A 72,089-nucleotide genomic window follows, 5' to 3' on the forward strand; every position below is an offset into this window, starting at 1 on the left:
CTCGGTCTAGTATCCTCGGTCTAGTATCCTCGGTCTAGTATCCTCTGTCTACTATCCTTGGTCTAGTATCCTCGGTCACCACAGAAGATTAAGGGCACACAGCTGAGGCTCCTTCAGGCCACATTCATGTCAGACAATTATTCAATCATGGTCTTGATCATACTCATGTAACTGCTGCATAACTAGGGGAATCAATGACTAGGATATTAAGCAGCTTTACAACAACACTACCATTCAAAAGTTTGGGGTCACTTAGAAATGTCCTTGTTTTGAAAGAAAAGCTAATTTGTTTGGTCCATTAAAATAACATCAAATTGATCAGAAATACAGCGTAGACATTGTTAATGTTGTAAATGACTATTGTAGCTGGAAATGGCTGATTTTAAATGGAGTATCTACATAGGCGTAAAGAGGCCCATAATGGTGTTCCAATGGCACGTTGTGTTAGCTAATCCAAGTTTATCATTTTAAAAGGCTAATTGATCATTAGAAAACCCTTTAGCAATTATGTTAGCACAGCTGAAAACTGTTGTACTGATTAAAGAAGCAATAAAACTGGCCTTCTTTAGACTAGTTGAGTATCTGGAGCATCAGCATTTGTCGGTTCGATTACAAGCTCAAAATGTCCAGAAACAATAAACTTTCTTCTGAAACTCGTCAATCTATTCTTGTTCTGAGAAATGAAGGCTATTCCATGTGAGAAATTGCCTAGAAACTGAAGATCTCGTACAACGCTGTGTACTACTCCCTACACAGAACAGCGCAAACTGCCTCTCACCAGAATATAAAGAGTTGGAGGCCCTGGTGCACAACTGAGCAAGAGGACAAGTACATTCGAATGTGTCTAGTTTGAGAAACAGACACCTCACAAGTCCTCAACTGGCAGCTTCATTAAATAGTACCCGCAAAACACCAGTCTCAACGTCAACAGTGAAGAGGCTAATGCTCCAAATACTCAACTAGTCTAAAGAAGGCCAGTTTTATTGCTTCTTTAATCAGTACAACAGTTTTCAGCTGTGCTAACATAATTTCTAAATGGTTTTCTAATGATCAATTAGCCCTTTAAAATGATAAACTTGGATTAGCTAACACAACGTGCCACTGGAACACAGGAGTGATGGTTGCTGATAATGGGCCTCCTTACGCCTATGTATATATTTCATAAAAAAATCTGCTGTTTCCAGCTACAACAGTTATTTACAACATTAACAATGTCTACACTGTATTTCTGATCAATTTGATGTTATTTTAATGGACAACATTTTTTGCTTTTCTTTCAAAGACAAGGACAATTAATTCTTAAGTGACCCCAAACTTTTGAACGGTGGGGTATTTATACTCTGTGGTACAATTATTAACCCAAGATTGACTGCACTGGTTCATGGTACAGGATTCGGATATGAAACACTTAAACAGTTCTTTGTCATACTCCAGGGGATTGTTAACCTTTGGCTGTAGATATGATTTTGGGGTGTGCATTGAGCACTACACTACCCCACAGGGGGAATGGCTCCATATGGATAATATCCATTACCAAGCCACATGCAAGACCATTTATGTTAATGCAATCAATTTTTTATCTTGGTAATATATTTAAACAGTTTCTTAATTAGACCTTGACCTTGAAGCGAAATTCACTTGGGGGAATTGTACAAATTTGAAATGAAACTGAGTGCAGAATGGTTAGAGACTCTCACTCAGCAGCAACTGACAATACAATTATCATAATACTTTGGCTGCGCAGATTCTGTTGCATTAAGCTGTCAAATTATTACTTTTGAGATAAATCCCTTTTTTAATGTAAAAATAATTTTTCCTAAAATAATAAAAAGCACAGTTTGGGCATACATTTAAAATTTTAAGATTGTAATTTCTGACAATTGGAACAATACCACTGGCATGCTCTCAATGTATTATGTTAGTTAAGTGCTAAACAATTTAGGATAATGGGGAAACAAAAACAATCCTTTCTAACTATACCAGCAATGTAGCACCAAATGGTGATTTCTCCCAAATGCATTGGGTATTTGTTATTGCATTACATATGTGAGCAGAAGTGTGTCTGCAATCCATCCTAAGTGCACAGCTGTTGACTTTTTAAATGGCTGATCTTAAAAATCTGATAGCCATTTGGTGAGAGCTACAGAAAGGGAGTGCCAGGGGCGACGGCAGGCAGGCAGCAGGGACAGGAGAATCTCAAGAGGGAGAGACCACTTACCAGGCCTGGAGGGAAGGGGGCTGGGAGAGAAGGGCTGGAGGGGAAGACGGGGCAGAGTGGGCCAGGCCGAGTTTGGAAGCCAGTCTGCTACCACAATTTATTTGACCGTAGGTTCACTTTGAAACTCCACAGAGGATGATCTACAGACATGAATTGTGGGTTGGCTCTTGGCTGACCGACCCTGTTTAGCAACGTTATTACTGTGGTGAGAAGTTCACAGACTGTGTTATATCAGGATAGGTTTGTACAGTAGTTTTAACATACAGTATCATTATTGAGTGTTGGGATATAAATAAATGAATGAACAGATAAACATAACATCCTTGATAACGTCATAAACGTATTGACTAGTCAAATCCGGATAGAGTAACAGTAATCTGATGCACAACACTATGCAATGCATAATTTAACAGAACCAATGTATCTGTATCACATCAATGCTCATATGTCAGCAGATGTGAGTACAAGGGATGAATATCTTTGTTAAAACCCAGACAATACCACTTTAAGTGGCGCCTCATCTCCCCAATGGTGGGTGAGACAATGTGGGTTGAAAAAATTTGTTGTTTTTGTCCCTGGGGGGGGTGGTGTGTTGGTGGACCCCTGAACATGTAAAGTAGGACATCTATAATGCAACAGTAGTTTGGGTCTTAGTCGGAGGACAGTGAATGTTCTTTTTCACTGACTTCCCTCTCTCCCATCTTTCATCATGGGAACTGTAAATACCAATGGATCTCCAGATGGAATGTTAAAATGTGAGGGTGACAGAGCTGTCTCCGTACAAGTCTCCTAAATTGTAGAGTTCTCCACCCAGATGACATAAAACATGAACAATCTGTGTCTAATGGATGGACTTACATACAGTATGCTGTATGATCACGACTGGAGCTTGGTTAGCCAGGGTGAAGTAAAGGTGGCTCTGTGGCTTCATGTTTTGTGCCATCCCATCCTTTATTTGTTACGTTTATTTGAAAAGGGACAATGCACAACCAGATTGAGATAACAGTTTGAGATATTAAACAGCAAAATACATACAGTCAGGTCCAAAATTATCGGCAAAAAATACTGTATAAAATAACAGATACTGAGCTGGGAACATCATATTATTTTATACAAATACAATTTTGAAGAGAAAGATTTTGTAATAAAAAAATCTCTAAAAGTCGGGTCCCTGAATCCCTGTTTCTAATACTTCAGCACCCTCCCCTTGCTAGGATAACGACACTGAGCCTTTTTATAAAATGTTTTATGAGATTGGAATCCGTCATTGTAAATAATAAGTTGTTCTTAACTGACTTGCCAAGTTAAATAAAGGTTAAATAATAAATAAATAAATTGGAGAACACATTAGACCATTCCTCCATACAGAATTTTTCCAGATCCTTGATATCCTTCGTCTGTGCTTGTGGAATACCACAGGTTTTTAATGGGGTTCAAATCCGGAGACTGAGATGGCCATTGCAAAATGTTGATTTTGTGGTCAATTAATTAACTATTTCTTTGTGGATTTTGATGCGTGATTGGCATTTATTGTTTTGCTGGAAGATCCCTTGCGGACAAGTTTCAGCCTCCTGGCAGAGGCAACCATGTTTTTGGCTAAAATGTCCTTGCACTTGGTTGAGTTCATGATGTCATTGACCTTAACAAGGGCCCCAGGACAGAAGGTTTGAGGTTATTTTCTGGATATCATCAGTTTTTCGACAGGTGCATATCCAGAAAAGAACCTCATACCAACTGTAAAATATGGTGGTGGCTCTTTGATGCTATGGGGATATTTATGTGGCTATATCCACTGGTGCTGGGGCCGTTGTTAAGGTCAACAGCATCATGAACTTGACCAAGTAACAGTAAAATGTTAGTCAAAAACCAACATTTTGCAATGGCCATCTCAGTCTCCAGACTTGGTCCCCATTTGAAAACATGTGGTTTGAATTGAATCCAGCAAGACAACCCCCCCAAGCACACTTTAAAAGAAATGGTTAATTGACCAAAAAATCTACATTTTGCAATGGCCATCTCAGTCTCCGGATTTGAACCTTTGGTTTGAATTGAAGAGGGTAGTTTAAGTATAAAATATAATTTTCCCATTTTTTTTAGGATAGAATATAGCTGTCTTTTTTTCTCATCATTATCAAGGGTGACAATAATGTTGGACCTGACTGTATATACAGTATATCTGTTTAAAGTTCAAACAGTTGTGGCCAAATATATTGGCAACTTTGCACTTCTCTTAAAGAATTCCTTATTTCTATTCAAATAAGTTAAACGTGGAAAAAACTTTGTCTCCAAACCTTATTGGATTTTCAACCTTGCAGAACAAATTTGTGCAACCAATTTTATTATACAATTTTAATTTAGAAAATAAAAACAAATGGCAAAGACAAGATTATTAGCACCCCAGAGCAAGTACTTGGTTGCACAGCCTTTGGCCAAGACAACTCCAGACAAATGCTTCTTGTAGCTATCAATGAGCTTACTGCACCTATCTACTGGCAATTTGGCCCACTTTTCAGAAAATTGCTCTAATTCTACAATGTTTAGGTGGGCTCTCTACCAACTGCTGTTTTCAGCTCTCGCCATAGGTTATGAATGTGATTCAGATCTTAACTCGTCACTGGCCTCTCCAGAACAGTCCAGCGCTTCTTCTTGAACCACTCCAGGGTGCGTTTGATGTGGGTTTGGGGTTGTTGTCCTGCTGGACACCAACAACCTTAAATCTTTAGAGTCTAAGACGTTGGGGAAGGAGGGGTGCTAAGCTGACATGTGGAATTGTTTTAAGATGGTCACACTATTGATCATATATCTATTAGATTTTGAATTTTAGGACCCCTTTAGGTATAAAAAATATATAAAAATGATTATTTGACAAAATATTGATTTTGGTGTTTACTACTAAAGCCATAGAAACACATTGAATAACATTCATAAATGGCAAAACAGGACAGTCAAAGAATAAATCACAAAAAACAAGGTTTTGAAGTGTCTGTCCTAAATCTAGGAGATTTTTTTTTTGAAGTCTATTGCTTCTGGTTGGGATATGTACGTACAGTCATCGTGGGGACGATGTCATCTATGCACTTATTGATGAAGCCAGTGACTGATGTGGTGCACTCCTCAATGCCATTGGAAGAATCCCGGGAACATATTCCAGTCTGTGCTAGCAAAACAGTTCTGTAGCTTAGCATCTGCTTCATCTGACCACTTTTTTATTGGCTGAGTCACTGGTGCTTCCTGCTTTAGTTTTTGCTTGTAAGCAGGAATCAGGACGATAGAATTATGATCAGATTTGCCAAATGGAGGGCGAGGGAGAGCTTTGTACGCGTCTCTGTGTGTGGAGTAAAGGTGGTCTAGAGTTTTTTTCCCCTAAGGTTGCACATTTAAGATGCTGGAAGAAATTAGGTAAAATGGATTTAAATTCCCCTGCATTAAAGTCCCAGGCCACTAGGAGCGCCGCCTCTGGATGAGCATTTTCCTGTTTGCTTATGGCCATATACAGCTCATTGAGTGTGATCTTAGTGCCAGCATCAGTTTGTGGTGGTAAATAGACAGCTACGAAGAATATAGATGAAAACTCTCTTGGTAGATACAGTAGTGTGGTCTACAGCTTATCATGAGATACTCTACCTTAAGCAAGCAAAACCTAGAGACTTTCTTAGATATCGTGCATCAGCTGTTGTTTACAAATATACATAGACCGACACCCCTTGTCTTATCAGAGACTGCTGTTCTATCCTGCAGATACCGTATATAACCAGCCAGCTGTATGTTATTCATGTCGTCGTTCAGCCACAACTCAGTGAAACATAAGATATTCAAATGCTTTATGTCCTGTTGGTAGGATATACGTGCTTGTAGTTTATCCACTTTATTATCCAGCGATTGTACTTTGGCCAACAGTACCGGTGGCAAAGTGTCACGACTCCCACCGAAGGTGGCGCCCCCTCCTACCCAGGTGGCGCTCGGCGGTCGTCGTCACCGGCCTACTAGCTGCCACTGATTCCTTTTTTGTTTTCCCCCTTTCTGTTATTGTTTGCACCTGTCCGTAGTTGGGTTGATTAGCGGGGCCTTATGAGCTAGCTGGGCCGCCTGCTCTTTGTACGGGATTGTTTCCTCTGTGTGTTGCTTGGGTGTTTTGCTTTTCGAGCACTAAAAGCTATAACCCTTCTCGCTGCTTCCTGTTTCCTCCTCCACTACGCCCGAGCCTTACACAAAGTCAGATTAGCCAGTCGTCGCCGGATACTTACAAGGCACCCCGATCTCCTTCCGCGGTATCTCAGTCTCTTCCTCCTGCGAATGACAGGGATGAGGGCCTTGTCGGGTGTCTGGAGTAAATCCCTTTCGTTCTGACTTATTAAAAAGAAAAATTCTTCGTCCAGTTCAAGGTGTAGTAATCGCTGTTCTGAAGTCCATAAGGTCTTTTCGGTCATTAGAGATGGTAGCAACAACATTATGTACAAAATAAGTTACAAACAATGCGAAAAAACGAACAAAATAGCACGGTTGGTTATGAGCCTATAAAACAGCAGCCATCCGCTACGGCGCCAGTGGTGGATTGAGACTCAACCAACGCCAAAAAAAAGATATATGTAGTTTAAACTGATGGATTTTGACTCTAGGGGGGTTAAACAGATATCCAGTTTTGGCCAGTGGGTGGAACAAAAAAAACAGATTTCAGAATTACTTACACACGTTATAGCTACTGTAGGGTGTTCTTTTTATTGAATGCTTCATTTGGTCGGGAATGTTTAGAATGCCGTCGCTGAACGCCCCTAGAATCAATATTAATTTCCCACAATGATTTTAATCAGAATATAACTTAAATTCCATTCAGCTACTGTTTTTGTTGTAGTTCTCAAGTCAAAAGATCAAAGCAAATTATCCCAATTCTAGTACGGTGAAGTTTCATTCAATTGCTCCTCTCTGTTGCACACAACAAGGTTCCAAGGGGATTTATGGCTGATTTAAGATGAAATCGTCAACCCTGTTACTTTATTTGGCACTTAAAAGGCACATACTGTAGTCATTCATTTATGTAACCCCTTGAGATGGGAAAACATGTTTTCTTTCATGTGCTTTTTATGACAGAATGTTAAAATTATTAAAACTGGCATCTTCATTAAATAGTACCCACAAATCCCCAGTCTCAACATCAACAGTGAAGAGGCGACTCCGGGATGCTGGCCTTCTAGGCAGAGTTGCAAAGAAAAAGGCATATCTCAGACTGGCCAATAAAAATAAAAGATTAAGATGGGCAAAATAACACAGACACTGGACAGAGGAACTCTGCCTAGAAGGCCAGCATCCCAGAGTTGCCTCTTCACTGTTGACGTTGAGACTGGTGTTTTGCGGGTACTATTTAATGAAGCTGCCAGTTGAGGACTTGTGAGGCGTCTGTTTCTCAAACTAGACACTCTAATGTGCTCGTCCTCTTGCTCAGTTGTGCACCGGGGCCTCCCACTCCTCTTTCTATTCTGGTTAGAGCCAGTTTGCGCTGTTCTGTGAAGTGAGTAGTACACAGCGTTGTACGAGATCTTCAGTTTCTTGGCAATTTCTCGCATAGAATAGCCTTCGTTTCTCAGAACAAGAATAGACTGACGAGTTTCAGAAGAAAGTTAATTGTTTCTGGACATTTTGAGCCTGTAATCGAACCCACAAATGCTGATGCTCCAGATACTCAACTAGTCTAAAGAAGGCCAGTTTTATTGCTTCTTTCATGAGCACAACAGTTTTCAGCTGTGCTAACATAATTACAAAAGGGTTTTCTAATGATCAATTAGCCTTTTAAAATGATAAAGTTGGATTAGCTAACACAACGTGCCATTGGAACACAGGAGTGATGGTTGCTGATAATGGGCCTCTGTACGCCTACGTAGATATTCCATAAAGAAATCTGCCGTTTCCAGCTACAATAGTCATTTACAACATTAACAATGTCTACACTATGTCTGATCAATTTGATGTTATTTTAATGGACAAAAATGTACTTTTATTTAAAAAACAATGACATTTCTAAGTAACCCCACACTTTTGAACGGTAGTGTATATATAATATTGCTGTTTAATATCTCAAACTAGACATAAAACATGATTAATTGAACTCAATCATATCTACCTTCAATAGACTGTAATAGATTGCATTTAAAGCACTATGTTGGTCTCAAAATGGTTCATTTTTGTGTGGAGGTAAGGAGCTCACTTCATACACCACCTTTCAGTAGCACCCTTGAATGCTATTTTGCGTCAGCAGGACACCCACCAACACATTGGCAATCACAGTAAACACATGAGGAGTGATTGTGTGTATTTGAAGCTGAGGGTGGTGGATACAGGAAGAGCCACAACACCATGGTCTTTCCTACCGGCTGCTTCTCCTTTTCACATAAGGAGAGGCTGAGGGTCCGAATTCTCCGGAACTCTCTTCCCAATAGCTAAAGGTTCGAAGCCTGTACTTTACGCACAGTCTCTGCTTTACTCATTCGGCTGCCCAGAGAACAGGAAATTCTGGTGAAATTTTGTGATGAATGGAGAATGGTGCTCTTTTAAAATAAAGTTAGATCAAAGCTGTATCAATGTCTGCAAGATCTCATAATGATACTATTCTACATAAAAGAACCAAATGTAATAGCATAGTATAACATTACTGTAAGACAAAAAAGGCAAAAGGCAAAATATGTGCTTTGATTGAAACAAAACACAAGTATGCTACAGTTTGCTAATAACAGCTGCTATAAAATTCACTCACTGTACATAATTCAAAACAACACCGTTCTTCCAAACAACACTATACATAACTCAAGACGATCTAAATGCATATTCACATGAAACTGATTGAGATCAAATGGTTGCATGCAGATGCTGCATGGACATTTCACTGGTAAAACATATCATTATCATTCATGATTGACAGTGAGAAATGTGAAGGGAGAGTGACCACAAAAATGTGTGCGTAAAGTAGAGGTAAATGAACACAGCGTATGGATCTTTAGCTCTGGGTAAAAGGGTTCCAGGGGGGGCGGGACTGAGGCAGAACCTGGCGGTTCGGATCCGCAGCCTTTCAGAAAACTGTCTCGGCCACTATTAACCTCTGATTCTGTTTCCTGGGCCACCATCTGGACACTGAATATGAGCTGAATAGGAAGGCAGACAGAGAGAGACACACACAGAGACTCAGAAAGAGACCCCAGCAGAGACAGAGAGAGATGCCACTGACTACTGTAAATTGGGCCCTTGAAGGAAACACATTTGTTTACGAGAAATCATGATAGTATAATGGAACCTATTCATACCCAGAGGTCGTTATCTTCAAAGGACTAAATCCAAGCTTTCCCTTGCACAATATTGTTCTGTATTTTCTCTGTGAAATTACAAAAATATGATTGACCAATAAATGACCACTCAAAGGAGGACAAAAGCTTCAGTTGTCTTATGGTCCAGAATGTAAAAAAATACATGTTTTTATCTCTTACACTTTCTGATGTCTAGTAAAGCAGTGTTTTGATAATCTAGACGGCAAGCACAGGCAATTTCATCAACCTATAATTTTCTCTTGGACAGGAAAATGATGCAAATAGAACTAAATGTCGCCCTGGATGAAAATGTTTACAATGGTTATTCTAGGTAGCTTTGTTCACAATATTTTATATATTTATTTATGCAGCAGTGTGAAATCTCAGTTATGTACATGATCTTCCCATTACAGTTGTGAAGCAACCTAAAATCACAGTATTCATTAAGTAACACAAAAAACTACTTCATGCCACTCTGTCTGATCTTTTGGCAAAATGTGTTTATGCATTATAAATCTTTATATTCTCCTTAGACTTGCAGTTGAACTTTCATCTTCAAGCTTCTAAATCCTTATACCCCATAGATGTCAATCAGGTTTGGAGACATTTCTCTCCATCTTGACAATCTATTGTTTCTCCTCAAACAATTGAACCAATTCAGTGTGATGATTTTAATCCCAATCAACACCAGGTTGATTGCTTGTGCCTTTCTAAAGTTTGAATGGGCCCTATTCCCATCACATGACTCATTAATAATTAATTGGTTGAAGCTCAACGCTACCATCATATCTAAGCCAATATGACACCGATGTCAAAGAATATTCGCAAATCAACTTCATTGGAGGTACACAAAACACTCACCGCCTCTCGTCGTCATCCGTCCGGCTGTTATCGAGATCCACTATACCGGATTTTTGACAGGGTAGTTAATATTAAGGTTGTCAGACAATTGTTTGCCCAAATCAGACCAAATTCTAGACGTCGGATTAAAATGAGGCTACAGCGTCAATAAGGTGACCATTAGACATAGATCAATTTGGACTGTAAAAGTCTGTAGGTGCAACTGTTTTTATTAAATTCACAATTTACCGCTCTCACGTGCAAATTCCTGCCCAATATAAATAATCAATGTGCTACCTTTTTGTAGCATTTCCGACAATGCTAACATCTTTTCAGCCGAATCTCAAAGTTCTAAAACCGGGTGCAACTCGGCTGCTGTGCAACAGTAGCAGCTAGCTAGTAGAAGGCTAGCAGCTGTAGCTAGCGAACTTGCTAGATAACACATGTTGGATGAGAAGCAAAAGGAAGGTAGCTAGCTAGCTAGCAAAAGTAAAAAGTAGCAGGGGTGCGGGTTGCACACGAAGAATCCAGTTAAAACAACGACATCAAAATGATCATTGCTTGCTTACACCGACCTGTGTGCAGTCAAAAAGAAAATGCCATGCTTACTAAGTTGGTTAGGTATGTGATAAAATTAAACTGTTTTCAACACATCAACCGTTTTAATTTTTTGTAATTTTTACCAAGCAAGATAAATAAATGTTCAATCACTACTCAGTGAATGAAGAAAAAAAAATGCGTGCTGTCATCACCAGACTGACCGTTTAAACAGTGTCAAGTTGACATATCTATAACAGGGTTCGTAACGTTACAGTTAGCATCATCGCCCTTGGATTTGAAGGTCCTGGGTTCACCTACTGGAGGGGATACTTTAACCATTCTCTTTCGTGTATTGTTTTTGACACCTTCCTCCCATTCCCGACACACACCGGTGAGCACAAGCAAGCACGGTGTCTGCTTATTTTCATTTATTAGGTTAATCTTAAAAGAGTCTTTGGGTTCATTGGGCATCGTTGAGTGGCAAAGGACAAGGAGTGTGATGTCTACTACTACTAGCGCGCACCTCTTGCTACTACAGATGAGAACAGTGGAGAGACCAGCTCAAAAATCTCAATGAAGATGTTCTCTCCCTCATTCATCAGATGCACACCATCCCTACAATATAAAACGCATGTGATAAGTTGCACAAGTTGTAAATGTTTTTCCTTTTCAGGTGCCACTTTCTGTCATTTGAGAAGCTAACATAGATGTGTCAAGCTGGCACACGTGGAGCTGACAAACGACTTACGCTTATTCATATGCACACAGTACATCGCACACAATCAGTAGCACTTATGTATGTTCTGTTCCAAATCTGTGAGTACTCACATCTGTTTTTGTATTCATACTGCCATTTATAAATGTGGGAATGTGTGCTCTTTTACTGGAGTTGGACAGCTGTGTACACAATTACTAAGAACATTTGTAGCTAAAGGATTTTAAGCACCTATTCAATAGTCAGATTTGTAAATATGTATTCTTAAAAGTGTTTTGTACTTGTCTAATGACTTTGTTTCTCAGCAGTTTGTCATTTGTCACAGTGTTTATATCAATAGCACCAAAAGTGCTATTGATGAGCCACAGGGTTATGTCGGCTTTTTTGTTCAAGCCGAGTGTTGCCACATCTGATTCTACTACTCAGCTGTTCATCAAGCCCTCAGCTGTTCATCAAGACCTTGAATAGTAGAATCAGGTGTGGTAGAACTGGGCTTGAGCAAGAATGCTTGCATAACCCTGTAGCTCTTCAAGAGCAATTGTGGCCATCCCAGAGTTGTATGTACAAAGTTTACTATATCTGATTAAGATAAGTATGATTGTAAATTGTATATTTTGTAATAACTCACTCTTATTTACAGGTAATGTAGTACTAATGTTTGTCATCATGCCTGTGTGGTGGTCTGTCTGGCTGTGCAAATTACAAACAAGTGCGAAAATGAGATTTACCAGAGATTTACCCCGATGCTGCCAGTGGTTTGCGGCTATCAAGAATGATGCTTACAGTGACCAAAGGTTATCAAAGGTATTTTCAGGCTGAACGGATGGGGAATCCATTTAGACAACAACTGAGAAGTGATGCGATACCATAATTATCTCCCTTTCACAACAAAAGGGAAGATTCTTGATTAGCTACGTTAGCTAACGTTACAGTTCTGTATTGAACTCTGAAAGCCATCAGCTAAGTCATATAGCTGGCTATATTTTGGATACACACTGTCAATCAATTTCACATATGCCTTGGTAGTCACTGCTAGACTGGTAGCTACCTTCAGCAGAGTAAACATATTTGTCTGTTCGTTCTATCTTTGACTAACGTTAGCTAACGTAAGCTAGCTAACATTAGCAAATAAGAGTAACTTAATCTGGTAGCCATCTATTCCACCCTTGTCTGGGAAAAACTCTTGTTACTAAAAATGGAATTGTCTGGGCCTCCCAGGTGGCGCAGTGGTCTAAGGCACTGCAGTGCTTGAGGCGTCACTACAGATCTGGATTAGATCATGGGCTGTGTCGCAGCCGGCCGCGACCGTGAGACCCATGAGGCGATGCACAATTGGCCCAGTATCGTCTGGTTTAGGGGAAAGGTTTGGCCGGCTGGGATGTCCTTGTCTCATTCCGCTCTAGCGACTCCTGTGGCGGGCTTGACGCATGCACGCTGACACAGTCGCCAGTTGTACTTGTTTCCTCTGAAACATTTGGGCGGCTGGCTTCTGGATTAAGCCAGCAGTGTGTCAAGAAGCAGTGCGGCTTGGCAGGGTCGTGTTTCAGAGGACCCTTGGCTCTCAACCTTCGCCTCTCCCGAATCCGTACGGGAGTTGCAACGATGGGGCAAGACTGTAACTACCAACTTTGGGAGAAAATGGGGTAAAAAGAAAAATCTATATAAATAAAAAATACATACAATTGTTGATATAGCTAACTCACTCTTGATGTGTTGGTAGTGATGATGAATGTATATAAATTGTCGTTGGCTGGTTAGTTGGTTCTCAGCTGGCTAGCAATCTTGCTGCCAATTTAGTGAAGCTAACTAGCTAACAGCAAGCTGACACTATTGAAATGTCCATATTAGGTGTGCCTAACATAGCCAGTCTAATAGAGATCAATACGTACTGTAATGGTACATAATCTGATTCCACCAGCATGTTTTTCCAACCTTTACTGTAGCTCTGCACAAGGTGAAGGTAAGATGTCAAAAATATGTACAAGCTGACAGCTAAGATAGCTCAATTTACAGTAAGCATGGCATAAACATGAATTGGGTAGTGTTTGTGTTATGGGGTTACAGGTTAGCTGTAGTTACAGGTGGTTAGATGTAGCCTGAGGAACACAGAGTACCTTCAAGACCATATCATCAATTTAGTCCACCCCTTTTTTCTTTTTACCTTTTCTCTTTGTAAAACTCAAGATATCTGGAGTCCTTCCAAATGCGCTGCTGAAAAACCCCAAAGCGGCGGCATTTCAGTCATTGCAAAATTGAGGTCATGGAGCAAAACAAGATTGTGGGACAAAAAAAAGCAAGAGACACTGAAACGTATAAAATCAAGACCACAATAGTAATGACACAACCACCTCATTCTTCTCTCTGCTGATTCTCAAAACACAATACAAAGACACGTTTCCAAAAATCCCCTGCTGCTATTGACAAGAATGATCTGTCGAAGTCAATGGGCTGGGGGGAGTTTACAGATAGGTCTTTGAGATGAGGAAGGGGGGTTTGGTTGTGCTTAGAGACAGTAAATGTATTGTTCTTTATGAGAACAATTGTAAGGTGCCATTTCTCTTCAATTTCCATACACAACAATACGTACAGTGTAAAATCTGCCCTCCTAAGACTTTTCATACGTTCCCCACCCCAGCCAATTCACTTTGTTGACTGATCTTTCCTCTCAAAAGCAGCTCCCAATGTCCCTAATTGTCCCTCATTGTCTCTAAACAATACACTAGTCTGTCTCTAAACACTTAGGTCTCACCGGTTGACACCTTTACCAACAAAGACGTGTTGCCCTACGTCCCTTCCACAAAAAGTGTAAAATGGTAACACCACAACCATGTTGTCACGCCTGCTCCCACTCTTCCCCCCATGGCCGCCAGGCTCCCCAGCATTGCACACTCCTGCCACCATCATTACGCACACCTGCCTTCTCCCATCACGCTCATCAGCGATTATTGGACTCACCTCTGTCATTACCTCCCCTATATGTCTGTTCCCCCGCTCTGTTCCCGCTTCAAAATTGATTGTCATATGTCCCTGTAATACCCGTGTGCTGATGTTGTTCCTGTCTTGTTCCATGTCTGTTCCGATTAAATGTTTGACTCCCCGTACCTGCTTCTCTACTCCAGCGTTGGTCCTCACAGAATGCTGAAGCCACCAAACTAAGCATCGGGGAGTGCTGGCTTTCTTGTTGGTGGAGATGTCGGGTCCGGGGGCTGCCACCGATACAACCGGGGGTGCCTAAGCCAGCTCATCGGGCTGTCACGCCCTAGCTGGCTTGAGAGGTTTCTTGCCCCGGTTGGCTCGGAAGGGGCCCATCCCACGTCAGGACTCATCCGGATCGTCAGGCTCCTATGCCTCAGCCGGCTCGCCAGGCTCACATGCCTCTGCCAGTTAGTCGGGATTTCACGCCCAGCTAGCTTGTCCAGCACCTGTGCCTCGGCTGGCCCATCAGGCTCTCCCAGGTGGGATGTCGGATGGCGCCCCTAGAGGCGGGGGTACTGTCACAGCTGCTCCCACTGTTCCCCACTGGTGCTCGAGGGTGCCAGGCTCCCCAGCATTACGTACTCCTGCCACCATCATTACGCACACCTGTCTTCCCCCGTCACGCGCATCAGCGATTATTGGACTCACCTGGACTCAATCACCTCTGTCATTACCTCCCCTATATCTGTCTGTTCCCCCGCTCTGTTCCCCACTTCAGCATTGATTGTCATATGTCCTTTTATACCCGTGTGCTGACGCTGTTCCTGTCTTGTTCCAATGTTTGACTCCCCGTACCTGCTTCTCTACTCCAGCGTTGGTCCTCACACATGTCTATCCAGGAGACGTGCAGTATCAGCAAATCTTCTGCAAACGTTCCAAACAGTTGGTGGTTAAGGTCTGCGAAGCCTACACCACTTCCAGTTGTCTTATCCAGCTGGCTATACACCACAGATAGGACAAGAATATTCGCCACAAGCATTCTGCTTTCACAGCCCACCATGCCAAACACCATTCCCAGTGAACCAAAGCTGGATAAAGGACCATGGATATTTTTGATAAATCCTCTAAATTTGTCTGCCTATATGGATTCACAGAAGATATTTATACAAGCTGTACAGGGCTCAGCAGCATCAGACATATGTAAGACATTCAAATAATGTTTATTTGTAAAAATCTAAAATACAGGGGAGTGTACAATATTTAATGAAAACTCAAAAAGAGAGCTGGGTATTCAACAATAATGTTATATAGTAAAAGTAACATTCAGAAAATACACTACAGCGTAGTACAGCGTAGTACAGTTCAGTGTTTCTCAGGTGAAGTAAAGTATAGAGAATTGTAGCTACAAATTGTTACTAAAGATCATGTGATTTCACCAAATGTTGTTGGTGCCCATTATTGGGAGTTACAGGAATGGTACTGTTTAGTGTAGCACAGAAAATGTTCAACCAACCTTACCTGGGTGATGCTGTCTTCTTCCTCAGTTCATGGAAAAAGGAGTCTCAAAATGTTTGTGTCCAGTTGCATGGGGTCCGTTCGAATTTAGAAAATGCTTTGTTATTAAAATGTAAAAAAATTGCTCCATGAAGTAATCCAACAGTGTACGCCGCCATCTTATCTATTTCAATTCTTCTCTCATTGATCGAGACAGGTGAGTATCTCCAAAGTATTGCATGTCATGATGACAGATACCTATCTCGATCAAGGTGAGAAGACTTGAAAAAGACAAGATGGCGGCATACACATTGTTGGATTACTTCATGGAGCAAAAAAAGTATTTATTTTAATAACCAAGCGTTTTCTAAACTGACCCTCTAAACTGGACATTTTTAGAGACTCCTGTTTCCATGAATCGAGGACAAAGACAGCAGCCAAGCTAACATACTGACCACACTGCTCGGATTGCGTGTGCAAGCGTTGCAAAATAAATGTACACATACATGTTATTCAATCATTGCACCCACACTGCTTGCGCGTGTCTGCTTAGCGAGGCGCTAAAATATAACTTGGTTCTATTTGTGACGCTTGATGCGCTGCAAGTCCCACCTCTCCCATCTCCTCATTGGTTTTTAGGAGCATATACCCACGTGCCATCTCCTCATGGATTTTTAGGAGCATATAGCCACGTGGGTGATTGAAAGATTAACTGAGGCCCACACTCCAGTCCAGTTGGTAGTGGTAATGCACCTTAAAGTTGGTTGCCATATAAAGCCCAAGTAAGAAGAAGCCTGAAGAAGGAGATATTACTAGAAACAAACTTTTACCCTTTTATCTGTGGATTAATTGTCGGTGTAGAGGACCTTGTGCATTTCAGGTAAAATAACAACCAAATGTTAATATCCCAGGACACATTTGCTAGATACAGAAAGCTAGCTAGCTAAATTGCCATAAATGTTTAACCTGTCTGGGCTAGGGGGCAGTATTTTCACGGCCGGATGAAAAACGTACCCAATTTAAACAGGTTACTACTCTGGCCCAGAAACTAGAATATGCATATTATTAGTAGATTTGGATAGAAAACACTCTGAAGTTTCTAAAACTGTTTGAATGGTGTCTGTGAGTATAACAGAACTCATATGGCAGGCAAAAACCTGAGAAAAAGTCAACCAGGAAGTGGAGGATCTGAGAATTGTAGTTCTTCTTTCTAGTCCCTTTCAAAACTACAGTATCTGTGGGGTTACGTTGCACTTCCTAAGGCTTCCATTAGCTGTCAAAAGCCTTCAGAAAGTTGTTTCAGCCTTCTCCTGTTACTGGGCAGATAATAGGAGCTCAGTTACTGAGTGGACTGCCTGTCAACATAGGGTTTGGATACGCCCCGTCCCGCGAGCGAACCGTTCCTTCTTTTTCTCCTTGAATGAATACGCTATTGTCCGGTTGGAATATTATCGCAATTTTACGTAAAAAATACAATAAAGATTGATTTTAAACAGCGTTTGACATGCTTCTAAGTACGGTAATGGAACATTTTGACTTTTCGTCTCTGGTACCGCACTCGCGCGTTATGTCTTTGGATAGTGCTCTGAACGCACGAACAAAACGAAGGTATTTGGACATAAATATGTATTATTTCGAACAAAAACAACATTTCTTGTGGAAGTAGCAGTCCTGGGAGTGCATTCTGACGAAGATCAGCAAAGCTAAGAGAATATTTCTTATACTAATTCTGAGTTTAGGTTGCCCCGAACTTGGCGGGTGTCTGTATAGCTCGCTGTGATGGCTGAGCTATGTACTCAGAATATTGAAAAATGTGCTTTCTCTGTAAAGCTATTTTAAAATCTGACAAAGCGGTTGCATCCAGTAGTCTATCTATAATTCCTTAAATATTTGTTATATATTTTGTCAACGTTTATGATGAGTATTTTTGTAAATCGATGTGCACATTCACCGAAAGTTTTGGTGGGAATACATTTTCTGAACATCACGCGCCAATGTAAAATGCTGTTTTTGGATATAAATATGAACTTTATCGAATAAAACATACATGTATTGTGTTACATTATGTCCTAGGAGTGTCATCTGCAGAAGATCGTCAAAGGTTAGTGCTTCATTTAGCTGCGTTTTGGGTTTTATTGACACATGTCCTTGCTTGGAAAATGGCTGTGTGATTATTTTTGTCTATGTACTCTCCTAACATAATCTAATGTTTTGCTTTCGCTGTAAAGGCTTTTTGAAATCGGACAATGTGGTTACATCAAGGAGAAGTGTATCTTTAAAATGGTGTAAAATAGTTGTATGTTTGAGAAAGTTGAATTATGACATTTTGTTGTTTTTGAATTTGCCGCCCTGATATTTCACTGGCTGTGTCCCACGTAGCCCTGAGAATTAAAACCTGTTGGGGCTCGGGGGCAGTATTGAGACATTTTGAAAAAAATATGTGCCCATTTTTAACTGCCTCCTACACCAACTCAGAAGCTAGGATATGCATATTATTAACACATTCGGATAGAAAACACTCTGAATTTTCTAAAACAGTTTGAATGGTGTCTGTAAGTATAACAAAACTCATATTGCAGGCAAAAACCTGTGAAAAATAGATCAAAAAAAAATGTGAATTTTGTGACTGTACTATTTAGTGTCATTGTTTTATAGATACCATAGTGAGAAAGGATCATTTCGCAACACCTACGGCTTCCACTAGATGTCAACGATCTTTATAAAGTTGTTTGAAGCGTCTATGATAAACAGAGAGCAAATTAGAATCCAAGGAAGTTGACATGTCATCACTTCATTTTTTTGCGCCTGCGCATAAATCTGAGAAACGTGAGTTTTGTCTTCATTGTTTATCTAGACATAAGGATAGGTTGTGTGAAAATATTACTGATGTTTAACGTTAAAAATGGACCAAAAGATTAATGCTAAACAACATTTGACATGTTTGAACGAACATAAATAGATTATTTACTAGGTTTTTTTAGCTTTTCGGCGTGATTTTACAGTCCCCCCACCACGTTTTGTGGGAGCATAATGAACGCTAAGTACTTGGTGTTATTTGGACATAAATTATGAACTTTGTCAAAAGAAACCACATTTGTTCCGGACCTGGGATGCCTTCCGGACCTGGGATGCCTGCCTTCTGATGGAGATAATCAAAGGTAAGGGGATATTTACAATGTTATTATCGATTTTAGATGATGCTAACTGTATAGCATAGCCTGTTGTTCTTAGCATAGCACCCCGTTTATTGCAAAATGTGATTTCCCAGTAAAGTTATTTTGAGATCTGGCCATTCGGTAGCAATTACGAGATGATAATATATTATTCTTTGAATGACAATATTATAATTTACCAATGTTTTCGAATAGTAATTTTGTTATGTTCACCGGAAGCATTTCAGAGAAGAAAAAAATCGGAATTTCACGCTACTGTAAAATGCTGTTTTTGGATATAAACATGAACTTGATGGAACAAAAAATGCATGTATTGTATAACATAATGTCCTAGGAGTGTCATCTGATGGAGATTGACAAAAGTTAGTGCATAATTCAAGCTGGTTTCTGCTTTTGGTGACGCCTGACCTTGAATTGAAAATGGATGTTTGTACTTTTGTGGCTATGTACTGTCCTAACATAATCTAACTTTATGCTTTTGCCGTAAAGCCTCTTTGAAAATCGAACAATGTGGTTAGATTAAGGAGATGTTTATCATTTAAATTGTGTAAAATAGTTGATTGTTTGAGAAATTGAAATTATTAGATTTTTGATGTTTTGAATTTCCAGCCTTGTTAGCAATCCCGGCTCGGGGTTCATTGCTAACCTGTAGCCCCAACAGGTTGCTTTTTGACCTGTCCCCAAATTAATATTCAGAGTTTGTTTTGATATTTCAACCCGCGTGTCTTGATCACGTCTGGTGTGGGAGGACAAAATCAACATGCACGCAATGGCGCACCCGGACGAGCGGTCTGGTCAACATGTTATGTTGGTTGAAAATTCTGTGCTACACCAAACAGTACCTATCCTGTAACTCCCAATAATGGATACCAAAAATCTTTGGATAAATCACATTATCTGTAGCTAAGAGACCTGGTGATCAGCAGATGATGGGAGAGGTGGTCATGATGAAATTGTAATTCAAAAGAAACATACAGTAAGTTCAGGGAACACTGTGGGAGGAGTGTTGTCATGATCAAACTGCCATTCAGATCCTCTTGAGTCATCTTCTGCTTGAAATCCAGCATAATGTCCAATCCATCGAGAGGTATACAGTTATACGCCATTGCACAGATTGAATGACATTTGAACTGTGGCAGCATAACACCATTAGGGTAGACTAGTTGAACATGCATAAATATGCATAGGCACAGAGATTACATTTAGAACAATATCTAGCCTAATAGAAAGAAATATGGCATAACCCTCAACCTTTACACAGCAACCAGACTGTACAAATGTACCTAGGTAGGAACAGTGCCTTGCAAAAGTATTCATCCATCTTGGCATGTTCCCTATTTTGTTGCATTACAATCATGAAGCATGGTGGTGGCAGCATCATCTGTGGGGATGTTTTTCCATCGGCAAGGACTGGAAAACTGGTCAGAATTGAAGGAATGATGGATGGTGCTAAATACTTGGAAATTCTTGAGGGAAACCTGTTTGTCTTCCAGAGATTTGAGACTGGGACGTCACCTGTTCACCTTCTAGCAGGACAATGACCCTAAGCATACTGCTAAAGCAACACTTGAGTGGTTTAGGGGAAACATTTAAATGTCTTGGAATGGCCTAGTCAAAGCCCATACCTCCTTCCAATTGAGAATCTGTGGTATGATTTAAGGATTGCTGTACACCAGCGGAACCCATCCAACTTGAAGTAGCTGGAGCAGTTTTGCCTTGAAGAATGGGCAAGAATCCCAATGGCTAGATGTACCAAGCTTATAGAGACATATCCCAAGAGACTTGCAGCTGTAATTGCTGCAAAAGGTGGCTCTACAAACTATTTACTTTGGGTTTTTGAATAGCACGAGTTCAGTTTTTTTCTTATTTCACAATAAGAATATTTTGCATCTCATAAGTGGTAGGCATGTTGTGTAAATCAAATGATAAAAACCCCACACATTTTTTTTTTAAATTACAGGTTGTAAGGCAACAAAATATGAAAAATGTGAAGCCGGGGTGAATACTTTCGCAAGCCACTGTAGGTAGGCAGACAGTATCTAGCTAGAACAATGTCTAGGCATATATTTTTATAGTAAGACCAGCTTATCCGTTTTAGTGATTTACAACAGTTAAATTGTTGTATTATTGCTTATCAGCACTGTTAGATAGTAAACTTAGATAGCTAGCTTGCTGGATAGCCAATAATTGTCATTTACATCGGTTTTTAACCCTATTTTGTATCATGACTAATTTTGAAATGCATCCACGGTCATAATAACCAATGTCAATTATGTTAAATACAGTGCATTCAGAAAGTATGACTTGTTCCACATTTTGTTATGTTACAGCCATATTCTGAATTAGCACACAATACCCCATAATGATGCAGCAAATACAGGTTTAGAAAATGGTGCACATTTATAAAAAATAAAATACTGATTACATTTCCATAAGTATTCAGATCCTTTAGTCAGTACTTTGTTGAAACACCTTTGGCAGCGACTACAGCCTTGAGTCTTCTTGGGTATCACGCTACAAGCTTGACACACCTGTATTTGAGGAGTTTCTCACATTCTCTGCAGATCCTCTCCAGCTCTGTCAGGTTGGATGGGGAGCGGTGCTGCACAACTCTCCAGAGATGTTCGATCGAGTTCAAGTCCGGGCTCTGGCTGGGCCACTCAAGGAGATTGAGACGTGTCCTGAAGTCACTCCTGCGTTATCTTGGCTGTGTTTTTAGGGTCATTGTCCTGTTGTAAGGTGAACTCTCGCCCCAGTCTGAGGTTCTGAATGGTCTGGAGCAGGTTTTCATCAAGGATCTCAATGTACTTTGCTCCGTTCATCTTTCCCTCGATCCCGACGAGTCTCCCGGTCCCAGCCGCTGGAAAACATCCCCAGAGCATGATGCTTCCATCACCATAATTCACTGTAATGATGGTGCCAGGTTTCCTGGAGACGTGACGCTTGGCATTCAGGACAAATATTTCAATCTTTGTTTCATCAGACCAGAGAATCTTTTTTCTCATGGTCCGAGAGTCCTTTAGGTGCCTTTTGGCAAACTCCAAGCGGGCTGTCATGTGCCTTTTTCAGAGGAGTGGCTTCCGTCTGGCCACTCTTCCATAAAGGCCTGATTGGTGGAGTGCTGCAGAGATGGTTGTCCTTCTGGAAGGTTCTACCATCTCCATAGAGGCACTCTGCAGCTCTGTCAGAGTGACCATCAGGTTCTTGGTCACCTCCGTGACCAGGGCCCTTCCCCGCCGATTGCTGAGTTAGGCCGGGCGGCCAGCTCTTCCCCATATCGGTCCCTCGACACAATCCTGTCTCGAAGCTTTACAGACAATTCCTTCGACTTCACGGCTTGGTTTTTGATCTGACATGCACTGTCAACTGTGGGACCTAAAATAGACAGGTGTGTTTGCCTTTCCAAATCATGTCCAGTCAATTGAATTTACCACAGGTGGACTCCAATCAAGTAGTAGAAACATCAAGGATGATCAATCGAAACTGGATGCACCTGAGCTTAATTTAGAGTCTCATAGCAAAGATTTATTTCTGTTTTTTATTAGAAATTTTCTGTTAAAATAATTTTTTTAAACTGTTCACTGTCATTATGGGGTATTGTGTGTAGATTGCTGAGGATATTTTTTTTAAATCCGTTTTAGAATAAGTCTAACATAACAACATTTGGAAAAAGTCAAGAATGGAACACTTTCCGAATGCCAGTCAAAAGTTTGGGCACACCAACTTATTCAAGGGGTTTTCTTTATTTTTACCATTTTCTACATTGTAGAAAAATGGTGAAGACATCAATACTATGAATAACACATATGGAATCATGTCGTAACCAAAAAATTGTAAAACAAGTCTAATCAAAATATATTTTATATTTGAGATTCTTCAAAGTAACCACCCTTTGCCTCGATGACAGCTTTGCACACTCTTGGCATTCTCTCAACCAGCTTCATGAGGTAGTCACCTGGAATGCATTACAATTAACAGGTGTGCATTTTTTAAAGTTAATTTGTGGAATTTCCTTCCTTCTTTATGCGTTTGAGCCAATCAGTTGTGTTGTGACAATGGAGGGGTGGTATACAGAAGATTGCCCTATTTGGTAAAAGACAAAGTCCATATTATGGCAAGAACAGCTCAAATAAGCAAAGAGAAATGACAGTCCATTATTACTTTAAGACATGAAGGTCAGTCAATATGGAACATTTCCAAAACTTTGAAAGTTTCTTCAAGTGCAGTCGCAAAAACCATCAAGCGCTATGATGAAACTGGCTCTCACGAGGACCGCCACAGGAAAGGAAGACCCAGAGTTACCACTGCTGCAGAGGATTAGTTCATTGGAGTTACCAGCCTCAGAAATTGCAGCCCAAATAAATGCTTCAGAGTTCAAGTAACAGACATATCTCAACATCAATTGTTCAGAGGAGACTGCTGAATCAGGCCTTCATGGTCAAATTGCTGCAAAGAAACCTCTACTAAAGGACACTAATAATAAGAAGAGACTTGCTTGGTCCAAGAAATACGAGCAATGGACATTACAACGGTGGAAATCTGTCCTTTGGTCTGATGAGTCCAAATGTGAGAATTTTGGTTCCAACCGCCGTGTCTTTGTGATACCCAGTGTAGGTGAACGGATGCTCTCCGCATGTGTGGTTCCCACTGTGAAGCATGGAGGGGGTGTGATGGTGTTGGGGTGCTTTGCTGGTGACACTGTCTGTGATTTACTTAGAATTCAAGGCACACCTAACCAGCATGGCTACCACAGCATTCTGCAGCGATACGCCATCCCATCTGGTTTGCGCTTAGTGGGACTATCATTTGTTTTTCAACAGAAGAATGACACAACACACCACCAGGCTGTGTAAGGGCTATTTGACCAAGAATGAGAGTGATGGAGTACTGCATCAGATGACCTGGCCTCCACAATCACCCAACCTCAACCCAATTGAGATGGTTTGGGATGAGTTGGACCATAGAGTGAAAGAAAAGCAGCAATCAAGTGCTCAGCATTTGTGGTAACTCCTTCAAGACTGTTTGGAAAAGCATTCTAGGTGAAGCTGGTTAAGAGAATGCCAAGAGTGTGCAAAGCTGTCATCAAGGCAAACTGTGGCTACTTTGAAGTTTTGATGTCATCAATATTCTTCTACGATGTAGAAAATAGTGAAAATAAAGAAACCCTGGAATGAGTAGGTGTGTCCAAACTTTTGAGTGGTACTGTATATCCTCCTGAGACCCAGGCAGCACATGTTAACTGTCCTGTTGCATAACAATCACATTTTGGAACAGCGAGTGCATTCTGTCGGTTTTCAATGACATCTATTGTTAAAATAAAGGTTTCAGAAAATACAAGCAGGCATCACATTACTAGAAGACAAACAGCTCACTCAGTCAAGCCTGATTGTGTTGCGTGCTTTCATATAATATAAACAAAAGCCTGAAAAGGTAGTGGAATGGGGTAATGTCTTAGTGTGGAGAGGGAAGAATGCAATACAGTACAGGACCTTGTATGCAGTACAAATCACATTATTGTGGGATCACCTCCTCTAACATGCTGACCTTACCGCTCGCTCACGTGCGCATGTTGATTTTGTCCACCCACACCAGACGTGATCAGGACACGCAGGCTGAAATATCAAAACTGAACCAATGATATTACATTGGGGGCGGGATGATGTTGTTAGCGCCTTTTCTTGCCTGAATTATTTTCTGATTCTTCTGATTTCACAGCAATTGAGGAGTGGTAAGATGGGTAAGTACATGATTGCATATTGTACAATAGTGATATTATTGCCAGGATAGGAGTATAATTTAATAAATGCAAATTGTAGTTTCACACATCTCGGCACTCTCCTATCACAGCCTCCCATATGCCTATGGTATACATGATGACAGGCTGAGTACTTTAATTAGCCAGTCTCTTTCACCTTACAACCAAACCACTCTGGTATGCGATATAAGCAATGCATTTACTGAATAAAAGCTCATGAAATAAGAAACTGTAATATTATACTCATCCAAACAAGTACAAAATAAAAAATACTATGTATGCTTTCATAACAGCATGGATTAACAGATGCCACCTGCTAAGATAGAAGTTGGTCGCCTTTGTATTATTGAAACGCAGACAGGGAAGGCAGTTATGGGTGCATCCCATAAAAGGGGGCATGGGCAATACTACCACCTTGTCCAGGAGCTGCTCTTGGACCATGCCTGACATCACTGATACATCCGGATGAGTGCAGAAGAGATGGAGTCTTTTGTTGGCCCAGACCTCACCAAGCCGACGACCAACTACAGGACCCCAATAGAGCCAAAGCAAAAACTAGCTGTCACTCTAAGGTAAGTTATTGGAAAAGGGTGTATTGTGTAAGAAGGTGCATGGAGAAGAGCAGTATACTATAGTGTAAAAAAACTCCAGCACACTGGTGATCATGATGCTCCACAGATGTAGGCCTATGTTCCATTACATTTAGGGAGCAGCAAGATCACCAGGTGCTATAGTGTCTTTTCATTATACTCGAGGTAAGTAAGACACACTGTTCTTTGTTTAGCATTTTACTTATAACTATTCAAGGTGACATTAACAGTCACAACAAGGCATGGTGCACCTGTTGTAGGTGAGATGAACAGCCACAGCAAGGCATGTAAACAAAAAATGGCATATCCTTCCCAATTACAATATTCACTGAATAGCAAAAAATGATTAAAAAAATGTTAAATACAAGGTGCAATGCAAATATAACTGCAACAACAAAGAAGTGCAAATAGTGCATACATAAACCTTTCCCTTTTTAAAACTCTAAAACAGAACATGGGATGTGTCTTTTTAGGAGGGGATTATCAATGTGACTGGGATTCTTGGACCCAGCTCTCTTAAGAAAATGTACTGAAGCTGTCATCCCAGCTATGTGTTGGAGACCTAAGTTCTGGTGAGTATTGATCACTGGGCTCATCGTACATGATTGGCTGCAGTCCACCTTTTCCGTGCGGAGTACTTGCAGGCCGTGGTGGTGGCAGTGGTGTTGCCTGCTGGTCATCCTAGTTATGTGTTAGATAGATCCTGGTGAGTAGGAGTATTGATGCCTGGGCTGGCCGTACATCATAGGCTGCAGTCCAACTCTTCCATGCAGAGCATCAAAGAGCCATTGTGGTGGTGGAAGTGGTGGCAGAGGTGTTGCATGCTGGTCATCCTAGTTTACAATCAATGATAGTAGTTGCATTTTCAGAGTGCCCTTGTTTCTTCCTGACACAAGGCTGTGCACAAATACCTCATCCACATCATCTGAGGTAGCAGCAGAAGGGATTGGCTTCCTGACAAATGCAAGCAGCTCTTCATCCACATCTTGATGGTTGACCTTCTGTTTTCTTTTTCTTGGATGCCAGTCTTGAGCCGTGTCTGTAGTGGTTGGTCTTGACTGATGTTCAGGCATCTGAAGCACAGGGTCATGGCTCGGGGAACCCACGTTGTCCTCAGTGTCATCCATCTCCACAGGTTGTGGCTGAGGCGAATCAGCATTTTCAAGGCTGAGGTTGCCTCTTGAGCTGAAAATAGTTCAACATCACTAATTCAGAAATGGGATACCAGCTGAAATGAACCAATCAAGTAGAGACTACAATAATACAAGACCTTGAGATTCAGAATTCTGTGCAATCAATTCAAATGTACACTGCTCAAAAAAATAAAGGGAACACTTAAACAACACAATGTAACTCCAAGTCAATCACACTTCTGTGAAATCAAACTGTTCACTTAGGAAGCAACACTGATTGACAAATTTCACATGCTGTTGTGCAAATGGAATAGACAACAGGTGGAAATTATAGGCAATTAGCAAGACACCCCCAATAAAGGAGTGGTTCTGCAGGTGGTGACCACAGACCACTTCTCAGTTCCTATGCTTCCTGGCTGATGTTTTGGTCACTTTTGAATGCTGGCGGTGCTTTCACTCTAGTGGTAGCATGAGACGGAGTCTACAACCCACACAAGTGGCTCAGGTAGTGCAGCTCATCCAGGATGGCACATCAATGCGAGATGTGGCAAGAAGGTTTGCTGTGTCTGTCAGCGTAGTGTCCAGAGCATGGAGGCGCTACCAGGAGACAGGCCAGTACATCAGGAGACGTGGAGGAGGCCGTAGGAGGGCAACAACCCAGCAGCAGGACCGCTACCTCCGCCTTTGTGCAAGGAGGAGCAGGAGGAGCACTGCCAGAGCCCTGCAAAATGACCTCCAGCAGGCCACAAATGTGCATGTGTCTGCTCAAACGGTCAGAAACAGACTCCATGAGGGTGGTATGAGGGCCCGACGTCCACAGGTGGGGGTTGTGCTTACAGCCCAACACCGTGCAGGACGTTTGGCATTTGCCAGAGAACACCAAGATTGGCAAATTCGCCACTGGCGCCCTGTGCTCTTCACAGATGAAAGCAAGTTCACACTGAGCACGTGACAGAGTCTGGAGACGCCGTGGAGAACGTTCTGCTGCCTGCAACATCCTCCAGCATGACCGGTTTGGAGGTGGGTCAGTCATGGTGTGGGATGGCATTTATTTGGGGGGCCTCCATGTGTTCACCAGAGGTAGCCTGACTGCCATTAGGTACCGAGATGAGATCCTCAGACCCCTTGTGAGACCATATGCTGGTGCGGTTGGCCCTGGGTTCCTCCTAATGCAAGACAATGCTAGACCTCATGTGGCTGGAGTGTGTCAGCAGTTCCTGCAAGAGGAAGGCATTGATGCTATGGACTGGCCTGAATCCAATTGACCACATCTGGGACATCATGTCTCGCTCCATCCACCAACGCCACGTTGCACCACAGACTGTCCAGGAGTTGGCGGATGCTTTAGTCCAGGTCTGGGAGACCATCCGCCACCTCATCAGGAGCAAGCCCAGGCGTTGTAGGGAGGTCATACAGGCACGTGGAGGCCACAGACACTACTGAGCCTCATTTTGACTTGTTTTATGGACATTACATCAAAGTTGGATCAGCCTGTAGTGTGGTTTTCCACTTTAATTTTGAGTATGACTCCAAATCCAGACCTCCATGGGTTGATAAATTGGATTTCCATTGATTATTTTTGTGATTTTGTTGTCAGCACATTCAACTATGTAAAGAAAAAAGTATTTAATAAGATTATTTCATTCATTCAGATCTAGGATGTGTTATTTTTAGTGTTCCCTTTATTTTTTTGAGCAGTGTATATTATAACTTACCTTGTTGGCTGGATGTAAGGTATCAAGAATGATATAATATATGTATTTCCATTCTTTCTGATTGGTTCCCCCAGAACCGCTGGGTTGGGCCTTCTGTAGGTGCCTTAAAAAAAGTGTCACGGAGGGACTTCCATCTGGTTTTGCAAAATTCTATATCTGTGAAGAATAAAATATAATTGATTGTTAACCAATAACAAGACATTTATTTTGTCATTACAGGTACTTGGCATCTGGAGACTTTATTTGCAGTCTGACCTTGACCTACCGTCTTGGATTCGAGACAGTATTGCAGTGCATTATGTAGACCTGTGAGGCCATAGAGAGGAGGACCATAGCGACCCATCTGCCACGACCCACTGACGAAACCTGGAGACAAACTTCTCAAGAGTGTAATGAAAAATGGGACTTTCCCAATTGTTTGGGATTGGTTGATGGAAAATATTATGATCACCAAACCACCAAACTCAGGAAGACGGTTTTTTTTTTTATTATAAAGGAACCTTCTCCGTGGTGCTACTCGCCCTTGTGGATGCTAAATACCACTTCACAGCTATTGAGGTGGGGGATTTTGGGAGAAACAGAGACGGCAGAGTAAATAAAAAAATTAAAAAAACATCCTCTCACTGTCAACTGCGTTTTATTTACAGCAAAATTAACATGTACAAATATTTGTATTTACATAAGATTCAACAACTGAGACAAAAACTGAACAAATTCCACAGACATGTGACTAACAGAAATGGAATAATGTGTCCCTGAACAAAGGGGGGGTGGGTGGGGAGGGGGTCAGAATCAAAAGTAACAGTCAGTATCTGGTGTGGCCACCAGCTGCATTAAGTACTGCAGTGCATCTCCTCATGGACTGCACCAGATTTGCCAGTTCTTGCTGTGAGATGTTACCCCACTCTTCCACCAAGGCACCTGCAAGTTCCCAGACATTTCTGGGGGAATGGCCCTGGCCCTCACCCTCCGATCAAACAGGTCCCAGACGTGCTCAATGGGATATGACTATTTTACAGCATTTTAAATACAAGACTCTCGTTAATCTAACCACACTGTCCGATTTCAAAAAGGCTTTACAGCGAAAGCAAAACATTAGATTATGTCAGCAGAGTACTCAGCCAGAAATAATCAGACACCCATTTTTCAAGCTAGCATATAATGTCACAAAAACCCAGAAGACAGCTAAATGCAGCACTAACCTTTGATCTTCATCAGATGACAACCCTAGGACATTATGTTATACAATACATGCATGTTTTGTTCAATCAAGTTCATATTTATATCAAAAACCAGCTTTTTACATTAGCATGTGACGTTCAGAACTAGCAAACTTCCAGGGAATTTACTAACAATTTACTAAATTACTCACGATAAACGTTCACAAAAAGCATAACAATTATTTTAAGAATTATAGATACAGAACTCCTCTATGCACTCGATATGTCCGATTTTAAAATAGCTTTTTGGTGAAAGCACATTTTCCAATATTCTAAGTACATAGAACAGCCATCACGGGCTAGCTATTTAGACACCCGGCAAGTTTAGCCTTCACCAAAATCAGATTTACTATAAGAAAAATGTTATTACCTTTCCTGTTCTTCGTCAGAATGCACTCCCAGGACTTCTACTTCAATAACAAATGTTGGTTTGGTCCCAAATAATCCATCGTTATATCCAAATAGCGGCGTTTTGTTCGTGCGTTCTAGACACTATCCGAAATGGTAAATCAGGGTCGCGCGCATGACGCATTTCGTGACAAAAAAATTCTAAATATTCCATTACCGTACTTCGAAGCATGTCAACCGCTGTTTAAAATCAATTTTTATGCAATTTATCTCGTAAAAAAAGTGATAATATTCCGACCGGGAATCGGCTTTTCGGTAAATAGAGGGAAAAAGAGAAAGACGGGGGCGGCCAGTGCACGCCCCTAAGCCCTTTGTCCTCTGATAGACCACTTAGCAAAAGCGCTCGTGTGTTTCAGCCAGGGCTTTGAATTACGTCATTCAGCTTTTTCCCGGGCTCTGAGCGCCCATGGAAGCCGTAGGAAGTGTCACGTAAGAGCAGAGATCCTTTGTAATGGATAGAGATGACAAAGAAGGCCAAGAAATGGTCAGACAGGTTACTTTCAGTACAGAATCTTCTCAGGTTTTGGCCTGCCAAATGAGTTCTGTTATACTCACAGACACCATTCAAACAGTTTTAGAAACTTGAGTGTTTTCTATCCAAAGCTAATAATTATATGCATATTCTAGTTTCTGGGCAGGAGTAATAATCAGATTAAAATCGGGTACGTTTTTTTATCCAGCCGTGAAAATACTGCCCCCTAGCCATAACAGGTTAAACACGCATGGGAAACAGTGGTTAAACCCTTTACAATGAAGGTCTGTGAAGTTATTTGGATTTTTACAAATTATCTTTGACAGATAGGGTCCTGAAAAAGGGACGTTTCTTTTTTTGCTGAGTTTAAATGCCAACTCCCCACTTGGAAGGGCAATGGCATCAAAAACCCTGCAGATGCCCTTCTGCCTGTGGGTGAAGATTTGGGAAAGATACCATACACAATGGTGGAGGACGCTGCCTTCCCGCTAAAGCCCTACCTGATGAAAACATAAGCCGGGCACAACATCAGCTACAAGAAATAAATCTTTCTCAACACACACTGTGTTGTGAAATCTGTGAATGTATTGTAATGTTTTAAAATTGTATAAATTGCCTTAATTTTGCTGGACCCCAGGAAGAGTAGCTGCTGCCTTGTGATGTGATGTGGCTACAGCAGAGTGGGGCAGGGATGAGGCAAGGTATGAGAAGCATAGCCATCCAGGCCAACAGAGTAGGTCAGGAGGCAGTCTAAAGTATTTCACATCTGTGGCAGGCAGAATTGGGTTTCCAGGACAGAATGGTTGTGGCTGTGGCTGTGTGTGTGTGTGGTTAAAAAAAATCCTTCTACCTGATTTACAACATGGGACAGTAAGCTCAACTTTGACAACATCTTCATTTGTTTTGTGTATTCATTGTACAATTCCACCCCTTTTTCAACAATGAACCAAAAAAAATGGAAATACTAGTAATTTTCTCACGACTGTTGGCTTCAGAGGATTTCTGTAAAGACAAAGCACTACAGCACACATGCCATTCACAGTCAGCTAGCTAGTTTGTTTTATAACGAGGGATGAACATTGGGTTGTTATACTTTACATGAAATGTGCATGGTCTTTGCAATCGCTCCCTAGATCGCATCTTTTTTTAGTTGGATCCATGTAGAATTTTGAAGACGCATCATATGAAAGTGAGTACTTCTCTACTGCCACGATACATCTCTCCTCATCCATCTTTCAAGCACCCATGTTGACTTTTGTTTACAGGAAGTACGGGAAGTATGTTCATTGTGAGAACCAATGAACTGATGGGAGGCGGGACTTCTAGACTTGATATGGCGGTTGGCAACCAACTTTAAGGTGCATTACCGCCACCAACTGGACTGGAGTGTGGACCTCAGTTCACGCTCCTAAAAACCAATGAGTAGATGGGAGAGGCGGGAGTTTCTGTGCGTCAAGCATCACAAATAGAAAACCAAGTTCTATATTAGCGCCTGGCTACGCAGACGCTCGTTGACACGCGTGAGCAGTGTGGGTGCAATGACTGAATAACATGTGTACATTTATTTTGCAACGCGCACACACGTGACGTCAGCGGTGTTGTCAGCATGTAAGAGTATGAATTAGTCTGTTTTGAGAAGGTTTGAGACCAACATAGCTACTGTAGTAGGTCAAAGCTGTGTGCTGGAAAACCTTGGAAGAGCATTGGTGAAGTATGCATTGTGGTTCTTTTTTGTATGCAGTTCTGCATTCCTTTCTTTTTTTTGTCTTCAGACCAATGCCTACTTGTCACTGAAAACATTGTTTTTTGTTTTTAATAAGACTATTATGTAAGTATACTTTTAGCATGGAAATAAACGTAAAATAAAATGCATAACGTTATAATAGTAGAAAAACATTTCTGAACATGACACTCTGTACATTTAATGTATTTTGAGTTGTCTTTTTAAAATTATTATCTAGGGTTACTCTCACTATCAGTGTAGGTCTACATTGCACATGTTTTCTGTTAAAAGTGAGGCCCACACTGTACACATTAGGTGAAAATTAAACCTATAAAAACCCTTCCAGCAAAAATACATTCACCGAGTTTGACAGAGTGATGTCATTACTCCGATCTTACACAGCACTCACAGACTGGATGGATTGTTTAAGTTTGATGAAAAAGCTTTTAAACCATTGTTTTACTTGCTACAGGGATTATAGAATCTAGTTGATCACAGAGATATGGTTTCAGAGTTCCCTGTTACCCCATTCCCGTTGTTTCCATTTGGGCTTCACAGTAGATTTTCCCACCAGCCACCATCATTAATAATCACCTAGTATCCTATGAGTAATTACACAAGTACTTTGTCACTTACCCTAATCCCGCTGGGCACAGCACTGCCTAAACACAACCCTTTTATGGGATAGCCTTAAAGGCCAGACATGAGTTTGGTGCCAGGAAATGGTATTGCACATGGGTGTGGATTAACTCTAAAAACATACTGTAATCCCCCCAATTTTATATTTCTCTCCACACTATGAGGAAATGGTTGATGGTTTTGAGGAACAGAATTGTGAGTCTTCTAAATAAAACATTGTATGTCTGAAGTCATCAGCTGACTAGGACTGAAAAAATAATAGAACTGGATGTGTTTTAGTTCTAAGCGAAAGTATTTCCGAGCATAAGTCTCCAATATACAGTTCCAGTCAAAAGTTTAGACACACCTACCAATTGCAGGGTTTTGTCATTTTTACTATTTTCTACATTGTAGAAAAATATTGAAGACATCAAAACTATGAAATAACACATGGAATCACGTAGGAACTAAAAAATAATTAAACAAGTCAAAATATATTTCATATTTGAGATTCTTCAAAGTAGCCACCATTTGCCTTGATGAGGGCTTTGCACATTCTTTGTATTTTCTCAACCAGCTTCATGAGTTAGTCACCTGGTTTGCATTTCAATTAACAGTTGTGCATTGTGAAAAGTTAATTTGTGGAATTTCTTTCCTTCTTAAGGTGTTTGAGCCAATCAGTTGTCATGTGACAAGGTAGGGGTGGTATACAGAAGATTGCCCTATTTGGTAAAAGACCAAGTCCATATTATGGCAAGAACAGCTCAAATAAGCAAATAGAAATGACAGTCCATCATTACTTTAAAACATGAAGGTCAGTCAATCCAAAGAAATTCAACAACTTTGCAAGTTTCTTCAAGTGCAGTCGCAAATACCATCAAGCGCTATGATGAAACTGGCTCTCATGAGGACCGTCACAGGAAAGGAAGACCCAGATAAATGTTTCACAGAGTTCAAGTAACAGACACATCTCAACATCAACTGTTCAGTGGAGACTACGTGAATCAGGCCTTCATGGTCTAATTTCTGCCAAGAAACCACTACTAAAGGACACCAATAAGAAGAAGAGACTTGCTTGGGCCAAGAAACACGAGCAATGGACATTAGTCCGGTGGAAATCTCTCCTTTGGTGTAATGAGTCCAAATTTGCGATTTTTTGGTTCCAACCGCCGTGTCTTTGTGAGACTCAGAGTAGGTAAGCAGATGATCTCCACATGTGTGTTTCCCACTGTGAAGCATGGAGGAGGAGGTGTGATGTGTAGGGGTGCTTTGCTGGTGACACTGTGATTTATTTAGAATTCAAGGCACACTTAACCAGCATGGCTACCACAGCATTCTGCAGCTATATGCTATCCCATCTGGTTTGTGCTTAGTGGGAATATCATTTGTTTTTCAATTACCCAATACACCTCCAGGTTGTGTAAGGGCTATTTGACCAAGAAGGAGAGTGATGGAGTGCTGCATCAGATGACCTGGCCTCCACAGTCACCCGACCTCAACCCAAATGAGATGGTTTGGAATGAGTTGGACCGCAGAGTGATGGAAAAGAAGCCAACAAGTGCTCAGTATATGTGGGAAATCTTTCAAGACTATTGGAAAAGCGTTCCAGGTGAAGCTGGTTGAGCGAATGCCAAGAGTGTGTAAAGCTGTCATCAAATATATTTTCATTTATTTAACACTTTTTTAGTTACTACATGATTCCATAAGGGTTATTTCATAGTTCTGATGTCTTCACTATTTTTCTACAATGTAGAAAATAGTAAAAAATAAAGAAAAAACCTTGAATGAGTAGGTGTGTCCAAACTTTTGACTGGTACTGTAGGTCTTGAGAACATATTGACTCATACTGTTTTTACTTTTGGCTACACGGCAGAGGTATTATGGTAGAACTTTTCTGACATAATGTGATGCTCAGATATTGAGTAATGACAAAAAAAACATGCAAGCCAAACCAAGCATTTGCTAGAATACAATTCATCTAAGATATTGTTCACATTTCCATCATCATGTGAAACATACATCTTGCCGTTTCAATCTTCCCCTATCAAGGTATAAATCACCCGGGACAGTCATGTTCAAATGAAATATGGTGTCTGAGGGTTGTCAGAGGGACCAGGGGTTTGTGCCAGTCCTAATCACCCTCTGAGGGATGGAATAGATGACGCTGTCATCCATATCGAGACAACCTGTCAAATGTCACCCTTTAACACAGAGACACACCTACACTGCGCTGCACTCAGTTTACATCAGTACATTCTTAGTAACACACTGCATTTCCTTAGTATAGAACTGTATAGAAACTCAAGACTTCAAGTACTGTGTTCACACAACACTGTACCAGAAAAAGTGAGTGATGAGTATGACTGTCCGCCCCACCACCAATACAGCGGCGGCATTATCTTCAATCTCCAGCAATTTCTCCCTACCTCCAGCGAGCTGTGTGCCTGCCCTGGTAGTCTTATCTTCATCTTGACCTCGCCTTTCCCTGAACCAAGCGGTGTGCTCATCAAGCCTCCACACTTTATTTCCCAGAAGTTGTGCTGTTACCTGGCGGAGAAGTGAAACCGTTTTCAGTTATCTGAAATGCCACCATGTGGGCAGTGTACACCGGGGTCACCGTTGGTTACACCCTGATGCCTGGAACGAAGCGGCGCTGCGGTGGTACTAAAATCCTGTTCCTAAGGATACATTCAGGCTGAGAGGAAAGAAGGCAAATAACACACAGGCTTTAACTGTGTAACACGTGCTAACATGACGAGGGACGGGGCAATGTCAAGGCCGAGACACAACAAGACAAAAGATTGCTTTAAAAGTAATATAGCTATAATTAAGATGATAATTTGAGAAAATTAAAAACAACACACTCACAGTAAAGGACCAGTGCTCTTCAGCGCAAGGTTGACCGTTTGGTCTTTTTGATGTTGTTGGGCAGACAGTCACATAACTGTCACCTGGGGAGGGGAAACACATTGCAAATGGCATTGGCTTCATGGTCTTCCTTTCCTGTTGCACCCAAGTCCTGTTGATGGACAAGGTTACATTTAATTTGGTTATATTCATGACTGAGAATAAAACATGATGACTGAAAACAGCATATTAAACAGTGGGTCTTTATGCTGCAATATTCTACTAGTGTCATATTTTAGGCATTTACGGGTAATTTACATTTCCTTTATGAAACTTGAATCTTTTACATCAGAATTCAGAAGACAGAAAAATGGTTTGGCTAGTATACAGATGACTCGTGTGTGCTTCCAAAAGCATACACAAGCTTAGGGACAAGTCATAACCTCAATAAGCAAGTGGTGGTCACACGCATGAGATATCAACAGCCGGATGTTGAACCTTATTTTCTTATTCCAATGTCCTCGTCTAGTCTTTGTTCTGTCCATTCTCATCATCTTGGAATGTGAAAATTCTCCTAGAGATCCATCTGGGAAGTGAATGAGAAAATCCAGGGGAGCTGGAGCCTTGGGCATTGAGGCGCAATAATGCATTTGATTTATATTGCTCTTATGACAGCAGATTTATAGCAGGGGCCACTTTATAAGTGCCTGCCACTGGCAATAAGTATTGAGTAGTACAGAAAATAGGGAGTATTTGATTTATTCATTAGAAATGTATTATGTTGGATGCGGGTGAATATTTCACCCTATCACTAACATCTGATTTCATAAAACAATAACAAGAAACATATCTAAAGATGTGGTTTGAGATGAGTTATACCACATCATTTAACATTAAAATATATTATGGAAACATAAGATAAATATTGAAAATGTGAACACTATTTTCCTTCATGCACATTTATGCTCATGAATATAGAGCAAATATATAATGAGAATGCACGCCATCAAATATCTCACAAATTATTAATTACTGCAAACATAAGGACTTATGTAAGGTAATGAGGTGAATATAGAATGAGAAACAGTGACAGGATATTTGATATGATGAGGGCCACAGGACAACAGCTTGCCATGGCGACATGGGAGGCCAGGAAACCAACCCTCTAGAGACTTTCTCTCTCTGCTGAGAGGAAAGAGGGGGAAGAGGGGGAGAGGGAAGGTGTGTGATGCAAATGTGTTGAGACCGGCAGCAGGTCTCTCAGTTACAGCAGATAGCCAGCTGGTTTGAAGAAATGGACAGGCCTCTGGGGTTGGATTTCAACAGGTAGACTGACAGAGATAGGAGAGGATGGAAATGTAAAGGATTCACAATGCCTGTGACTAATCCCAGGTGGAGCCATATTGCTTACGATAGATGGTTGATTTAGTAGCTTAACCCACTCATGGCACAGCAGCCTCCCATCTGGTGTTAATAGGAATGCTTTTAAATTAGCTCTAAAATAGTTTGTAACCTCTAACAAAATTACTATGACTCAGAAGAACACAACTCTATAATGAACACCTCTGACCTGGCTATCACCAAAATAGCATACCCGAAATGTATTTCACCCCAGATTTCTGTTCTAATTAAATAAACAGTTTTCATGTGTTTTGATTTCGGGCCTTATCTCTGAAGACCAGCTGTGAGGTGAGCACTTATCTATACTCCCCACATCTCACGGGGAAGATAAGTGATGTATGTTTCACTCCTGCATGTATTCAGATGTGGGATGGACCAGACAGCATGAATAACCAAGCAGTTTCCTGACACATTGTTATTGCCAAGAGGGTGGAACAGCGAGGTACATGTTATCACCTTTCTGACTCCACATTGGACTCCCCCTGATACCCCCACAGAGTATTTCACTATCTCCCCTCTTTATCTCTCCTTATTCCCCCCCACCACCCCACGCCTCTCTTTCTCTTTCTCTTTCAACAGTTTGTAGACCTTTTTCACTTGCGGCACTGCCCAAAGGCACCACTATTTTACTATCTCAATTTTGGTGATGGGACAACAACAAAACGCTCTGTCTGTTCTAATTCCAAGGAACAAGATGCATGATATGGAAGAAAACATCCCAATCCAAACAGAAAAACCAAAGCCAGAGTATTACAGACCAGCGTCATGACAGCTCCACTGACTGACTGACTGGATACACAAACTTGTAAGATGGAACCGATGGTGACACGCTATGAAACATTTACTTGAGTGGAATGGTCTGGAAAATAATGTGACACTGTGTCCAGCTGTTGCCACTGCCATGGCGACATGGGAGGCTCCAGGACCAGGGTCTTGTGTGACTGCTCCCTCTCCTGTATGATAACTAATTAGATAGATAGTTTAAAACGCAATACACACATGTGGATAATGCATTTAAAGTCATCGAGGATGACACAAACAAGTTTGACAACTATTATCTATTGAGGTCCTCTTAAATGTATGTCTCAAAAAAATGGACAAACATAACATAGTAGGCCCTAGGTTACACAGTATACCTAACCTACTAGGCATATTTGGGTTACAGATATAATAATAATAATAACTACATTTGAACTTGTATAGAGCTTTTCAAAGAATCTCAAAGTGCATAAAAAGTTTTAAATGATGGAGATTGAAAGTCTCTGTCGTTTTGTAATGAAGTCCAGGAAGTTTAAGCTGGAAAGTCAGTGTAAGTTCAGTGGAGGGGGCATCGATGGGACAGCCAAGCAGAATAGACAGTTTGAAAAAACATACCAGGAGCTCTTCAACAGCGCACCTGCTTCTCTGAATGGTCAGTCACTCCATCGGAGCCGCTTCTCTGGTACTTTCCCTCCATTGCCAGGAATATAGCATCCACCTGGGTGATGACATGGCTGTTGTAAAGAGTGTGAAAAGCCAACACATCTTAGCAGTTGTTAGGAGCATTCCCTGAATAGTCCTGAACTTCCTCTGCTACCTCTGGACACAGCATGCAGTCCTTGGTGTAATACTTCCAAACAGATTATTTGAATCCAAACAGCTAGCTATCAAGCCAAAATATTTTCCACTTTTCATCATGATCCTGCAACTCTGAGTCAAGACCAAAGGATATAGTGATCAAACCCTAGAGCAGCCTAACCCCACCCAAAACTGCCAAAAAGATTAATGAAAAAATAATAACAATGATGTACAATATTTACAGACCCAGATATGTATAACCATCAAAGAGAGAGAAAGTGGCCAATACCCAGGGCACCCAATACTCCAGGGCCTGATTGGTATCACAGCTTTGCCCCAGCTCCAGCTAACACACCTGACTCCAATAATCACCTAATCATGATCTTCAGTTTAGAATGACATTTGATTAATCAGCTATGTTTGCTAGGGATGGAGAAAATGTGCGACACCAATCAAACCCTTGAGGACTGGAGTTGCCCACCCCTGGTCTAGAGCAATGGAGATGTAATTACACTGTAAAGAATTATTCTGGAGTGAACTGGGTGGGGACGGACTGTAACTGTGCTGTTGGCAACAATTATTATTATTCGTTTTTGCTGACATTCGTAAAATCATCAGTTATTCTGCGCTCTGGCACACTCAAACGAGTGCTCTGAAGAAGATTATGGCATAGGGTTTCACACAAGTGTGTTAATGTAATGTAGACGCAGGGAGTCAGATAACAAGTGCAGTGTGAGTTTAATGATAACAAACAGGGAACTAATACAAACCACAACAATCGTCTAACAAGGAAACATAAACAATACTACCTGATGACTGACAGAACAGAGTGCTAGATAAACGGTAAGTAATCAAGGTAGTAATGAAGTCCAGGTGTGACTGATGATGGGGTGCAGGTGTGCGTAATAATGGTTGCGAGGTGCGCATAATGATGGGTTGCCAGGACCGGTGGTTAGTACACGGGCGACGTCGACTGCCGGAGCGGGAATAAACGTGATAGTTAAAATCCATTTAATCAGTTTTATTTCGAAATTATTCAGAAAATAATACTTAAAATCTGAGTTTAGTTGTCTTATTTTAATATATAAAATATGGGGGGATGGTGTTGCACATGTCACCATTAATATCCTCACTGAGGAGATTTGATGTAAAGATCTTCTTTTAAACTCACCTGCACATTAATTTGATTTATTTCTTTGTTGTTCCTTTACCGTACAATCCAGTATGTACAATTGTACTGAATATTATTTGAATAATGCAAGATTTGAAATCCAAGCAGTCTTTAAAATGAGATTCAGGAGCAAAAGGTTTTCAATAGTTGGTTTTAATTCATTAAATAACACTAGAATATAACATTTAATTACAATTACTTGACTAATTCATTTCTGTGTAACATAGATGTGGCAACTTTACTGTCCTGCTAATGTGCCTGGACATTATAGGCAAAACTGACGAGAAAAACAGCATAACTGATCCAAATGGTTGCCCAATTATGCAGGCTATATGGAGTTATTTTGAAATTAACATACAGTGCCTTTGGAAACTATTCAAACTCTTTGACTTTTTCCACATTTTGTTACATTACAGCATTATTCTAAAATGAATTAAATAAAAAATATCCTCAGCAATCTACACACAATACCAAATAATGAATTATTAATTAATATTCGGACCCCTTTTTAAATATTATTTTTTATCTTTAAGGGGGAAGATATATTGTAGCTTCCATCATTTAAATTGTCTGCATCACTTCCAATCCACTGTAATTGTTTTTGCAAATATATATAGCCTTCCCCGTAGCTCAGTTGGTAGAGCATGGTGTTTGCAACGCCAGGGTTGTGGGTTCGATTCCCACGGGGGGCCAAGTACGAAGAAGAAGAAAAAAAATAATAATAATTGTATGAAAATGAAATGTATGCATTCACTACTGTAAGTCGCTCTGGATAAGAGCGTCTGCTAAATGACTAAAATGTAAAATGTAAAAATATATACATACACATATAAATGCATACAGTTGAAGTCGGAAGTTTAAATACACTTAGGTTTGACTCATTAAAACTCGTTTTTATACCACTCTACAAATTCCTTGTTAAAAAACTTTAGTTTTGGCAAGTCGGTTAGGACATCTACTTTGTGAATGACAAGTAATTTTTCCAACAATTGTTTACAGACAGATTATTTCACTTATATTTCACAATTCCAGTGGGTCAGAAGTTTACATACACTAAATTGACTGTGCCTTTAAACAGCTTGTAAAATTCCAGATAATGATGTCATGGCTTTAGAAGCTTCTGACAGGTTAATTGACATCATTTCAGTAAATTGGAGGTGTACCTGTGGATGTATTTCAAGGCCTACCTTCAAACTCAGTGCCTCTTTGCTTGACATCATGGGAAAATCAAAAGAATTCAGCCAAGACCTCAGAAAAAAAATTGCGGACCTCCACAAGTCTGGTTCATCCTTGGGAGCGATATCCAAAGACCTGAAGGTACCACGTTCGTCTGTACAAACAATAGTACGCAATTAAACACCATGGGACCGGGCAGCCATCATATCGCTCAGGAAGGAGAGCGTTCCGTCTCCTAGAGATGAACATACTTTGGTGCGAAAAGTACGTTCATATCGACATAACCTGAATGGCCGCTCAGCAAGGAAGAAGCCACTGCTCCGAAACCGCCATAAAAAAAAGCCAGAATACGGTTTGCAACAGCACATTGGGAAAAAGATCGTACTTTTTTGAGAAATGTCCTCTGGTCTGATGAAACAAAAATAGAACTGCTTGGCCATAATGACCAACCTTATGTTTGGAAGAAAAAGGGGGAGGCTTGCAAGCCAAAGAACACCATCTCAACTGTGAAGCAAGGGGGTGGCATCATAATGTTGTGGGGGTGCTTTGCTGCAGGAGGGTCTGGTGCACTTCACAAAATAGATGACGTGGATATATTGAAGCAACATCTCAAGACATCAGTCAGGAAGTTAAAGCTTGGTCGCAAATGGGGCTTCCAAATGGACAATGACCCCAAGCATACTTCCAAAGTTGTGGCAAGATGGCTTCAGTACAAAAAAGTCAAGAAATTGGAGTGGCCATCACAAAGCCTGACCTCAATTCTATAGAAAATGTGTGGGCAGAACTGAAAGTGTGTGTGAGCAAGGAGGCTTCCAAACCTGACTCAGTTACACCAGCTCTGTCAGGAGGAATGGGCCAAAGTTCACCCAACTTATTGTGGGAAGCTTGTGGAAGGCTATCCAAAACATTTGACCCAAGTTAAACAATTTAAAGGCAATGCTACCAAATACTACTTGAGTGTATGTAAACTTCTGACCCACTGGGAATGTGATGAAAGAAATAAAAGCTGAAATAAATCATTCTCTCTACTATTATTCTGACATTTCACATTCTTAAAATAAAGTGGTGATCCTAACTGACCTAAGACAGGGAATTTTTACGAGGATTAAATGTCAGGAATTCTGAAAAACTGAGTTTAAATGTATTTAACTGTACATATACATATACATACATACACATATCTTTATTACCCTCCAACCCCAGCCCAATTGGAGCAAACTAGTGAGCAACAGACCCTTCGCTATGAGACTCGAAATTGAACTCAGGTGCATCCTGTTTCCCTTGATCATCCTTGAGATGTTTCTACAACTTAGACCTGTGGTAAATTCAATTGCTTGGACATGATTTGGAAAGGCACACACCTGTCCGTATAAGGTCCCACAGTTGACAGTGCATATCAGAGCAAAAACCAAGCCATGAGGTCGAAGGAATTGTCCGTAGAGATTCGAGACAGGATTGTATTGAGGTACAGACCTGGAGAAGGGTACCAAAACATTTCTGCAGCATTGAAGGTCCCCAAGAACACAATGGCCTCCATCATTCTTAAACTGAAGAAGTTTAGAACCACCAGTCTCTTCCTAGAGCTGGCCGCCCAGCCAAACTGAGCAATCGGGGGAGAAGGGCCTTTGTCAGGGAGGTGACCGAGAACACGATGGTGACTCTGACAGCGCTCCAGAGTTCCTCTGTGGAGATGTAAGAACCTTCCAGAAGGACAACCATCTCTGCAGCACTCCACCAATCAGGCCTTTATGGTAGAGTGGCCAGACAGAAGCCTCTCCTCAGTAAAAGGCACATGACCGCTCGCTTGGAGTTTGCCAAAAAGCACCTAAAGGACTCTCAGACTATGAGATACAAGATTCCCTGGTCTGAGATTCCCAACACTTTGAACGGAATGCCAAGTATCACGTCTGGAGGAAACCTGGCACCATCCTTACGCTGAAGCATGGTGGTGGCAGCATCATGCTTTGGGGAAATTTTTCAGCGGCAGGAACTGGGAGACTAGTCAGGATCGAAGGAAAGTACAGAGAGATCTTTGATGAAAACATGCTCCATAGCGCTCAGAACCTCAGACTGGGGCGATGGTTCACTTCTCAACAGGACAACAACCCTAAGCACACAGCCAAGACAACGCAGGAGTGGCTTCAGGACAAGTCTCTGAATGTCCTTGAGTGGCCCAGCCAGAGCCCGGACTTGAACCCGATCGAACTTCTCTGGAGTGACCGGAAAATTGCTGTGCAGCGATGCTCCCCATCCAACCTGACAGAGCTTGAGAGGATCTGCAGAGAAGAATGGGAGAAACTCCCCAAATACAGGTCTGCCAAGCTTGTTGTAGCGTGATACCCAAGAAGACTCAAGGATGTAATCGCTGCCAAAGGTGCTTCAACAAAGTACTGAGTAAAGGTTCTGAATACTTATGTAAATGTGATATTTCAGTTTATTTTTAATACATTTGCAACATTTCTATTAACCTATTTTTGCTTTGTCATTATGGGGTATTGTGTGTAGATTGATGGGGGGGGGGGATATGTAATACATTTTAGAATAAGGCTGTAATTTAAATGTGGAAAAAGTCAAGAGGTTTGAATACTTTCCGAGTGGCATGCAAATGTCCCTTTCTGGACCTTCTAAACTGTCAAGAATAGACCCAAACTGATCCAAATAGATGAATAATCAGTCCTAGGCTGTTGTCCTATGCAGACATTGAATATCCCTTTGAGCATGGTGAAGTTATTAATTCCACTTTGGATGGTGTATCAATACACGTAGTCACTACAAAGATACAGGCGTCCTTCCTAACTCAGTTGCCAGAGAGGAAGGATACTGCTCATCGATTTCACTATGAGGCCAATGGTGTCTTTAAAATAGTTACAGAGCTTAATGGCTATGATAAGAGAAAATTGAGGATGGATCAACATTGTAGTTACTCCACAATACTAAACTAATTGACAGAGTTAAAAGAAGGAAACCTGTACAGAATAAAAATATTCCAAAACATGCATCCTTTTTTCAACAAGGCACTAAAGTAATACTGCAAAGAATGTGGCAAAGCAATTAACTTTTTGTCCTGAATAAAAAGTGTTATGTTTGGGGCAAATCCAATAGAACACATTACTGAGTACCATGGTGGTGGCTGCATCATGTTATGGGTATGAAGTTAAGCACTGGATACATTTTCAGGATAAAAAAGAAACAGAATGGAGCTAAGCACAGGCAACATCTTAGAGGAAACTTGGTTCAGTCTGCTTATTCCACCAGACACTGGGAGATGAATTCACCTTTCAGCAGAACAATAACCTAAAGGCCAAAAATACACTGGAGTTGCTTACCAAGACGACATTCAATGTTCCTGAGTGGACTAGTTATAGCGTTTGACTTAAACATATGGCAAGACAAGAAAATGGCTGACAATTGAAAAAATATATTTTATAATCCATGTGTGTAAAGCTCTTAGAGACTTACCCAGAAAGACTCACAGCTGTAATCACTACCAAAGGTGATTCTAACATGTATTGACTCAGGGGTGTGAATACTTATGTAAATGCATATTTCTGTAATACATTTTCAATACAATTGCAAAACTTTAAAAAAACACGTTTTCACTTTGTCATTATAGGTTATTGTGTGTATGTGATTGAGAAAAAAATCATATATTTAATCCATTTTGAATTCAGGCTTTAACACTACAAAATGTGAAATATGCCAAGAGGTATGAATACTTTCCGAAGGCACTGTATATTTCTAATTTGCATATTTTGTTACTGTATTTGTATTTTATATGAAGTGAAAAAATAACATGTCAAGTATGTTAACAAATAAATGCTTATTTGTTTGAACAGGTTTCCTGGTGTCTTTTTTTATATATGAGGTGTTGAATCTACTTTAAAAAACAAGGCAACAATTTAACATACATGTTTTAGAGTCATTTTCAAAAATACGTTTTTTTGAATTTACACAATTAAAGTAAGTCGAGGGAAATAAGAATAGCCATATAAATGTTTTGGATTTACCGATAATATGATTAAATATGAGTTGATGTAACACAAATATTAACACAAATGTGTTGTTTACTATATATTTGTATTTCCCTGGACTTAGTTTAATTGTGTAAATTTGAATAGCTTATTCACGTTTTTTTTTACTCAAAAACATAGGACACCTACTCAATATTTTTATGTGTAAATTGTTGCCTTAATTGTATAAAAGTAGATTCAACACCCAATTATTTACAGGGTATACAGTAAGGTATTTCCTCTCACATGGACAGTCCTCTCTCTTATCTATATCCTCTTATCATGGCCATCTTCATTTTGATTAAGCCTGAACTGCTGAAGGACATATAGTAATTGTCATAGCCGCGGAAAGTAGGGGTACTGAGGGTGGAATACAATTTGTTTTTTTCCCCCCACAAAAGTAGTGCACTGGGCTTTTACTAGTCCTGTATTAGTGGACCGATATAGCCGTCTGTAGCGCGGGCATATATTTTTTTCAGATTCAACATTACTCCACAGCATAGCCTAAATGGCACAAACTCATTAGAATCAGCTGAGAATTTGATTCCCATAGCCTAGAATGCATAAATAAATATTTCAATGGGGGTAATTCCTACCAGATTTGCCAGACAATATAATATGATAAATACATCATTTATCATTTCCAGCACCCTAAGCTAAAAAATCTATCAATTGTAATTGCTGGAGTCAGGAAAACTGTAATAGAGAAGACTATTTTGTGTCAAGGATGCTGTCATAAGAGATAAAATGTGTGGTTGGACCTCTTCATTTTGTCATTTAACAAGGCATGGTGGTGGATAGCGTGGTAGTTGGATGCTATCAATTAATGAGATGTCAACAAGCATTTAGTGTTGCATTATTCACGCCAGCTCTGTGATACATACTAAGACCGCTTCTGGGTGGATTTCCTCAACAAACCTAAAGCTGAACAATTTCTGAGTCTATCTGTGGACGTATTTAACAAAGATACAGTAGAGCGACCCGACCACACAGACTATAAGACAGTCTAAAGGATTGTGCTTCAGGCAATGAGCCTTTCGGTGTGGGTGGATGAAGAACAGAATGAATCCATCACTGCACTGCACTCTTAGAAAAAAGGGTTCCAAAAGAGTGTGTGTGCGGGGTCCAACATTTCTCATATAGAGACATACTTCAGTTAATTCCATGTAAATATAGGGACATTATTTAGTTATTTTTGTGTTGAACATCCTTGACATTGCTTTATTGTCAATAGGCTATTCAATCATTAAGACCTTCATTTTCAGCTTCATTTTAACTTTGTGGGTAGGACGTTTAACAGGAGGTACCCTCTGCACCCCTGTCTTTTTTATGGACTACTCCTAACAATGCTTAATTGTGCTTGATAAACTATTTGGAGAATAAGAATGTAACCAGGGCTTTATGACGTGACAAAGATAAGCAGTCCAATTCCTCCCGCAGTGACGATTCACATCTGACAAAATAAACAATACCGACCTTTTATGAGTTGCTTGCTCTTTCATTTCATAGTGGCAATGCAGTTTGACACTTGAGAATAAACACTATCATTGACAATTGTTGCTCTGTGGAGAGTCGTTGGCTGAATGATGCCACTCGTAGTCCTCCCGTGAGGAACATTCCATGTTCCATTCTGAACCTCTGGTTGTAATTAGAACCATCACTTACGTCAATATCTGCTCTAGGAATAATTTTTTTTCAGAGAAAGATAACACTTTAGACAAATTGCCGCAGAATAAACAACACGTGCTAAATCGCTATGTCTTGAAATTCTTGATAAAAATGTAACAATATTTTCATACCCGTATTCAAATACTTAAAAATATTATTTATATACATTTTTATCTGGCAGACGCACTTCTCTTTGATTCCAACTGCTCCTCTAATTGCACTTGCTGGTAACAAAATGCAGCCATCAAAGTTATCCATCTGTCTGCTTGACCTGATGATGTTTTTGACGCTCAACCTTGTGGACATTTGCAGAGCACAGCACAGTTTGGAGAAGCTGACAGCTGACAGGCCTGCAGGCCGCCAAGTGATGTTCCCTGGCAGAGAAACCCTCTGTTCAGTCCTCAGTGTCTCTCTCTCTCTAGAACTTCCTTCCAATGACTTTCCATATACCCTCTGACCATTAAATGTATTTTTTTATTTATACATTTACTTAATTTGTGCCCCTGGCCTGACCACACTTTTAATTTTACTTTTGTCATTCGTGTCCCTGAGATACGTGGGGCAAACGTAGTGCTTAAATGATTCATGTCTGTTTCCCTGTCATACGTGTGGCAAACTTAGTGCTTAAATGATTCATGTCTATTTCATCCTCCTCATGGGTAGTCTTGCAACCCTCTACATACAAACTCACGCTCATACTCAATGCTTATAGTTACCAACAAATAGCACGAACACAGCACAAATACAAGATACATAGTAACCAAAAATGATCAACTAAAAGGGTATGTTGCACGATATACTGTATTTCCACAAATCTAACAATGAAGATTGATGATATACTAAACGGTCTTTATGCAAAAGTATCATAATAATTATTATACACTTCTATTTTCGCTATTTGAATTATATTGATCAAAAACTCATATACCAACAATACTTTGCGGCTTTGATGTCAAGAAGGGAGTGGCCTGGTGTTGGTGGCAGTGCACTACAACCACTGTTTACTGGCATGCATGTTTGGTCGAAATGCGAGAAGATGGGAAGAAAGTTGGACCGCTTTGGGAGAATATGGTGGGAGACTGGTTCAGGGGAACCGCTGGCACTTCAGTCTTAAGCAGGGCTCACCTTGTCCCAAACGATTACGATGTCTACGAACAGAAGAGTGGATTAGGCATGAAGCTGAGGCAAAAAAATTGTTCTGTGCCCACAGTCAATTTGGGCCCCAAGTCCACTGACACCACCAGTGTTACTACAGCACAACTGCGGGCAGCTTCGGTGATGGAGGTGAATCTGGTAAGTAGGTACTAAAGTGCCCAAAGTGTTTTGTCATGTTATGTTGCTAGTAGATTATAAAAAACGAAGATAGCCAGCTATCTATGTGTAGAGGGCCATGCCAAACTAACTGATCCACTCACATGGATCTAGCATGGTGTTTGGGAAGCTAGCTACCTGGCAAGCTTCATCAACTCCATCCACAGAATACTGCATGTTTTGCAGAAATAATAAACAAATATTTCCAGGTGTCTTTATTTTTGCTGAACTGCCTGCCTGATTTTTATTGGCCGATATAACTTGCAAGATATCATGGTAGCCAATGTTTGTGTCAGCCATTATACCTGGATGTACTGCTGCTAGTAGTAGCACTCATGTAAGCATGTGGCTAGATATAGCTACCATCGGCCAACAAAAGAGTCTATAACCAATTTAACCAATTTTGTTATAGACGTTCAATGTCTACTACGATGATAAAGGTTTATCTTGATTTCGTGTAACAGTACGAGAAGTGCTGAGCTGCTAATAAGTGTTGTGTTTCAGGGATGCTAGTGGTAAGCGATTTTTATTTTAGCTGATACAGAATAAAGAAATCACAGGATATGGTCAGATGATAAGTTGGCTTTATTCAGAGTGCCACATTCTTTTCTAAAACAATAGGAGGACTCGGTATGATGTGGGTCTTCACCGTCTTATGTGGACAATGGCTTCAACTCCTGTTCATGTAGTGCTCCACTTTACATCACTTTTGCGAACGCTTTTCTCACGACTTCGGTTAAATTTGGATGAAATATACAGTTCTCCCACAATACAAATGCAAAGTAATATGTCGTGTTGGAACGTTTAGATGGAAAGATGAAACAAATCAGAATGTTTAACAGCAACCTAATTCTGCAATCTTCCCTTTAAATGCCCACACCAGCAAAAAAATAACATTTCAGCTGGAAGACAATGCCCAGAGCTTCGTCATGATGTTGTACAATGATCAACGAGTCATCATTTTAGTCAACGTATGATATATTTGGGCTTGAAGTGGGAAATCCGAAGTGCGAACTTCGTGGAAATCAGTGTCAATGACGAGTAAGTTCTTTCTGACTTATGTGTCAGTTAAAGAGCTGGCTTTAGTTCATTTGGAACCACCTACCTACAAACATGTTAGAGCTAACATGTGTGGGCGCCTTGCTTCAGGTTTACAAACTGTTGGTATTGTGGCGTACTGTGGTCTGCAATGCACTTCGACTGTTGGGAGATGTTGGATGGGCTGACGCCGGTGAAATGGTGAGTAAGAAAATAGCTATTTTGTGAAGTGCACCAGTCCCTCCTGCAGCAAAGTGCTCCCACAACATTATGCTGCCACCCCTTGCTTCACAGTTGGGATGGTGTTCTTCGGCTTGCAAGCCTCCCCCTTTTTCCTCCAAACATAACGACGGTCATTATGGCCAAACAGTTCTATTTTTGTTTCATCAGACCAGAGGAAATTTCTCCAAAAATACAATCTTTTTCCCCATGTGCAGTTGCAAACCGTAGTCTGGCTTTTTTACGGCGGTTTTGGAACAGTGGCTTCTTCCTTGCTGGTTATGTCGATATAGGACTCGTTTTACTGTGGATATAGATACTTTTGTACCAGGGTCCTTTGCTGTTGTTCTGGGATTGATTTGCACTTTTCGCTCCAATTCATCTCTAGGAGACAGAACGCCTCTCCTTCCTGAGAGGTATGATGGCTGCGTGGTCCCATGGTGTTTTTACTTGCGTACTATTGTTTGTAAAGACAAACGTGGTACCTTCAGGTGTTTGGAAATTGCTCCCAAGGATGAACCAGACTTGTCGAGGTCTACAATTTCTTTTCTGAGGTCTTGGCTGATTTCTTTTGATTTTCCCATGATGTCAAGCAAAGAGGCACTGAGTTTGAAGGTAGGCCTTGAAATACATCCACAGGTACACCTCCAATTGACTCAAATTATGTCAATTAGCCTATCAGAAGCTTCTAAAGCCATGACATAATTTCAATAATTTTCCAAGCTGTTTAAAGGCACAGTCAACTTAGTGTGTGTAAACTTCTGACTCACTGGAATTGTGATAGAGTGAATTATAAGTGAAAAAATCTGTATGTAAACAATTGTTGGAAAAATTACTTGTGTCATGCACAAAGTAGATGTCCTAACTGACTTGCCAAAACTATAGTTTCTTATCACGAAATGTGTGGAGTGGTTGAAAAATTAGTTTTAATGACCCCAACCTAAGTGTATGTAAAGTTCCGACTTCAGCTGTATATATGAAGACAAAAATAACTGAATGTTTTTCTACAAACCGCTACCAATATAGAAAACTGACAACAATACATTCAGCTTTAAGATAGTGTCACCTCCATAAAATCGTCTCCCTCTCATGCACCCACACTGTCTGCACTAAAAGTCCACGATCCAGACTGAGCGTGCGCAGCCAGTTTTCCAGCTCGTGAGCACAATTTTTCACAAAACCAATAACATGTAACACAAACTCAGAAATCCCTAACAAATGGATTCTTTATAAAAAATCTCCTAGACAAAATCCAGTACAAGTAAGCTACTCAGTAAACATAGTCTCTGTGACACGTAAATCGTTTTTACAGCAGCTAGCATCAAGCTAACATGTACTCTCACTCATTGTAAATCACGTTCTTCTCTCACTCAATTCAACACAAAACCAACACAAAACCGTTCCTAACATGATGATACCTTGACAAAGTTGTTAAATAGCATGTTATTACATATTCTTTCAATATTAGACAGTTTGGAAGTTCTGTTACATACCTGTAATTGTAAAAAGAACAGACACAAGTTTACATCTGCAAAGTTCTGGCGCATTCTTTATTCTGAAGAATGGCGCGCGCACTTGGCCAGGACTTGTTGTTTCTCCTACTACCACACTGTAACAGCGCCATCTATTGGCCTGATAGACTGCTAATGCTAAAGCATGTAGAATATACAATTTAGCTTAATTAAGACAAATACATAAACAAATTGGTTAAAAAAATAAAGGGGTTTCTGTTTTTAGTGACTTAGTTTTCAAACCATTGCACTAGCATAGCTAAATGTACAGTGCTGTAAATCCATATGAAGTAAGTTCATGTACAGTATAGCTCAATGAGTAAATCACTGGTTTACCAGTACTAACGCTACTGCATCGCCTTAGTTGTGTTACCTGTCTCCAAAACTGCCTCTACAGTAATAAACCTATTGGTCAAAGGGAATGTGCTTGACGGCCAATGTGATACAAAATGCTGCAAAGTAATATCAAAATGTGCAAACTACAGTTCAGGTAAAGTTGTAAGGACAAATTATAATTATGTTTTAATTAGCTAACTAGCTTGCTTTCAAAGTTGAGAGATTGGGTGTATGTACCTACTGAAATGAGTTAATCTCTCAATTTTGCAATCAGTCCTATCCAATAACATTCTGTCCTATCCAACAGGTACCACATGTGAGAACTAAAATTGTAGTTGCCTACATGCAATTTTCTCTTATGCTACCCATCGTACCCCTCTTCTCTGCCTGGCGACAAAAGTGAAACCATGGCCAGACAAACACCTCCCTCTCCACTGAGAATGTTTGAGTATGTCATTGTCAAGTTCATAGGATTTAGGCTATAGATTGATCCATGACAGACAGACAATGTTACTATTCACTAACTCCACCTTGTGTCTGTGTTTCAGGAGTCAACAGACAACACAAAAATACACATTCATTTGAGTAGCTTATTGTGGAGGTAGGCCTATGTCACTGTAAATAACATCATAACGCACACATGTCCAGTAAACTGAGAAAGGGAGGATTCTTTCTCTCCCAACAAATGCAAATCAAGTCACCGTCCATGACTGTCCAACCCTGCTAACATCCATACACCACCTAGATGAAGTAGAGTAAGGACTCTAACAAGGCTTGACAATCATGAGTGGCTTGACACGGGTGTTGATTTCCACAGTGTGTAGGAACCCGACAGCACCTGATTCCTAGTTCTCTGGGCTGAACTGAGAACAGCAAAATGGTAATGTATGGACCAGATCCATGACAGACATAATGAGAATTCAACAACTTACCTACCGTAATTTCCGGACTATTGAGCGCACCTGAATATAAGCCGCACCCACTGAATTAAAAAATATGTATATATTTTGAACATAAATAAGCCACACATGTCTATAAGCCGCAGGTGCATACTGGTACATTGAAACAAATTAACTTTACACAGGCTTTAACGAAACACGGCTTGTAACAAAAATAAATAGGCTTTAACGAAACACGGCTTGTAACAAAAATAAATAGGATTTAACTTGTAACAAAAAATACAAAATTAGCAGTAAACAGTAGCCTACCAAGAAAGTCATTGGTCACTATCTTCCTCCTGTGCACTGAAACCACTGAAGTCATCTCCTTTCAAAAAAAATTGAAAGCGGGAAAAATCCATATATTAGCCGCGTCATTGTTTAACATTTACATTTACATTTTAGTCATTTAGCAGACGCTCTTATCCAGAGCGACTTACAGTAGTGAATGCATACATTACATACATTACATTTCATTTCAGCGTGGGAAAAAAGTTGCGGCTTATAGTCCAGACATTACGGTATCTGTTTCATGTGTCTGACAGGAATCAGGACTCTCGGGCTGTGTGATGCAGACCATGGACAGAGGCTGAGCAAGCAGCAATATTGTAATATTGACATAAAGTGAAGATGTGGATATTCTGTTGTTCTGTTTATCATTCAATGCCTGTTCTGATAATGTTTACATAACATACTACAATTACAATATGAGCAAACGCTGGAATGGAAAATAAATTATTATTATGTATAGAAAACCCACATGTTAATTATAGACTACCGCACTCACAGTCCTATCACATGAGACCGTTCATTGACTGAGGGTGCCAATGTTACAATATGTTTGAGGGGGGCCACATTGGCATTTCAATTGTTATGGGGGTCCTCATGAGCACCACTGAAGATAGAACCATGTCTGTACTCTAACAATCCACCACCCTCCTGTCTTGGCTATAACCTATAGTACAGTATACTGTACACAGTCTGTTACAGGAACACTAGTGTTATGTTTAGAGAATACAAGCTAACTCGTAATTTTGTATTCTATATAAATCAACAGTGTAATATCTGGATGAAGTTTGATAATACTAAGTAAATAATAAGGAACATACAGTAGAATGACACTATATGTATACATTGTAAGATGTTTATTGATAGACAATGCATTTGGTACAGAGTATGATTTTTGATTTGACCAAGTGACAGCCCTATTCTAACTGGCTCATCAAAACAATGTTCAAGAAACTGGGCTATTGTATTAGTAGCTATCTATATTGCTATACAAGTATCGATGCAGATTCTATCTAGTTGTTGCTTTCCTTGGCTCCCTACAAAAAGCTTTAGGGCCAACTGTTATATTGGTCATCTAGTAGCCAGCTAGTGGAGATACTTGTAAACATTACAGCTAGGTCATTCCAGCTGTTGTTTAGTTAGCTAGCTAGCTACTAACTACCTAACCTTTACTCTTCAGATAATTAGCATAGTTACAGGTACTCTTATGCATGAAACAAATTTGGAACCAATTATCCACAGTAGCTAATAGTTACTGGTAGCTAGCAGGTTAGCTAGCCTCTAGCTTCACTTGTAAAGCTCCAGTATTATCGCTAAACCCTGAATTCAACCTTGATCATTTAATTCCGATGCAGAAGAACAGGAGGAGAGTGGATGGTCCTTCACCTTGTCGTAACTATCGTTAGCTGTGCTGTGCTCCATAGCAATTAGCGAAGCTACCCTGACCCTGACTTTTTGGTTTGTTTACCAATCGCAGAGTGTGGGCTGTGCCAGAGACCATATGGGCTGTGCACTCGGAGGAAGGTAGAGATTTGCACGCCCAATTAATCAATATTTAGAAGGAGCCATACGTCGGTGTTCAGAGGGTGGAACTAAACAAGCATTTCCGCACTAGGACAGGAATTAGGTCAAAATAGGCAACTTCCTTTGGAGGGATCCTTTAAGCACCTTATGCCAAGACCAAATTTAAAGAGATGCACTCTACAGACATTTATGTGCTGGGAGAACAAAGTAGAGAGCATGAAAATTATTTTTAACTGGTATAGAAGTAATATCATTTATTGATTTAAACTCACAGGATGAGGATTAAAGCACAAAGAGGCCCTCTAGAACCAACTCCTTCACACTGTAGAATCTGAGGGTGCTCTTATCAAAGCAGTTGTACCATTTCACTGTGCAGTTCAAGTTTAATTGTCCTGGCTAGAGTGTTAAACACTTCAAAACAGCCCCGAGTAAAAAAGTAAAGGGGTCGATCACAAAACTACATTTTGTAACGATGGGTGCGGGCAATTAAGGGGCCCAGGATGAAACTGAGATCATTAGGCAGGTTTGAGCTTGGAGCCGAGGGCTACTTCACAACAAGGATGGGCCCTTGAATGAGTGAATAGCAGAGGCTTAAATAAGAGTAATACCACCATGGGTGCCTCTGCCTGGGTCCAAATGGATGTCTGACAGTAGTTGGAAGTGATTGATGATAGGGATTCGTTAGGGGAACAATACTATATTAGATAAGCTAGGTAGGTAAACTTCAATAACTCAAGGTACCCTCTCTGTGATGCATTGCTGGATTTGTGGTTCCTGGCATTGCTGAAGTTGGGTATTTATGGTTTATGATAGTCTGAATGTTGTTATTAGCTCTGGTTTATATGAAAACTGCAAAAATGTGGCATACAAATAGCAACACAACATACATCCATTGTTCGGCTAAACATGTTGGAGAATGATTGTTGCATATGACACTTCTCTAGAAATAGCCTTATACTATAGGCTATTAAGTTGCATTAACCATTCAAACTTTAAAAGCAAGATTATGTTTGGTGTTAAATGAACTTAAAAGGCCAGTGAAGAATGTTAACAAGATGAGTCTAATCAAAGATCTAATCAAATCAAATAATTGTTATTTTTAGAATGAACTAAAACGTCAATGCTTCTAGACATCCCTATGATGGTTACACAGACGCTATAAATGGCATCTTTCATTCCATTGAGCTTTCCTTAGGGGCACCATAGTGTGATGTGCCATAGCTGTCATACAACTCCAGACAGGTCATTATTCTTAGTCAACAAAGGTTAATGTAAACAACAGTCCAAGTCAGTATCTACTCTGCTCACATAGCTGTGTTTCTCAGGGGCAAAAGCATAAAGACAGAGTCGGACAGAGGAAATAATGTGACCTATCAACTGTTACATTTTTTAGCCTGCATATCTACATGAATGGTCGTCATGGTGTCTGCCAGTGTAGGGTATGTGAGGGTCATGGTTACGCGTCTTTATAGCGTTGAGTGTTAATAAGGGCCATATCCTGCATGCATAATGACTCCACTGTTCCTTGAATGACGCCACCTCCAGATCTGTCTCTGTTAAACAGGCAGAGCTATTGGGGAAATAGCTAGTTAACATTCAAACAATGTACACATTCATGGTATATATCAAATCAAAGTTTATTTGTCACACAATACAATAAGTGTAGACCTTACCGTGAAATGCTTACTTAACACACAACAGTGCAGTTCAATATTTACCAAATAAACTAAAGTAAAAAAATAATAAAAAGTAACACAACAATAACGAGGCTATATACAGGTACAGAGTCAATGTGCGGGGCTACAACAGCCGTGGAGGGGGGGGTCAATGTAAATAGTCAGGGTAGCCATTTGATTAATTGTTCAGCAGTCTTATGGCTTGGGGGTAGAAGCTGTTAAGGAGCCTTTTGGTCCTAGACTTGGCGCTCCGGTACCGCTTGCCGTGCGGTAGCAGAGAAAACAGTATATGACTTGGGTGACTGAAGTCTCTGACAATTTTATGGGCTTTCCTCTGACACCGCCTATTATATAGGTCCTGGATTGCAGGAAACAATGTATTCTGTAGAATGTATATACCAACTATACAGACTACTCGTTATTCATATAAAGTACATACAGTGCATTCGGAAAATAATTCAGACGCCTTGACTTTTTCCACATTTTGTTAAGTTACAGCCTTATTCTAAAATGGATTAAGTAGTTTTTTTCCCCCTCGTCAATCTACACACAATACCCCATAATGACAAAGCAAAAACAGGTTTTTAGACATTTTGGCAAACTTATAAATAAAAATATACATTTGCATAAGTATTCAGAACCTTTACTCAGTACTTCGTTGAAGCACCTTTGGCAGCGATTACAGCCTTGAGTCTTCTTGGGTATAATGCTACAAGCTTGGCACACCTGTATTTGGGGAGTTTCTCCCATTCTTCTCTGCAGATCCTCTCAAGCTCTGTCAGGTTGGATGGGAAGCATCGCTGCACAGCTACAGTGAGGGAAAAAAGTATTTGATCCCCAGCTGATTTTGTACGTTTGCCCACTGACAAAGAAATGATCAGTCTATAATTTTAATGGTAGGTTTATTTGAACAGTGAGAGACAGAATAACAACAAAAAAATCCAGAAAAACGCATGTCAAAAATGTTATAAAATTATTTGCATTTTAATGAAAAAAAACCCATCCTCACAGCATGATGCTGCCACCACCATGCATCATCGTAGGGATGGTGTCAGGTTTCCTTCAGACGTGATACTTGGCATTCAGGCCGAAGATTTCATCAGACCAGAAAATATTGTTTCTCATGGCCTGAGAGTCTTTAGGTGCCTTTTGGCAAACTCCGAGCGGGCTGTTGTGTGCCTTTTACTAAGGAGTGGCTTCTGTCTGGCCACTCTACCATAAAGGCCTGTGTCACGACTTCCACCGAAGGTGGTTCCTCTCCTTGTTCTGGCGGTGCTCGTACTAGCCATCACCAATCCATTTTTCTTTTTCCGTTTGTTTTGTCTTTGGTTCATGCACACCTGGTTTTCATTTGCTTTAATTCCTGTGTGTATATTTACCTGTTCCCCGCTTAGGTTTGTGCAGGATTATCTTCATGTTGCTTGTGGAGGCTTTCCTCAGTTTATTCACGTGTGTTTATTATAGTAAGGAGCATTGATTTATTCTCCTTCCGTGAGTAACTGTTAGTTCTCATTGTCTTGGGCGTTTTTTTTGGTGATTGTGCCTGTACCGTTTTTTTTGGACTTTGACATTGACATCTCTGCTCTCCTGCACTTGACTCCTTACCTACCTTCAGAACGAAGCTATAACAGCCTGATTTGGTGGAGTGCTGTTGATATGCTTTTCCTTCTGGAAGGTTCTCTCATCTCCACAGAGGAACTTTGGAGCTCTGTCAGTGACCATTGGGCTCTTGGTCACCTCCCTGACCAAGGCCCTTCTCCACCGATTGCTCAGTTTGGCCGGGCGGCCAGCTCTAGGAAGAGTCTTGGTGGTTCCAAACTTCTTGCATTTAAGAATGATGGAGGCCACTGTGTTCTTGGGGACCTTCAATGCTGCAGAAATCGTTTGGTACCCTTCCCCAGGTCTGTACCTTGACACAATCCTGTCTCGGAGCTCTGCGGACAATTCCTTCGACCTGGCTTGGTTTTTGCTCTGACATGCACTGTCAAATGTGAGACCTTATATAGACAGGTGTGTGCCTTTCCAAATCACGTCCAATCAATTTGTAGAAACATCTCAAGGATGATCAATGGAAACCTGATGCACCTGAGCTCAATTTCTAGTCTCATAGCAAAGGGTCTGAATGCCTATGTAAATAATGTATTTGTTTTTTATTTTTAATAAATGTTGTAACATTTCTAAAAAACAGTCTTCACTTTGTTATTATGGAGTAGTGTGTGTAGATTGATGAGAAAAAAACATACATTTAATCAATTTAGAATAAAGCTTTGACAACTGGAGGTCAACCGATTATGAATTTTCAACGCCGATACCGATTATTGGAGGACCAAAAAGCCGATACTGATTAATCGGCCAATTTTTTTTTTTAATTTATTTGTAATAATGAAAATTACAACAATACTGAATGAACACTTATTTTAACTTAATATAATACATCAATAAAATCAATTTAGCCTCAAATAAATAATGAAACATGTTCAATTTGGTTTAAATAATGCAAAAAAAAGTGTTGGAGAAGAAAGTAAAAGTGCAATATGTGCCATGTAAGAAATCTAACGTTTAAGTGCCTTGCTCAGAACATGGAACATATGAACGCTGGTGGTTCCTTTTAACATGAGTCTTCAATATTCCCAGGTAAGAAGTTTTAGGTTGTAGTTATTATAGGAATTATAGGACTATTTCTCTCTATACGATTTGTATTTCATATACCTTTGACTATTGGATATTCTTATAGGCACTTTAGTATTGCCAGTGTAACAGTATAGCTTCCGTCCCTCTCCTCGCTCCTACCTGGGCTCGAACTAGGAACATATCGACAACAGCCACCCTCGAAGCAGCGTTACCCATGCAGAGCAAGGGGAACAACCACTCCCAAGTCTCAGAGCGAGTGCGTTTGAAACGCTATTAGCGCGCACCCGCTAACTAGCTAGTCATTTCACATCGTTTACACCAGCCTAATCTTGGGAGTTGACAGGCTTGAAGTCATAAACAGTGCAATGCATTGCGAAAGCTGCTGGCAAAACGCACGAAAGTGCTGTTTGAATGAATGCTTACGAGCCTGCTGGTGCCTACCACCGCTCAGTCAGACTGCTCTATCAAATCATAGACAAATTATAATATAATAAACACACAGAAATACGAGCCTTAGGTCATTAATATGGTCAAATCCGGAAACTATCATCTCGAAAACAAAAGTTTTTTTCTTTCAGTGAAATACGGAACCGGTCCGTATTTTATCTAACGGGTGGCATCCCTAAGTCTAAATATTCCTGTTACATTGCACAACCTTCAATGGTATGTCATAATTACGAAAAATTCTGGCAAATTAGTTCGCAACGAGCCAGGCAATGAACGCAAGAGCAGTGACACAATTTCATGTTAGCAGGCAATAGTAACTAAATATGCAGGTTTAAAAATATATACTTGTGTATTGATTTTAAAGGAAGGCATTGATGTTTATGGTTAGGTACATTGGTGCAACGACAGTGCTTTTTTCGCAAATGCGCTTGTTAAATCATCACCCGTTTGTCGAAGTAGGCTGTGATTCGATGAGAAATTAACAGGCACCGCATCGATTATATGCAATGCAGGACACGTTAGATAAACTAGTAATATCATCAACCATGTGTAGTTAACTAGTGATTAAGATTGATAGTTTTTTATAAGATAAGTTTAATGCTAGCAACTAACCTTGGGTTCTTGCTGCCCTCGCGTAACAGGTAGTCAGCCTGCCATGCAGGCTCCTCGTGGAGTGCAATGTAAGGCCGGTGGTTAGAGCGTTGGACTAGTAACCAGAAGGTTGTAAAAACGAATCCCCCCTGAACAAGGCAGTTAACCCCCGTTCCTAGGCCATCATTGAAAATAAGAATGTGTTCTTAATCTGACTTGCCTAGTTAAATAAAGGTGTAAAAAATAAAATATATATTTTTTTATAATCGGTAAATCGGTGGCCAAAAATACCGATTACCGATGGTTATGAAAACTTGAAATCGGCCCTAATTAATCGGCCATTCCGATTAATCGGTCGACCTCTAGTGACAACTAAATGTGGAAAAAGTCAAGGGGTCTGAATACTTTCCGAATGCACTTTAGACTTCTGTGTCAGGATCAACTTGAATCCCTATGTAAGGTATGTGGACATATGTTTCAACTCAAAAACAAATCATTTTAATTGCTCCCAACATCCCTCTGAATACCTCTGAAAACAATGCTTTCCTTACTGAAATGAAAGCATAAATATTGAATAATTGTTGCCGGTTTTCAGATACCTAGAATGGAGAATTATTCTGAATAAGATAACGCCATCTCCTTTGTCTTTGTCCTGACAAGCAGACATTCTAATTGCTCAGAGAGAAGACCAACAGATGCCTCAATAATGTAACTGCCCTCATGCAGCCACTCAAGTGTCTCCTGCAACCTCCCCATCCCCACAAAATAAAACAGACGGACAATTATCTTTGATGCACCCCTGTGACACTATCATGCCATGATTTGCTCAGTTGGGCATTTATACAATATGGCTTCCTGCCAACACAGCCAGGCAGACAGATAACCTCTGAATGAGAAGTTTATGAGCTCTACTGTCTCCACCATAGCCATGGGTGACTGGCTAACGCACATCACAATAATTGACGTCACCCTGTGTTTAGTCTGCAAGTGGAGTAGAGGGTTTTGGCCGGCTGGGGCTTCCTGCTCGCTCAACTCCGACGCAGGCACAGTGGTGCCACGGCTGGCATGCTGGGGTATGTCACTGCTACATGCCTTTTCACACCCCGCACTCAGCACGCTGTAACATGTCCCATTTCCTCCCTACCAGGTCAAAACAGGACCATGGCACAAAACAATTAGGCAGATGTTCTCTGAAGCCATCCACGAGGGACAATGAGACATGGTGGTTATTATAGAGGCAATCGGACATCTGATGAAGCTAGTTTCAAGAATGCATTTTATTTGATGGTTAATTTGTGATGGTTAATGATGATTGAATGTTTGAATTGAAGGGTAAAATATGTTTTACTAATGTGTTATAGACACAGATCAACATAAAGGCATTTACAGTTTTATTGCGTAGGTAGGCATGCTATAGTAAGACCATTGAAAAAATGCTTTACCCAAAGGCAAGGATATATTGTACAGTACTGACTGCTAGTGCTGGACTAGAGCGTCGATACGTCTGCTATACCTCCTATACTGACATACAGTAATGTCACAGCTCCACAGGAGTTACTGATGCATGAAATGACAGGCCACTGAACAGGTGAGTGAAATGAGCAAGATAGGCTTAGGAATTCACCTCCAGCTTGTACAGTTGTAGGATCTTAATTTGGTCACCCTGTTGCAAAACTTGTGTATTTGAGGTCTAAAAAGGCTTCTGAAGTTTGTAATTTCCACTTAGAAATTTCAGACTTGATTTCACTTACGAAAAATGTATTAACCCCTACAAAAATGACCATTAATTATAATCCAAATAATAATTAAAGTTGCACTATGATAATAATTTCAGTTTATGTGAAAAAACAAGCAAGTATAGTGTGGAGAATCATTGTACCATCTAAACCGCTTTGAAATATATTTAAAAATATATATATTTTCAGCTGATTGAATCTGGTGTACAAAATCAAAAGTAAAAGAAGCAAAAATGAAACTTAAGAACATGAAGCAAAGGAATAGCACACATTGAACAGATCTACCGCTTCTTAGACTTGCTTTCATTTCATTTCTATGTAATTTGGTCGGGTCACCCAAAACATTACATATTGCACTTTAACATTTCCTGTTGCTGCAGGATTATTTTTCTGCAGTAGAAAACTGGCTCAAATTTAGATCCTACATCTGTAGTGCACATGCACAAACACACACACACACACAACTGAATAGGGCTGGGCGATATGGCCAAAATATCATATCACTGTATACATTTTTTTTTTTTTATTGTGGTATTTGACCGTATTTAATTTTTTTTAATAATAAAATGGAATAGTGCGTGACCATAGGGTGGCAACACATACATTCTAAGTGTTTCTCTATTTTGGTTGTTTTATACTGTTCAATTCAACTTTAACCCAAAATAATTTTCAGCATTTTCAACAATTTCTGCATTTCCTGCACTCATTTGAGATCAAATCAAAATCAAATCAAATGTATTTGTCACATACACATGGTTAGCAGGTGATAATGCAAGTGTAGCGAAATGCTTGTGCTTCTAGTTCCGACCATGCAGTAATATCTAACAAGTAATCTACCAATTCCACAACAACTACCTTGTACACACAAGTGTAAAGGAATGAATACGAATATGTACATAAAAATATATAAATGAGTGATGGCCGAACGGCGTAGGCAAGATGTAATAGATGGTATGGAGTACAGTATATACGTATAAGATGAGTATTGTAGGGTATGAAAACATATAAAGCGTCATTGTTTATGGTGGCTAGTGATACATTACATCAGGATGGCATAGAGTACAGTATATACATATGAGATGAGTAATGTTGGTCATGAAAACATATAAAGTGGCATTGTTTAAAGTGGGTAGTGATACATCAAGATGGCAAGATGCAGTAGATGGTTTAGCGTACAGTATATACATATGAGATGAATAATGTAGGTTATGTAAACATTATCTAATATAAATAATATAAAGTGGCAAGTGATACATTGATTACATCAATCTTCCCATTATTAAAGTGGCTTGAGTTGAGTCAGTATGTTGGCAGCAGCCACTCAATGTTAGTGATGGCTGTTTAACAGTCTGATGGCCTTGAGAAAGAAGCTTTTTCAGTCTCTCGGTTCCAGCTTTGATGCACCTGTACTGACCTCGCCTTCTGGATGTTAGCGGTTGAACAGGCAGTGGCTCGGGTGGTTGCTGTCCTTGATGATCTTTTTGGGCTTCCTATGACATCGGGTGGTGTAGGTGTCCTGGAGGGCAGGTAGTTTGCACCCGGTGATGCGTTGTGCAGATCTCACTACCCTCTGGAGAGCCTTCCGGTTATGGGCGGAGCAGCTGCCGTACTAGGCGGTGATACAGCCCGACAGGATGCTCTCGATTGTGCATCTGTAAAAATGTGTGAGTGTTTTTGGTGACAAGCCAAATTTCTTCAGCCTCCTGATGTTGAAGAGGCGCTGCTGCGCCTTCTCACCACGCTGTCTGTGTGGGTGGACCATTTCAGTTTGTCCATGATGTGTACACCGAGGAACTAAAAACTCTCCATCCTCTCCACTACTGTCCCGTCAATGTAGATAGGGGGCTGCTCCCTCTGCTGTTTCCTGAAGTCCACGATCATCTCCTTTGTTTTGTTGACATTGAGTGCGAGGTTATTTTCCTGACACCACACTCCGAGGGCCCTCACCTCCTCCCTGTAGGCGTCTCGTCATTGTTGGTAATCAAGCCTACCACTGTAGTGTCGTCTGCAAACTTGATGATTGAGTTGGATGCGTGCATGGCCACGCAGTCGTGGGTGAACAGGGAGTACAGGAGAGGGCTGAGAACGCACCCTTGTGGGAACCCAGTGTTGAGGATCAGCGGGGTGGAGATGTTGTTACCTACCCTCACCACCTGGGGGCGGCCCGTTAGGAAGTCCAGGACCCAGTTGCACAGGGCAGGATCGAAGCCCAGGGTCTCGAGCTTAATGACGAGTTTGGAGGGTACTATGGTGTTAAATGCTGAGCTGTAATCGATGAACAGCATTCTTACATAGGTATTCCTCTTGTCCAGATGGGTTAGGGCAGTGTGCAGTGTGATGGCGATTGTGTCGTCTGTGGACCTATTGGGTCAGTAAGCAAATTGGAGTGGATCTAGGGTGTCAGGTAGGGTGGAGGTGATATGATCCTTGACTAGTCTCTCAAAGCACTTCATGATGACGGAAGTGAGTGCTACAGGCGGTAGTCATTTAGCTCAGTTACCTTAGCTTTCTTGGGAACAGCAACAATGGTGGCCCTCTTGAAGCATTTGGGGACCACAGACTGGGATAAGGATTGATTGAATATGTCTGTAAACACACCAGCCAGCTGGTCTGCGCATGCTCTGAGGACGCGGCCGGGGATGCCGTCTGGGCCTGCAGCCTTGCGAGGGTTAACACGTTTAAATGTTTTACTCACGTTGGCTGCAGTGAAGGAGAGCCTGCAGGTTTTGGTAGCGGGCTGTGTTAGTGGCACTGTATTGTCCTCAAAGCGAGCAAAAAAGTTGTTTAGTCTCTCTGGGAGCAAGGCATCGTGATTCGCGACGGGGCTGATTCTTCTTTTGTAGTCCGTGATTGACTGTAGACCCTGCCACATACCTCTCGTGTCTGAGCCGTTGAATTGCGACTCCACTTTGTCTCTGTACTGACGTTTAGCTTGTTTGATTGCCTTGCGGAGGGAATAGCTACACTGTTTGTGTTCGGTCATGTTTCCAGTTACTTTGCCCTGATACAAAGCAGTGGTTCGCACGTTCAGTTTTGCGCAATGCTGCCATCAATCCACGGTTTCTGGTTGGGGAATGTTTTAATAGACGCTGTTGGTACGACATCACCGATGCACTTGTTAATGAACTCGCACACCGAGTCAGCGTATTCGTCAATGTTGTTGTTCGCAGCAATGCGGAACATATCCCAGTCCACGTGATCGAAGCAATCTTGAAGCGTGGAATCCGATTGGTCGGACCAGCGTTGAACAGACCTGAGGGCGAGAGCTTCCTGTTTTAGTTTCTGTCTATAGGCTGGGAGCAACAAAATGGAGTCGTGGTCAGATTTTCCAAAGGGAGGGCGGGGGAGGGCCTTATATGCATCGCGGAAGTTAGAATAACAGTGGTCTAGGGTTTTGTCCACCCTGGTAGCACAACCGATATGCTGATAGAATTTGGGGAGCCTTGTTTTCAGATTAGCCTGATGATGCATGATATGGGCAAACAATCTAGGCCGTATTTTTAACCAAATGTTGCAATTGCGATTTGACTTGGGTGAACTGTTGAAATCATGGAAACAGAATGATTATTCAAATTCTATAGTTAGAATATAATAGTGGGCACTTTGAATACAGTGTTTGACATGACAACAAATACCAGGGATGGAGTTAATGTGAAAGGGTAGGAACCAAAGTGTTGACAATTGTTTCCAAGGGGAACCTATACTCTTTGGTTACATTGGATGTTTTCTCTTAGCTACTTCATGTAGCTAACATATTCTTGCTTAGCATATTCCATATTCGTTTAGGCCCAACTTACTAATTAAAGACAAACTAACGTAAACTCACTCACTTTTGTACATCGCCTTGGTCCGTACAATTGACCTTATTTTAGCGCCCCAAAAACGTAATACTTCCAGATCAACTGTAATGTCAATACCATTGTAAAGCACAATTTCTCCCCTTTCCAACAAAGTCAATGACATGACCTCCACGCTGCCCATTTCTGCATGATTCAAGAAGGCAATGAGCCCTGTCGGGTCTTTTTAAAAATGGCGGGTGGGGAAGCGAAACTAATGCGTGATAGTGAGGAAGGAGAGATGTCGTGTGGGAAAACTGCTTTTTTTCACTCGATCTGTCCAACTTATCACCTTATTGCCTCTAAAATGTAAATAAAACACTATAAAGAGTTTGTATAATGTGTCATTACATACCTATTTGAAGGTTTGTGTCGAATTTGAATTGGGTTTTTAGGGCGGTGCTAAAGTGATCTTCAGAAGTAAACAGCGGCTTTGTGAGTGATGATCGCTTGCAGTGATGACGCACAAAATGACTAGGTATCCCCCCTTACCCCGTCACTGTCCATTTCTTGTTTTTAAATAATGAGAGAAGTGCTACACCTGGTGGAGAGAGATTGTAAGACAGAAATAGTTGCTTTATACGTGCTGTACGTTACGGCATGACACGTCACGATGTAACGGAGGGTCCGTTTTTTCAACTTTTCTCCAATACTATAGAGCCATTACCATGTCGATCAACGCTTGAATAGAAACATAGTTCACACCCCAGATTTGGAAGTCAACACAGTCGCTACAGTCCCATTAGTTTTCTTTGCAGCCTCGTTTGAATGTTGCGGTTGCGCACATTTGTACGGAATGGGGTGGGTTTACGTTAGCTGTTTGCAGATGTAAGAAACATAAACTAATTGTGTAATTATAGAACGCTAGTGGATTTATATCAGGAAGCAAAGTGAAAACAGCATTGTTGTCATCAACATTGTTTAATGTGCTGCATTGACCAAGCAAAGACTGAACACAAGTGTCTTGTGGTAGAGGAACAACAAATGTGTTCATTGAGTGACAGGGGGCGGGGCTAGGTCTGTATGGAAATAGAGCGGAGAGAGATGACTCAAGTAAACTAAGTAAACTACAAAAATGGATGTTACACACGGTATATCACATTTAACAAACCAAACATTCAAATACCGTTATAGAAGGTTAAGTATAAACCCAAACCGGTCCGTGCATCAATACCGGTATATCGTAAAATACGGTATAAAACCCTACTGCTGAACTGTAATTGTTGGGATGCATCACCAAACATCCAGACCAGTGCTAATGGCACTAGATCTAAGACGAGCTGGGATCCAGGGGATCATGGATAATGTGCAGCCTATCCTATCTAGGGCCACAGGCTTGGCGACACCAGCACCTCGGCAACAGGCTATATCTGACACTACCGGCTGGCAGTGGCACCTGTTGAGTCCTCATGTTGTGTTGTTGCATGAACCCGCATGTGTTCTCACTATAATTTTATCAAATCCCAGTGACAAAGAGAAAAAAAGCTGTTTGTCATGTGCCAAATAACCTAAAGCTTTTGCAATTTTCAAGATGCTTAAACGAGGCAAATATTTACAAATGTAGCTCAATAAACAGCAGCATAAGTCAACAATAAATCAAATCAAGCTTCATTTATACAGCACATTTCAGACATGGAATGCAACGCAATGTGTTTACAGGAAAAAACTATGAACATAAAAGCTGAAATAATTACTACACAACAAACATAAGATAAAAAACAAAAGAATGACACAAACTGAACAACTAAAAGCACCCTAAGGAAAAGCAAAGCTAAAAATATGTTTTAAGATCTCTTTTAAATATGTCCACCGTTTCGGCCCCCTCAGGTTCTCTGACAGGCTATTCCAGAGGCTGGGGGCATAATAACTAAAGGCTGCCTCTCCATGCCTCTTGGTCCTAGGCTTTGGGATAGTTACAAAATAAATACCAAGTTAACACCCTTAATTGCTGCTGAATTTCATACAAATCATTGACAACTAACTCAACGTGTATTACAAGTTATTAATACAAAAAGCAGATAGTCTTGATTACATTGCGATGATAAACTCTCATGACGATGACTGTAATTAAAATTCTGAATCCTTTCTGTACACAGATCATTGAATCTGAGCTTATAGGAAAATCTTTCACGTCCTACTGTGACTCTCTCCAATCAATTAGCTGTAGGAGAATTCCACTGCACCAGAAGGGAATTGGATTATGTCATAGATTACGTTATGCAATTGTTATTCATCACGTATCGGTTTGTTTTTTAGTAGTGTGATGGAGGAGAATAAGAGATGGGGATGATGTCTAATTGTTATTATCCCCTTGGCTGACTCAAGGTCAGAGACATTGGCTGCTTTTCATTATCCACATGATATCATAGACTGCTGCCGTATATTTATCTTAATGGTTTTATACAGAACTATGTTTCTCCCTGTTGTTAATTATTGTATTATACATTTTAACTCTTCAGAGTTCTTTGAGGACTACTTCTGAGTTCATCATAATTAAATGCTACTTCACACCCTCCCATGTAAAGCCAAGCCAGGCATGATCCTTTTCATTCTTCTTTTCCCAGCATTTGGATGAGCTGAGCATCGTAAAGAAAATCAGTTTCTGGTGACTGAGCATAATTCCAGGCAATTCCTCATGCTCTTTGATCAATGATGACTGAGAGACAATCTGTCATGACAGTTTACTTCTGGTGTGGTTATTATCAACGGTAGACTGCTGAAATCTGGATAATTATGTCACATTTTCACAGGCACTTTCACCTCACCAAGTCACCACCTTGGGAAGTCAAGACCAGGCTCAGGGTTCAAATCCTTGGGCGCCATAATGGAATGTCAGTTAAATGTAGGCCCTGTGCTGTAGTCTAGGATTTGGAGTCAGTCAACTCCTAAGGCATACTGTCCACTCAACCACAACACATTCGCTCAAATGTGAGAGATGTAAAAAATAGATATAAATACACTGACCTCCAAAATTCTACAGTGCTGTCCACTGAGAGGGTAAATGTGAACATGGTTTAATTGAATTAAATGTGCATTCCTTGGGTTTTCATTTGTATTGCACATAGCAAAAAAAAAGAATGCAGAAGATAGCATCTTTGTGAATTGGAAACACTAGTGAGTTCTTAGTGAGGAAAGTTGTTATCCTAAGCCACCCTCTGCCTTGTATTCTTCTGCTTGGTGAACACAATGTCGGAATCAATCTGATACTCACTTGTGAAAGTCACATTAGAATTTAAATGAATCAAATCAGATAAACATGCACAGACACATGCACACACACCCACGCACACACCATACACACACTCGCTTATCATGATGACACAGCCACTTACTACCCACGCTGAAATTGAATTAAACACATGTTCATTCCAATTGCTTCAATGTGAGCAAATATGAGTTATGCAAAAGTATCTCAGATAAATATGAAATGCATTGCAGTGCACTGATATACTCTGAACATTCACATTTACTTTGAATCCAAAGGCAGAAAAGATTGTAGCTAGCAGCCAAGTACACAACCGTATCACAACTACATACCAACCGGCCTTAATTGGGATTCCCATAGGGCAGAGCACAATTGGCCCACGTTGTCACGATCGTCCAAGGGAGTAGACCAAGGTGCAGCGTGGTCTACTCCTTTTGACGATCGTGACAGAAGATCCCACCACCAAAGGACCAAGCAGCGTGGGCCGGATGACTGGACCTGGGAGGAAATCCTGGATGGGGCAGGACCCTGGACAAGGCCTGGAGAGTATCGCCGCCCACAGGAGGAGATAGAGGCAGTGAAAGCGGAATGTCGATACTGGGAGGAACAGGCAAGGAAACAACGGAAGCCCGAGAGGCAGTGGCAAACATTTTTTTGGGGGGGCACACGGGGAGATTGGTGAAGTCGGGGTTGAAACCTGAGCCAACTCCCCGTGCTTACCGTGGGGAGCGAGTGACCGAGCAAGCACCGTGTTATGCGGTGATGTACTCACAGCCCGGTGCGCTCGGTGCAAGCTCCTCACCGTTGCCGTGCTAGAGTTGGCCGTCAGCCAGGAAGAAGTGCGCCGGCTCAGCGTATCTGGTCTCCAGTGCGTCTCTTCGCCCCAGGTTATCCTGCGCCTGCTCTACGCACGGTACCCCCCGTTCACCAGCACAGCCCAGTTCGTCTTGCTGGGCTAAAATAACCTCCAGCCAGGACGGGGTGTGCCAGCCCTAAGCTCCAGACCTCCGACCCCCAGTGCGTCTCCACGGCCCAGTATACCCTGTGCCTGCTCTGCGCACCCAGTCTTCTGTGCGTCTCCCCAGTCCAGTGAGACCGGTTCCAGCTCCACGTAGGAAGCCTCCAGTGATGATCAATGGTCCGAAGCCTCCAGTGATGATCCATGGCCCGGAGCCTGTAGTGACAATCCATGGCACGAAGCCTCCAGTGATGATCCATGGCCCGGAGCCTGTAGGGATGATCCATGGCACGAAGCCTCCAGTGATGTTCCATGGCCCGGAGCCTCCAGTGATGAACCACGGCGCGGAACCTGTAGTGAGGATCCATGGCACGGAGCCTGCAGTGATGGTCCGGAACCTACAGAGACGCCAGCGGCGGTCTGCAGCCCGGAGTCTTCAGCGGCGGTCTGCAGCCCAGAGCCTCCGGCGATGATCCACGGTCTGGTTCCTCCGGCGACACAGAAGCGGGGGGATCAGCGGGCGGTGTGGGGGCTACGCCCCGAACCAGAGCCGCCGCCAAGTACAGATGCCCACCCGGACCCTCCCCTATAGGTTCAGGTTTGCGGCCGGGAGTCCGCACCTTTGGGGGGGGTACTGTCACGACCTGACCTGAGAGAGACGGTTTGTTTCTCTAAGTGGTTAGGTCAGGGTGTGGGGTGGGCATTCTATGGTGTCTATTTCTTTGTGTTGAGCCGAGTATGGTTCCTAATCAGAGGCAGCTGTCTATCGTTGTCTCTGATTAGGAATCATACTTAGGCAGTCTTTCCCCACCTGTAGTTGTGGGATCTTATTTTTGTACTGCTTGTTAAGCCTGCAAGACGTGACGGTCGTTATCATTGTTTCTTATTTTGTGTTTAGTGTTCTGATTTAAAATAAATACAAGGATGAACACTTACCACGCTGCACCTTGGTCTACTCCTTTTGACGATCGTGACACACGTTGTCCGGATTTGGCCGTTGTAGGCTGTCATTGTAAATAAGAATTTGTTCTTAACTGACTCGCCATGTTAAATAAAGCTTATATAAAAATATATATGTATATTTAAACAAAGCAAGCCATAATTGTACGAGATGTATGTTCAATGACAGAAGAAACTGTACATCAATGCGTTAAATCGTAATATCTGTTATCTGCTCTACTACAGGCCAGTAATATCTTCTCTCACAACCAGTAATATGTTATCTGTTCTACTACAGGCCAGTAATATCTTCTCTCACAACCAGTAATATGTTATCTGCTCTACTACAGGCCAGTAATATCTTCTCTCACAACCAGTAATATGTTATCTGTTCTACTACAGGCCAGTAATATCTTCTCTCACAACCAGTAATATGTTATCTGTTCTACTACAGGCCAGTAATATCTTCTCTCACAACCAGTAATATGTTATCTGTTCTACTACAGGCCAGTAATATCTTCTCTCACAACCAGTAATATGTTATCTGCTCTACTACAGGCCAGTAATATCTTCTCTCACAACCAGTAATATGTTATCTATTCTACTACAGGCCAGTAATAGGGGCACAAGGTGCTCTGGATAGATGTGTAGACGCAGCCTGTACTTATGGATGATTATGGATGATTAGTAGGGATGGGTAAGTATCCCCTGAAATGAGCGCCATACTCATTTCAATCACATTTAGCCAGTCAGTTCTATATATATCTCCCTAATCCATCTGATCCCTCACTGACTGTTTGTTCCCACAAAAACCTGTTCATTCATTTATATCAATACCAATCTGTGCAAGCATGCCTTGAACAAATGGAACTAGGGGTCACACCTGCTTGGTAGTTTACCAGAACACTGTGTGTTTTTGTTTGGTGGTTATCCTTACCATAATATAATCTATTTTGCTATGGGAAATGATGCCTCTGGTACATGTATTTACTGTGCATACTTGGAATATTGGCTTGCCTATAGAGATGTATCTGATTCTGACCATAATGGTGTCTTGATATTGTCCCTAAACCGAATCCTTCATAAGGAATTTAATGACATTTTGGAAAATTGATAAAATCATAGTAATTTTGTACTAATGCAAATTCAGAAGTTAAGATACTTATAGGCATATCATGTTTACATATTTTATGCTGGCACAATACCATCACCTTTGAAAATGCATGAACAAGGGAGACTTCCATAGAGTATGTTGATGTGGTATACTGTAGCAACATTAAAGGCAATGTCCTAGTCAGTACAATTCTCATTAGGACTGTTGAAAATGCTTTATTCTCTGCTCAATGATTGCTATCCCTTTGTACTAGTGAGACATTAAGCCAAGTTTTTTTCTTTTTTGTTGTTGTATAATTTGGCAACATTATAGACAGCATATCTGACTGCAGGTTTACATCAACTGGTAAAGTATGAAGAAAATAAGATTAAATAAAAAATGTATCAATAAAAATAACCCACAAAACAAATAATAGTTTAACTATACAGTGTTACTTTACCTTCACATGCCAGTATTGAAACCAAAGTTATGCTCTCTTTTCTGGAGTGCTGATGTAGTATTGTACAGTTACACAACCAACACACTTAATCTCATTTGGACATGTAGTATAAAGTTCAAGCTTGAAGGCTTATCTACAAAACAGTGTACTACTGTATTGGCCACACCAACAGCTTAGCTCATCTTGATTTCTCTCTCCAACTAGTGTGAGATTTATTTATAAGGAAGACTCTTGCTAACTTTAAACAGCCTGACTGGTCATCAAAGAACATTAGGAATCAGAAAGGCAGTTCTTTGCCCACAGATGATGGAATTAACAAACGCTACAAGGAATTAGTATTTCTAAGTGGCATACAAATTAGTTGTTATGCTTCGTCTCACCCAGTGCTGAATCACATACTTCGATGCGGTGGTGTATGTTTCACTCTGGTTGGATTAGTGAATATTATGCAGCACTGAAATCTACTGTCAAACCCCTCTCGTTGTGTAAATTAGTCCCCAGACAAAGATTTCTGGCAAGGGGGAAACCGCCTGATCATTTGAGAAGAGTTCTACCTTCTAGATTTCCAACAGGAAGTATGCATGTTATGTGGCTCTGTATCTGCTCTGTTGTCACATTAAACCAGGGACAGAAAGCAGACACATGCCTCTGGAAGCCTTTAGAATAGAAACATAAATAAACCCTGGCACTAAATGCGTTGAGACTT

The 72,089-nt window shown here is 40.9% G+C and overlaps 1 long non-coding RNA gene across 2 annotated transcripts; it reads right to left on the reverse strand.

The window, feature by feature from the left end:
• Nucleotides 1–25,257: 25,257 nt before the first annotated feature.
• Nucleotides 25,258–39,094, reverse strand: LOC106599348 (uncharacterized). Of its 2 annotated transcripts, XR_001327419.2 has the most exons (7): nucleotides 38,868–39,094; nucleotides 38,439–38,541; nucleotides 35,685–35,835; nucleotides 35,243–35,363; nucleotides 28,641–28,752; nucleotides 28,376–28,531; nucleotides 25,258–26,712 (listed from the first exon to the last, which is right to left on the reverse strand). It is a non-coding gene; the product is annotated as an uncharacterized lncRNA (long non-coding RNA). The 2 variants fall into 2 exon arrangements; XR_006769098.1 differs by lacking the exons at nucleotides 28,641–28,752; nucleotides 38,868–39,094 and having other exon boundaries at nucleotides 25,259–26,712; nucleotides 38,439–38,645.
• Between the last annotated feature and the right edge of the window lie 32,995 nt (nucleotides 39,095–72,089).

This window comes from Salmo salar, chromosome ssa03 (genome assembly GCF_905237065.1).
Source record: "Salmo salar chromosome ssa03, Ssal_v3.1, whole genome shotgun sequence".
NCBI lineage: Eukaryota > Metazoa > Chordata > Actinopteri > Salmoniformes > Salmonidae > Salmo > Salmo salar.